Source organism: Ranitomeya imitator, chromosome 5, assembly GCF_032444005.1.
Source record: "Ranitomeya imitator isolate aRanImi1 chromosome 5, aRanImi1.pri, whole genome shotgun sequence".
Lineage (NCBI taxonomy): Eukaryota > Metazoa > Chordata > Amphibia > Anura > Dendrobatidae > Ranitomeya > Ranitomeya imitator.
In genome coordinates this window covers 306,982,545-307,054,633 of record NC_091286.1, presented here as the reverse complement: position 1 = coordinate 307,054,633, position 72,089 = coordinate 306,982,545, and the positions used below count along the sequence as shown (strand labels likewise).

General features: G+C 44.4%; 1 protein-coding gene across 1 annotated transcript; it reads right to left on the bottom strand.

Annotated features, from left to right (window-relative positions):
- Positions 1-21,849: 21,849 nt before the first annotated feature.
- LOC138637742 (uncharacterized) lies at positions 21,850-41,900 on the bottom strand. The gene is made up of 3 exons (XM_069726654.1): positions 41,829-41,900; positions 41,634-41,724; positions 21,850-23,184 (listed from the first exon to the last, which is right to left on the bottom strand). Exons 1-3 carry the CDS (start codon positions 41,898-41,900, stop codon positions 21,917-21,919), a joined length of 1,431 nt encoding a protein of 476 aa, XP_069582755.1. The 3' UTR covers positions 21,850-21,916.
- Positions 41,901-72,089: the final 30,189 nt, after the last annotated feature.

Sequence of the window (72,089 nt, the reverse complement as noted above, 5' to 3'; positions counted from 1 at the left end):
TAATTTAACAACAGGTGTGATTCAGCACACAATCACCATTTTGATTTATATTTATGTCAATTTTGTATATCTTCATCAATTTCTTTACAGCCTTAACAACGGAAACAGTGTCACATGTTTGGAGTCCACACAAGGTATTCATCTATGAATGTGAAGAGCATTTTGAATCCACTGGAGATTCTCAGAATTTCATAACACTGGACTGAAAACAAAAAAAATGTCTTTTTTTCCAATAAAATGTTGATTTAGCCCCATTTTTTTTTTTTTAACAAGGGGTAATAGAGGAAAATGGATCCCACAATTTGTTACACAATTTATCATGTTTGGCACTATTTGACTTTGGAATTTGCAGAAACCAACAGCAAGTAACCCCATTTTTGAAACAACACCCCTCAATGGATTCATCTATGTCCTCCTCCATGTTTCCTGGTGTACTGGCTTGTTTCCAGATATCTACTTCATGCTCTGGACAAAGTGCTGACAGACACAGCTACCTTTCTTGTCACAGTTTGTATTGATGTGTCATCCTTGATGAGCTGTACTACCTGAGCAACTTCTGTGGGTTGTAGACACCGCCTCATGCTACTGTACAGTACCGCTAGGGGTGAGAGCAATGAAAAAATGCAAAAGTGAACAATGCAACCACCAAAAAAGGATGAGAACAGATAAATGGTTTGTGGTAACAGCGTGCAGAATGATTCATTTATAGGGGTTGCCTTGCTAATTGTCTATAATTTTTACCTGTTTATTCCATTGCACAACAACAGGAAAAATTGATTCACAATCAGTGTTGCTTCATAACTGGACAGGTTGATATCACTGAAGTGTGATTGACTTGGAGGTACATTGTGTTGTCTAAGTGTTTCCTATATTTTTTTGAGCAGTGTATATTGTGCTCACATTAACTAAAATACTGTGAAGTTAAGTAGGTACATGCATGTAAAGTAATTTGTGGTAACAAGCAGCAGTATTCTTCTGTACGCTATGCTTATGGAAGGGCTTAACAAGGCACTGTAGCTTGCTGAATTTATGTCTATTATTTGTTCTTGATTTGCCATAGTAAACATTACATAGTGGAGTTGCTGATGAGCGAGAGATTGAACCTAATTAATCTGTTAACGATCTGGATGCTGCTGACACTATTGATAGTAGCATCTAGGGGGTTATATGACCATAAGCATTGCTTGCATCAATCGTCGCCATTGCAGGGGGTTATAATATATAGTACACAGCTGATACCTGCTGCATCCTCAAATCTTGGGGACACTATCCAATTATTTCTTAACTCGGTAAAAAGGCAGCACTGAGGAATAATCACCTAAAAAAATCTTAACAGAAGTCATTAACCCCTTCATGACCCAGCCTATTTTGACCTTAAAGACCTTGCCGTTTTTTGCAATTCTGACCAGTGTCCCTTTATGAGGTAATAACTCAGGAACGCTTCAACGGATCCTAGCAGTTCTGAGATTGTTTTTTCGTGACATATTGGGCTTCATGTTAGTGGTAAATTTAGGTCAATAAATTATGCGTTTATTTGTGATAAAAACGGAAATTTGGCGAAAATTTTGAAAATTTCGCAATTTTCACATTTTTAATTTTTATTCTGTTAAACCAGAGAGTTATGTGACACAAAATAGTTAATAAATAACATTTCCCACATGTTTACTTTACATCAGCACAATTTTGGAAACAAAATTTTTTTTTGCTAGGAAGTTATAAGGGTTAAAATTTGACCAGCGATTTCTCATTTTTACAACGAAATTTACAAAACCATTTTTTTAGGGACCACCTCACATTTGAAGTCAGTTTGAGGGGTCTATATGGCTGAAAATACCCAAAAGTGACACCATTCTAAAAACTGCACCCCTCAAGGTACTCAAAACCACATTCCAGAAGTTTATTAACCCTTCAGGTGCTTCACAGCAGCAGAAGCAACATGGAAGGAAAAAATGAACATTTAACTTTTTAGTCACAAAAATTATCTTTTAGCAACAATTTTTTTATTTTCCCAATGGTAAAAGGAGAAACTGAACCATGTAAGTTGTTGTCCAATTTGTCCTGAGTACACTGATACCTCATATGTGGGGGTAAACCACTGTTTGGGCACTTGGTAAGGCTCGGAAGGGAAGGAGCGCCATTTGACTTTTTGAATGAAAAATTATCTCCATCGTTAGCGGACACCATGTCGCGTTTGGAAAGCTCCTGTGTGCCTAAACATTGGCGCTCCCCCACAAGTGACCCCATTTTGGAAACTAGACCCCCCAGGGAACTTATTTAGATGCCTAGTGAGCACTTTAAACCCTCAGGTGCTTCACAAATTGATCTGTAAAAATGAAAAAGTACTTTTTTTTCACAAAAAAATTCTTTTCGCCTCAATTTTTTCATTATCACATGGGCAATAGGATAAAATGGATCATAAAATTTGTTGGTCAATTTCTCCCGAGTACGCCGATACCTCATATGTGGGGGTAAACCACTGTTTGGGCACTCGGCAGGGCTCGGAAGGGAAGGCGCGCCATTTGACTTTTTGAATGGAAAATTAGCTCCAATTGTTAGCGGACACCATGTCGCGTTTGGAGAGCCCCTGTGTGCCTAAACATTGGAGCTCCCCCACAAGTGACCCCATTTTGGAAACTAGACCACCCAAGGAACTTATCTAGATGCATATTGAGCACTTTAAACCCCCAGGTGCTTCACAGAAGTTTATAACGCAGAGCCATGAAAATAAAAAATCATTTTTCTTTCCTCAAAAATGATTTTTTAGCCTGGAATTTCCTATTTTGCCAAGGGTAATAGGAGAAATTGGACCACAAATGTTGTTGTCCAGTTTGTCCTGAGTACGCTGATATCCCATATGTGGGGGTAAACCACTGTTTGGGCGCACGGCAGGGCTCGGAAGGGAAGGCACGCCATTTGGCTTTTTAAATGGAAAATTAGCTCCAATCATTAGCGGACACCATGTCACGTTTGGAGAGCCCCTGTGTGCCTAAACATTGGAGATCCCCCAGAAATGACCCCATTTTGGAAACTAGTCCACCAAAGGAACTAATCTAGATGTGTGGTGAGGACTTTGAACCCCCAAGTGCTTCACAGAAGTTTATAACGCAGAGCCATGAAAAAAAAAAAAAAAAATTATTTTCTCAAAAATGATCTTTTAGCCTGCAATTTTTTATTTTCCCAAGGGTATCAGGAGAAATTTGACCCCAAAAGTTGTTGTCCAGTTTCTCCTGAGTACGCTGATACCCCATATGTGGGGGTAAACCACTGTTTGGGCACATGCCGGGGCTCGGAAGTGAAGTAGTGACGTTTTGAAATGCAGACTTTGATGGAATGCTCTGTGGGCGTCACGTTGCGTTTGCAGAGCCCCTGATGTGGCTAAACAGTAGAAACCCCCCACAAGTGACCCCATTTTGGAAACTAGACCCCGAAAGGAACTTATCTAGATGTGTGGTGAGCACTTTGAACCCCCAAGTGCTTCACAGAAGTTTATAATACAGAGCCGTGAAAATAATAAATACGTTTTCTTTCCTCAAAAATAATTATTTAGCCCAGAATTTTTTAATTTTCCCAAGGGTAAGGCTTCTTTCACACTAGCGTCGGGTCCGGCCCATCGCAGTGCGTCGGGCCGAGGTTACCGACGCTAGCGTTGCCTCTGCCGCACAACGGGTGCAGCGGATGCTGCTTTTCAGCGCATCCGCTGCCCCATTGTGAGGTGCGGGGAGGTGGGGGAGGAATTCCGGCCGCGCATGCGCGGTCGGAAAAGACGGTCCGTCGGCTGCAAAAAATGTTACATGGAACGTTTTTTGCGGCCGACGGTCGGCCGAAAAACGGCGCAACCGTCGCGCGACGGTTGCGACGTGTGGCAATCCGTCGCAATGCGTCGCGTAATGTTAGTCAATGGAGAAAAAACGCATCCTGCAAACACTTTTGCAGGATGCATTTTTTCTGCAAAACGACGCATTGTGACGGATTGCAGTTAACGCTAGTGTGAAAGTAGCCTTACAGGAGAAATTTGACCCCAATATTTGTTGTCCAGTTTCTCCTGAGTACGGTGATACCCCATATGTGGGGGTAAACTAGTGTTTGGGCACATGCCGGGGCTCGGAATTGAAGTAGTGACGTTTTGAAATGCAGACTTTGATGGAATGCTCTGCGGGCGTCACGTTGCGTTTGCAGAGCCCCTGCTGTGGCTAAACAGTAGAAACCCCCCACAAGTGACCCCATTTTGGAAACTAGACCCCGAAAGGAACTTATCTAGATGTGTGGTGAGCACTTTGAACCCCCAAGTGCTTCATAGAAGTATATAATGCAGAGCCGTGAAAATAATAAATACGTTTTCTTTCCTCAAAAATAATTATTTAGCCCAGAATTTTTTATTTTCCCAAGGGTTACAGGAGAAATTGGACCCCAAAAGTTGTTGTTCAGTTTCTTCTGAGTACGCTGATACCCCATGTGTGGGGGTAAACCACTGTTTGGGCACACGTCGGGGCTCAGAAGGGAAGTAGTGACTTTTGAAATGCAGACTTTGATGGAATGGTCTGCGGGCGTCAAGTTGCGTTTGCAGAGCCCCTGGTGTGCCTAAACAGTAGAAACCCCCCACAAGTGACCCCATTTTAGAAACTACACCCCCCAAGGAACTTATCTAGATATGTGGTGAGCACTTTGAACCCCCAAGTACTTCACAGACGTTTACAACGTAGAGCCGTGAAAATAATAAATCATTTTTCTTTCCTCAAAAATGATGTTTTATCAAGCATTTTTTTATTTTCACAAGGGTAACAGGAGAAATTGGACCCCAGTAATTGTTGCGCAGTTTATCCTGAGTACGCTGGTACCCCATATGTGGGGGTAAACCACTGTTTGGGCACACGTCAGGGCTCGGAACTGAGGGAGCACCATTTGACTTTTTGAATACGAGATTGGCTGGAATCAATGGTGGCGCCATGTTGCGTTTGGAGACCCCTGATGTGCCTAAACAGTGGTAACCCCTCAATTCTACCTCCAACACTAACCCCCCCACACCCCTAACCCTAATCCCAACTGTAGCCATAACCCTAATCACAACCTTAACCACAACACACCCCTAACCACAACCCTAATTCCAACCCTAACCCTAAGGCTATGTGCCCACGTTGCAGATTCGTGTGAGATTTTTCAGCATCATTTTTGAAAAATCCGCGGGTAAAAGGCACTGCGTTTTACCTGCGGATTTACTGCGGATTTCCAGTGTTTTTTGTGCGGATTTCACCTGCGGATTCCTATTGAGGAACAGGTGTAAAACGCTGCGGAATCCGCACAAAGAATTGACATGCTGCAGAAAATACAACGCAGCGTTTCCGCGCGGTATTTTCCGCACCATGGGCACAGCGGATTTGGTTTTCCATGGTACTGTACACCTGATGGAACACTGCTGCGAATCCGCAGCGGCCAATCCACTGCGGATCCGCAGGCAAATCCGCACCGTGGGCACATGGCCTAATTCTAAAGGTATGTGCACACGCTGCGGAAACCGCTGCGGATCCGCAGCAGTTTCCCATGAGTTTACAGTTCAATGTAAACATATGGGAAACAAAAATCGCTGTACACATGCTGCAGAAAAACTGCACGGAAACGCAGCGGTTTACATTCCGCAGCATGTTACTTCTTTCTGCGGATTCCGCAGCGGTTTTACAACTGCTCCAATAGAAAATCGCAGTTGTAAAACCGCAGTGAAATGCGCAGAAAAAACGCGGTAAATCCGCCATAAATCCGCAGCGGTTTAGCACTGCGGATTTATCAAATCTGCAGCGGAAAAATCCGCAGAGGACCAGAATACGTGTGCACATACCGAAACCCTAGCCCTAACCCTACCCCTAGCCCTAACCCTAGCCCTATCCCTACCCCTAACCCTACCCCTAACCCTAACCCTACCCCTAACCCTAACCCTACCCCTAACCCTACCCCTACCCCCAACCCTAACCCTAACCCTACCCCTAACCCTAACCCTAGCCCTAGCCCTAACCCTAGCCCTAACCCTATTCTAACATTAGTGGGAAAAAAAAATTCTTTATTTTTTTATTGTCCCTACCTATGGGGGTGACAAAGGGGGGGGGGTTCATTTATTATTTTTTTATTTAGATCACTGAGATAGATTATATCTATCGCCCGGGGAGAAGACGGACGGACCCCGGCAGGATCGGTAAGTATGATGGGGTGGGGGGAGAGCACGGGGGGGGGGTCGGAGCATGGGGGGTGAATCGGAGCGCGGGAGGGGTGGAACGGAGCACGGGGGGGTAGAACGGAGCACGGGGGTGGAACGGAGCATGGGGGGTGGAACGGAGCACGGAGGGGGGTGGATAGGAGTGCAGGGGGGGTGATTAGAGCACGGGGGGTGATTGAAGCACGGGGGGAGCGGCCAAGAGCACGGGGGGAGCGGAGCACAGGACGGAGGGGAGCCGGAGCAGTGTACCGGACAGATCGGGGGGCTGGGGGGGGCGATCGGTGGGGTGGGGGCACATTAGTATTTCCAGCCATGGCCGATGATATTGCAGCATCGGCCATGGCTGGATTGTAATATTTCACCAGTTATAATAGGTGAAATATTACAAATCGCTCTGAGTGGCAGTTTCACTTTCAACAGCCAATCAGAGCGATCGTAGCCACGAGGGGGTGAAGCCAACCCCCCTGGGCTAAACTACCACTCCCCCTGTCCCTGCAGATCGGGTGAAATGGGAGTTAACCCTTTCACCCGATCTGCAGGGACGCGATCTTTCCATGACGCCACATAGGTGTCATGGGTCGAATTGGGACCGACTTTCATGACGCCTACGTGGCGTCAAAGGTCGGGAAGGGGTTAAGGAGTTTTTATGAAAATAATGGACCAGCACCAATACTGGGGCATATAATTTTGGTGTTATCAAGCTGTACATAATATTACTCTTATGATAGCAAAACAATAAAAATAACTTTTTAAAGTCACCATTTCATTGCATAAATAAAATACATTCTGCATTGATGATGGTTACAAAAATAAGTTTTTCATCCTAGATTAGAAGAAAATTTGAAAATTTAGCACACAAACATCCAAATAATGAATTTCCTTTGTAGAGCTTAGTTTGTCTTCATTAAAGAGAATGTCTGCATGTATCGTTTTAATGAAGCTGCAGTTGTTCATCAAACCCAATGTTGTAGAAAATGTGAACAGAAAATAAACTAATAAAAATAGAATGTTTACTCAATGTCCTTGCCATTAATACTCTCATTTAAGAAAGCACTACATAAAATCTAGATCTTTCTCCGCCATTTAAAAATATGAGACTCAATAAAATGAAATGTTTTACCAACTTTAAAGATTTAGGCAAGATTCAAAAGTGCATTAAAGCCAGTAATTAAGTTCAACATTTGCATCGTGCATCACATCATTGAGGAATAATAGCATCAGTGTTAAAATGCATAATCATTATTTCATCTACGGGAATAACAATAATATATTTAGTATCCTTGTAGAGAAGTAAATTATTATTTACTTTTAAAGCACCATTGATTCCATGGAGCTGTACATGTGAAGAGGGTGTACATACAGCTCTGGCAAAAATTAAGAGATCACTGCACAGTTTTATAAAAATCAGCTTCTCTACATATCTGACAGCAATTCCATTCCCAGTGTCAGTTGAATTCCAACCAGAGGACACCTAATTCTACTTAATGTGCTTCTGATTAGGTGATCAGTGTCATCTGAATCAAATCTTTATTAACGAAAGAAAGTATAAAAAAACACTGCTGTGGTGTTCACAATCCTCTTGCAATAGTACAAGCTGGATGGCAAAACAAGTGCTAGTAATATCCCAAAAGTAATAGGAATGAAAAAATAACTTTAAGCCATGCCAAAGGAGTTGAAAAGAAAAATCTGGCTTTACTAGCAGAGGGACACAGTGAGCGTCATGTTGCCTCCATCATTAAAATTTCTAATATGGCAGTTCATTACAACAAGGTCAAGCAACAGACATTGGGGACAACAAAGCTTCTGATCAGCAGAGGGCAAAAACTACTCTCCACTGCCCGGGATGACCATCATCTTATTTGAATGTCACTAAGCAACCACAGGATGACATCAAGTGACCTACAAATGTAAAGCCAGAAAAAAGCCTTTCGTCACTGAGAAGCAAAGGAGAGCCAAGCTGAAGTTTGCAAAAGCCCATAAGGATTGGACCATAGAGAACTAGAGTGAGGTAATCTTCTCTGATTAGTCTAATTTTCAGCTTTGCCCAACGCCTGGTTGTCTAATGGTTAGACAGAGATCTGGAGAGGTGTACAAGCCACAGTGTCTTTCACCCACTGTGATATTTGACATTTGACATTTGGTGGAGGATCGGTGATGATCTGGTGATGCTTCAGCAAGACTGGAATTGGGCAGATTAATCTTTGCGAAGGACGTATGAATCAAGGCCCATACCAGGTTATCCTGGAAAAACAGTTGATTCCTTTGCTCAGGCAATGTTCCCCAACTCAGAGGACTGATTTTTCCAGCATTAAAATGCGCCATGCCACACAGCTGGGTCAATCAAGGTGTATATATATATATATATAATATATATGCATGATGTTGGTGGATGGTGCGAGACGTGGAAAAAGTGCAAAATGAAGTTACAGGCTTTTCCAACTCCAAGACAAAGAAATGATGCTCAGTAGGGTGCGTGGTCTCGATGTGCCTGTATGATCTCCTTACAATGCCTGGGCATGCTCCTGATGAGGTGGTGGATGGTCTCCTAAGGGATCTCCTCCCAGACCTGGACTAAAGCATCCGCCAACTCCTGGACAGTCTGTGGTGCAATGTGACGTTGGTGGATGGTGCGAGACATGATGTCCTAGATGTGTTCAATCGGATTCAGGTCTGGGGAACAGGTGGGCCAGTCCATAGCTTCAATGCCTTCATCTTGCAGAAACTGCTGACACACACCAGCCACATGAGGTCTGGCATTGTCCTGCATTAGGAGGAACCCAGGGCCAACCGCATCAGCATATGGTCTCACAAGGGGTCTGATTATCTCATCTTGGTACCTAATAGCAGTCAGGCTACCTCTGGTGAGCACATGGAGGGCTGTGCGGCCCTCCAAAGAAATGCCACCCCACACCATTACTGACCCACTGCCAAACCGGTCATGCTGAAGGATGTTGCAGGCAGCAGATACCTCTCCACGGAGTCTCCACACTCTGTCACATCTGTCACATGTGTTCAGTGTGAACCTGCTTTCATCTGTGAAGACCACAGATCACCAGTGACAAATTTGCCATTCCTGGTGTTCTTTGGCACATCCCAAGTGTCCTGCATGGATTTGGGCTATAAGCACAACCCCTATCTGTGGACTTCAGGCACGCAGACCATACTCATGGAGTCGGTTTCTAACCATTTGTGGAGGCACATTCCCATTTGTGGCCTGCTGGAGGTCATTTTGAAGGGCTCTGGCAGTGCTCCTCCTGTTCCTCCTGGCACAAAGGCTGAGGTAGTGGTCCTGCTGCTGGGTTGTTGCCCTCCCACGGCCCCCTACACGTCTCATGGTGTACTGGCCTGTCACCTGGTAGCGCCTCCAGCCTCTGGACACTATGCTGACAGACACAGCAAAGCTTCTTGCCACAGCTCGCATTGATATGCCATCCTGGATGAGCTGCATTACCTGAGCCATCTGTGTGGGTTGTAGAGTCCATCTCATTCTACCACAAGTGTGAAAGCACAACCAACAGTCAAAAGCGATCAAAAAATCAGCCAGAAAGCATTGGTACTGAGATGTGGTCTGTAGTCCCCACCTGCGGAACCACTCCTTTATTGAGTGTCTTGATAATTGCCAATAATTTCCATCTGTTGTCTATGCCATTTGCACAACAGCATGTGAAAATGATTGTCAAACATTGTTGCTTCCTAAGTGGACAGTTTGATTTCACAGGAGTTTGATTTACTTGGAGTTATAATCTGTTGTTTAAGTGTTCCCTTTATTTTTTTTTAGCAGTGTATATTTATAATTGTTATTGTTAGGGCCTTTAAAGGCCATGGGAGGGACCTTATGTCAAATAATTAATGTAATTTATAAAGTGAAAAGTATATAGAGTATTAGGGTTAGTGAGAATTGATTTGCAGGATCCCATCCATTAACCATGTAATGTATCCGTGGACACTAATCATGTCAGATCCACACGATCAGATCCACTCCTGTCTAGTTAAGATCCCCAATTAAAGTAAGCTCATCTATTGTCAATATCCTTTTAACTCTAAATGAACAAGCACATATCCCCTATTTCCAAGTGGTAACATTTGATTTATAACTAAGAAATAACCCTTGGCTAATATATGTTTATGCACTTTTTTCATCCCCCTACTTTTTCCAAAGTCAATGCTTTTTAGTTTTTCATAAACATAGCCTTATTAAAACTTAGGTTACTTTGGACAAATTGTAGTTTTGAAAGACATAATTATAATATACAATATACTAAAAAATGGAAAAAAAATCTAAGTATGTTAAAATCGTAGAAAAATTGCCTTTGTCTTTTTATTTTTGTTTTTATATTTATAGTGCAGTAAAAATGACTTAGGAACATCTATAAGGCATTATGATTATGGTATTATAAAGTTTGGAAAGCTTTTTTATTGACAAAAAAAATTGTTTGCATCACTATATTCTGAAAGCCCTCTGTGAGGGGTTATTTTTTGCGATCTGATGTTGTTATTGGAACTATTTTAGGTACAAACGGTGGTTTGATTGACTTTTGCTTAATTTTTTAGAAAGTTGCATTTACTGAAGAATGGCAATTCCAGCATTTCAGTTATTTAATGCTTTAGAGTTTTTACCATATGAATTAAATAATCTTGAAAGATCAACATTTTTAAGGATATGGTGACACAGAATGTTTACTATGTTAATTTCTTCATTTTTTATTGTGGGAAAAGTGGAATGATTGAAGATTTTTGTATATTTATTATAATATTAAAAATACATAGCCAGCGATTCATCAAGAATGACGCTTTTCACGGTGATCATGATGAGGTGTGTTGGAGTCAGATGTTCCTGATTCATAAAGAGACATAGGCTTCCTCATGAATCAAGAGTGCTGGATGAGTGGAGTGAACCTTTCCACAAATCCTAATCCAGTGCCTGCTGGATTAAGATTTATGGCCTAGCAAACCCTGATGCTCGTCGTTAACTTGATGTGCAGCGGAAATCACGTGTCCGTCCAGCTACAGATCTGCCTACTTTTTCAGACCTAGGCAAAGAGGGCATGAGAATGAGTAATTTTCAGTATTTTCACAGTCTCCACTTGCTCCAAAATTATGTGACTTTTCAAAGTTTTTTTTATTCCAGAATAATAGCTTTAATTATACCAGGCGTAATAACTTTGATGAATCCGGCATGTTATGTTGCAATAGGAACTGAAAAATAAATAAAAAATGATAGTCTCTCCTATTGCAGAGGAGTATTAACATGACAACTATATTGGCCTTCAACAAACCTTCTGCTGTTGCAACCCATCCACACCCTGTGACAGCATCATAGGGGGTCCATGGGCACACAAAATGAAGTGACACCAAGATCATGTTACTTAAATGCTGCTGTCAGAAGTTGATGGTGGTATGTAAAGGCCCCGTCACACATAGCGACGCTTAAGCGATCCCGACAACGATACGACCTGTCCGGGATCGTTGCTGCGTCGCTATGAGATCGCTGGTGAGATGTCAAACAGAGCGATCTTCCCAACGACACAGCAGCGATGCGGCGACCTGTAGCGACCTGTACAACGATGTCGTTGGTCGTTGTGACCCTGTCACATGGCTGCTATGATAACGATACAGACCTCGATGAGGGACGTCTTGTGTGACGTTGTAGTCACACAGGCGTGCCTTTGTGTTGCCTTTTCCGCCCCCATTCAGTTAATTGGTGGTCGCTACTGCGTTCTGATTGGTCGGTGGCCTAGCCATATGAGGCGACACGATAGCTCTTCCGTCCTTTGTTCCTGAGCGCGTGGTGGTGGATTGCAGATCGTTGTAGAGTTCTCCGGCCTGCGACTTCTATTCGTTTCTATTCTTCAACGGTTCTTCGGATATCTATACTTTGTGCACGGTAGGTATCATTTGGGGTCTCAAATGCGTTTCCATTCCCTTTCCATTCCCTTGGCACCTATTAATCTTATATTTTTGCTCTGGAAGGAGGGTGGGAGTGCTTTGTTGGTATCTGTGTATATATACAGTGGGGCAAAAGAGTATTTAGTCAGTCAGCAATAGTGCAAGTTCCACCACTTAAAAAGATGAGAGGCGTCTGTAATTTACATCATAGGTAGACCTCAACTATGGGAGACAAACTGAGAAAAAAAAATCCAGAAACTCACATTGTCTGTTTTTTTAACATTTTATTTGCATATTATGGCGGAAAATAAGTATTTGGTCAGAAACAAAATTTCATCTCAATACTTTGTAATATATCCTTTGTTGGCAATGACAGAGGTCACACGTTTTCTGTAAGTCTTCACAAGGTTGCCACACACTGTTGTTGGTATGTTGGCCCATTTCTCCATGCAGATCTCCTCTAGAGCAGTGATGTTTTTGGCTTTTCGCTTGGCAACACGGACTTTCAACTCCCTCCAAAGGTTTTCTATAGGGTTGAGATCTGGAGACTGGCTAGGCCACTTCAGGACCTTGAAATGATTCTTATGAAGCCACTCCTTCGTTGCCCTGGCGGTGTGCTTTGGATCATTGTCATGTTGAAAGACCCAGCCACGTTTCATCTTCAATGCCCTTGCTGATGGAAGGAGGTTTGCACTCAAAATCTCACGATACATGGCCCCATTCATTCTTTCATGTACCCGGATCAGTCGTCCTGGCCCCTTTGCAGAGAAACAGCCCCAAAGCATGATGTTTCCACCACCATGCTTTACAGTAGGTATGGTGTTTGATGGATGCAACTCAGTATTCTTTTTCCTCCAAACACGACAAGTTGTGTTTCTACCAAACAGTTCCAGTTTGGTTTCATCAGACCATAGGACATTCTCCCAAAACTCCTCTGGATCATCCAAATGCTCTCTAGCAAACTTCAGATGGGCCCGGACATGTACTGGCTTAAGCAGTGGGACACGTCTGGCACTGCAGGATCTGAGTCCATGGTGGCGTAGTGTGTTACTTATGGTAGGCCTTGTTACATTGGTCCCAGCTCTCTGCAGTTCATTGACTAGGTCCCCCCGCGTGGTTCTGGGATTTTTGCTCACCGTTCTTGTGATCATTCTGACCCCACGGGGTGGGATTTTGCGTGGAGCCCCAGATCGAGGGAGATTATCAGTGGTCTTGTATGTCTTCCATTTTCTAATTATTGCTCCCACTGTTGATTTCTTCACTCCAAGCTGGTTGGCTATTGCAGATTCAGTCTTCCCAGCCTGGTGCAGGGCTACAATTTTGTTTCTGGTGTCCTTTGACAGCTCTTTGGTCTTCACCATAGTGGAGTTTGGAGTCAGACTGTTTGAGGGTGTGCACAGGTATCTTTTTATACTGATAACAAGTTTAAACAGGTGCCATTACTACAGGTAATGAGTGGAGGAAAGAGGAGACTCTTAAAGAAGAAGTTACAGGTCTGTGAGAGCCAGAAATCTTGATTGTTTGTTTCTGACCAAATACTTATTTTCCACCATAATATGCAAATAAAATGTTAAAAAAACAGACAATGTGATTTTCTGGATTTTTTTTTCTCAGTTTGTCTCCCATAGTTGAGGTCTACCTATGATGTAAATTACAGACGCCTCTCATCTTTTTAAGTGGTGGAACTTGCACTATTGCTGACTGACTAAATACTTTTTTGCCCCACTGTACTTTAGCACATGGAGCCATTTTAGGTAGTCTCGGCACAGAGTGACCGCAGACAGGGTTACTAGGCCTTATTTTTTAAATAATAAATTTGGCTCTATGCCGGTTCCATTTGCATGGCAGGGGTACACAGGCAGCATTGGTGTGGTCATTGGAGGACTATGGGAAGGAGGGACTGCAGACTGGCAGAGATTATTAGCAGTCCAGGCGCATTGTTCTCTATTTTACCTTCACAGTAGTGTGGCTCATACATAACTCTTTTCAAAATGTTATTTAAAATTTTCCATATATGCTCACTGTATGCTATTCTTTCTTTCAGATGTCTTTCAATACCGAGGAATTTGTACGGGAATTGATTGAGATGTATCGATCCCTGCCCTGCCTTTGGCAGATTAAATCCGCTGACTACAGCAACAGAAACAAGAAGAGGGAGGCTTTTGCCAAACTTGTTGCTCAGTTTAAGCAGCATAACCCCAGCAAGAAGGTGGATGAGAGTGTAGTCCGGAAAAAGATCCAGGGTCTACGCACAGTTTATAAAAAGGAGCTCAACAAGGTGGTGAGGTCAAAGAAGTCTGGTGCCGCCACAGACGAGGTTTATGTGCCATCGTTATGGTACTTTGACTTGCTTGGCTTCACCCGTGACCAGGAGCTCCCGCGTACAATGGCATCTTCAATGCGGCAGACCCTGTATGAAGACCCTGTGATCCCGACTGACACCCCTGTTGGAGATGTAAGTACCTTCTTTGCTTGCTTCCCTGTAAAAAGCTTTAAAACTTGGTCTCTCATGCCATAGTCGAGTAGAAAATAGTAACTAAGTTTTTCCCTCTTTTATTATGCTGCATTTTTTCCAAGTTATCCCTTCCACTTCAGATAAGTACAATCCTTAACTTTTTGGCCCCACTCAGTGCTCATACCGTTGAATGAAAAAAATCCTATCCTGTACTACTAGTTCCTCCACTTAATTCTAAATTTTCTGTTCCTGCAGCAAGATCGGCATGATGATCTGTCCACCCCGACCAGTGAGGACCTGCTGGGAGATGAACCAAGCCGGGCGGAGGCTACTGAGGGGTCTAGTGAAGACCCTGCACCCTCAACCCCCAACACAGCTTATTTACCACGGCGGATTAACAATGGTCGTAAAAGAAAGGACACCGTGTCACCATCAACAGAGTTGGTCACTTTGGCCAAGCAAATGTTAAGCCAGCAGAGCCACAGTACCGTGGACAGCTTTGCCAACTTTGCCGCTGATCGGCTAGGGAAGCTGCAAGACACACAAAGGATCCACGCCGAGAGGGTGATTTTTGAAACTTTGAGCAAAGCGGCAGCTGGACAGCTAGATGAAAGTTCATGTGTGCACAGTTTTATGGACCGTGATCCGTGTTCATGGCAGCCAATGAATGAAACGCCTCAGGCAATGCGTGGCACACCAGCACACCGTCAATTTAGATCTCATCTGAACATGCCGCTTGCCCCTCCACCACAATATCCCAGGTTTTCCCATTCTTTTCTTGGGCAATTATCATCTCCGCCCAGCCAAGGATTTTTGAATGGTGAAAACCATTATGAAAAATTATAGTTCCATTAAATATTTCGGGTTATAAGTATAATTGTTATATAGTTAAGTTATTTTATATTAAAGAGTTAAATTTAAATGTTACTTTATGTTAAAAATTGTTATAAATAAAATTGTTTTGATAATTCAAAACTTGCAGCCTGCTTTACTGAATTCAGCATATAGTTATTTGCAGGTCTAGTAGGCGGGGTAATGGGCTGGGTGCAAGTATACAGATGCATACATATAATGAGTGTGCGTGATGAAACATGTTTGTTGTTTTTAACAAAGCGTACACATCAGGGGATATAAACTGTTATTTTGTTTTATAAACAATATTAACATACCAACAACCTAATAAACTTTGAACAAAACCATCAACATAAAAAAAAAAATAAAAAAAAATTAATGGCTGCCGCTCTGCTGTTGTGCAGCCACAAAACGATCCAGCATCACTCCGTGCTGTTTAACTTGCTCAGCCAGTGTCCCCTGTGTCGCCATCATCCTCCTGTGTGATGCCTGGAGGTCCTCTAATGTTGGGATTTCTATGGAGGGAATGGTAAAACTTAGTTTGTACATGCATCAAACTACCATGTACGTGTTTGTTATTTAACACTTACGGTTTTCGGGTAAATCGGGTGAGGAAGAACTAAGGGACCACCCGGATCCTCTGTTATCACCGCCTAGGGAAAGATACAACACTTCATAGTACACGACAGTCCTATCCTTTACGAGTTGTATGGACCTTTTTTTTAGTGCAATAATTACCGGGGGACATGACTTCACCCATGTCATGGAGTGATGCTGGCGAGCCAGTTGTTGGTGAGCCTGTTGTTGACTCCTGCTGGGGCTCCGGGTCTGCTGATGCTGGAGAAAAAAAAAAATTATTACATTATTACATACCTGAGGTGCTGCACTGTAATTAGGGATTCAAGCTTCAGGAGGCTAATTTGCATATTCCAGGTGCCTTCTGGGAGAAGCGAAGTCTCCCTAAGCTAGAAGATCGTTGGGTACAGCCGGGACCAGCTGCTTCGAAAGCATCACCAAACCGCGCGCCTTACGGCGCGCAAATTTTTGCCTGTAGGACATTATTGCAAGAGAGCTTGGCTGAGTAGATTACACAAGAAGGAAAACACACAGCAAGTCAGCAGGATCTAGGAGCAACATGGCAGATGTGACAACCTACATGGTGAGCTGCAGCATGTGCTACATGTTCACAGATCGACCAGAAGAAGAATCCAATTTCACCTGTCAGAAGTGTAGACTAGTGGCCCTTTTAGAAGAAAAGGTGCGGGGTCTGGAAGAAAGAATAGCAACTTTGAAACTCATCAAAGAGAATGAAGACTTTCTAGACAGAACAGAAGCATCTCTACTGGTCACAGAAGGTGAAAAAAGTGTCAGAGAACCTCCAAAAGCAGATGAGTGGAAGCATGTGACCAAAAGAAGCAAGAAGACCATGGAGAAATCACCAACCACACAACTGAAGAACCGATATCAAATCTTTGTAGAGGATGAAGATGGCACACCTAAGAATGAAGCAATACCAGCAAGCAAAAAAGAAAAGGGCACACAGCAACAAGTGACAGCAAAAAGTACAGCCAAGAAGCAACGAAGAGTGGTGGTGGTGGGAGACTCACTACTGAGAGGCACAGAAGCAGCCATCTGCAGACCGGACATAACTGCAAGAGAAGTATGCTGCCTTCCAGGTGTGATGATCAAGGATGTGACCGATAGGATACCAAAGCTCTTCAGCTCCAAGGACGTCCACCCATTTCTTCTGATACATGTTGGCACCAATGACACGGCAAGGAAGGACCTACCGACAATCTGCAAGGACTTTGAAGAGTTGGGGAAGAAAGTAAAGGAACTGGATGCACAGGTAGTTTTTTCTTCTATCCTTCCAGTAGACGGGCATGGCACCAGGAGATGGAACAGGATCCTTGATGCAAACAACTGGCTAAGACGATGGTGCAGACAACAAGGATTTGGATTCCTGGACCACGGTGTGAATTACTGGTATGATGGACTCCTCGCCAGAGACGGACTACACCTCAACAAACCTGGGAAACACACATTCGCCAGAAGACTCGCTACACTCATCAGGAGGGCGTTAAACTAGAAGAAGAGGGGACGGGAAGAAAAACATTAGACTCGAACAAAGACGACCCAGGAAAACATACTCTGAAGGGAGGTAAGAACATTTCTAAAACAATCCACAGTGAGGAGATTGGAACAAAACAAAATCCTCTAAACTGCATGCTCGCAAACGCCAGAAGCCTGACAAACAAGATGGAAGAACTAGAAGCAGAAATATCTACAGGTAACTTTGACATAGTGGGAATAACCGAGACATGGTTAGATGAAAGCTATGACTGGGCAGTTAACTTACAGGGTTACAGTCTGTTTAGAAAGGATCGTAAAAATCGGAGAGGAGGAGGGGTTTGTCTCTATGTAAAGTCTTGTCTAAAGTCCACTTTAAGGGAGGATATTAGCGAAGGGAATGAGGATGTCGAGTCTATATGGGTTGAAATTCATGGAGGGAAAAATGGTAACAAAATTCTCATTGGGGTCTGTTACAAACCCCCAAATATAACAGAAAGCATGGAAAGTCTACTTCTAAAGCAGATAGATGAAGCTGCAACCCATAATGAGGTCCTGGTTATGGGGGACTTTAACTACCCGGATATTAACTGGGAAACAGAAACCTGTGAAACCCATAAAGGCAACAGGTTTCTGCTAATAACCAAGAAAAATTATCTTTCACAATTGGTGCAGAATCCAACCAGAGGAGCAGCACTTTTAGACCTAATACTTTCTAATAGACCTGACAGAATAACAAATCTGCAGGTGGTCGGGCATTTAGGAAATAGCGACCACAATATTGTGCAGTTTCACCTGTCTTTCACTAGGGGGACTTGTCAGGGAGTCACAAAAACATTGAACTTTAGGAAGGCAAAGTTTGAACAGCTTAGAAATGCCCTTAATCTGGTAGACTGGTACAATATCCTCAGAAATAAGAATACAGATAATAAATGGGAAATGTTTAAGAACATCCTAAATAGGCAGTGTAAGCGGTTTATACCTTGTGGGAATAAAAGGACTAGAAATAGGAAAAACCCAATGTGGCTAAACAAAGAAGTAAGACAGGCAATTAACAGTAAAAAGAAAGCATTTGCACTACTAAAGCAGGATGGCACCATTGAAGCTCTAAAAAACTATAGGGAGAAAAATACTTTATCTAAAAAACTAATTAAAGCTGCCAAAAAGGAAACAGAGAAGCACATTGCTAAGGAGAGTAAAACTAATCCCAAACTGTTCTTCAACTATATCAATAGTAAAAGAATAAAAACTGAAAATGTAGGCCCCTTAAAAAATAGTGAGGAAAGAATGGTTGTAGATGACGAGGAAAAAGCTAACATATTAAACACCTTCTTCTCCACGGTATTCACGGTGGAAAATGAAATGCTAGGTGAAATCCCAAGAAACAATGAAAACCCTATATTAAGGGTCACCAATCTAACCCAAGAAGAGGTGCGAAACCGGCTAAATAAGATTAAAATAGATAAATCTCCGGGTCCGGATGGCATACACCCACGAGTACTAAGAGAACTAAGTAATGTAATAGATAAACCATTATTTCTTATTTTTAGTGACTCTATAGCGACAGGGTCTGTTCCGCAGGACTGGCGCATAGCAAATGTGGTGCCAATATTCAAAAAGGGCTCTAAAAGTGAACCTGGAAATTATAGGCCAGTAAGTCTAACCTCTATTGTTGGTAAAATATTTGAAGGGTTTCTGAGGGATGTTATTCTGGATTATCTCAATGAGAATAACTGTTTAACTCCATATCAGCATGGGTTTATGAGAAATCGCTCCTGTCAAACCAATCTAATCAGTTTTTATGAAGAGGTAAGCTATAGACTGGACCACGGTGAGTCATTGGACGTGGTATATCTCGATTTTTCCAAAGCGTTTGATACCGTGCCGCACAAGAGGTTGGTACACAAAATGAGAATGCTTGGTCTGGGGGAAAATGTGTGTAAATGGGTTAGTAACTGGCTTAGTGATAGAAAGCAGAGGGTGGTTATAAATGGTATAGTCTCTAACTGGGTCGCTGTGACCAGTGGGGTACCGCAGGGGTCAGTATTGGGACCTGTTCTCTTCAACATATTCATTAATGATCTGGTAGAAGGTTTACACAGTAAAATATCGATATTTGCAGATGATACAAAACTATGTAAAGCAGTTAATACAAGAGAAGATAGTATTCTGCTACAGATGGATCTGGATAAGTTGGAAACTTGGGCTGAAAGGTGGCAGATGAGGTTTAACAATGATAAATGTAAGGTTATACACATGGGAAGAGGGAATCAATATCACCATTACACACTGAACGGGAAACCACTGGGTAAATCTGACAGGGAGAAGGACTTGGGGATCCTAGTTAATGATAAACTTACCTGGAGCAGCCAGTGCCAGGCAGCAGCTGCCAAGGCAAACAGGATCATGGGGTGCATTAAAAGAGGTCTGGATACACATGATGAGAGCATTATACTGCCTCTGTACAAATCCCTAGTTAGACCGCACATGGAGTACTGTGTCCAGTTTTGGGCACCGGTGCTCAGGAAGGATATAATGGAACTAGAGAGAGTACAAAGGAGGGCAACAAAATTAATAAAGGGGATGGGAGAACTACAATACCCAGATAGATTAGCGAAATTAGGATTATTTAGTCTAGAAAAAAGACGACTGAGGGGCGATCTAATAACCATGTATAAGTATATAAGGGGACAATACAAATATCTCGCTGAGGATCTGTTTATACCAAGGAAGGTGACGGGCACAAGGGGGCATTCTTTGCGTCTGGAGGAGAGAAGGTTTTTCCACCAACATAGAAGAGGATTCTTTACTGTTAGGGCAGTGAGAATCTGGAATTGCTTGCCTGAGGAGGTGGTGATGGCGAACTCAGTCGAGGGGTTCAAGAGAGGCCTGGATGTCTTCCTGGAGCAGAACAATATTGTATCATACAATTATTAGGTTCTGTAGAAGGACGTAGATCTGGGTATTTATTATGATGGAATATAGGCTGAACTGGATGGACAAATGTCTTTTTTCGGCCTTACTAACTATGTTACTATGTTACTATGTTACTGTTGTAACAAATGTGCCGCAATATACTGGGCCGGATTTTTGGTCATATGATCAGGGGCCTCATTTGTATGCAGGACTGTGCAGTGCCGGGTGTGCACGAGGAGCACAGGGCTTAGCCGGGTGTGTCCGAGGCGTGCGGAGCCGAGCCTGGTGTGTACGAGGCGTGCGAAGCCGAGCCGGGTGTGTACGAGGCGTGCGGAGCAGACCCTGGTGTGTACGAGGCGTGCGGAGCCGAGCCTGGTGTGTACGAGGCGTGTGGAGCCGAGCCTGGTGTGTGTACGAGGCGTGTGGAGCCGAGCCTGGTGTGTGTACGAGGCGTGCGGAGCAGACCCTGGTGTGTACGAGGCGTGCGGAGCCGAGCCGGGTGTGTACGAGGCGTGCGGAGCAGACCCTGGTGTGTACGAGGCGTGCGGAGCCGAGCCGGGTGTGTACGAGGCGTGCGGAGCAGACCCTGGTGTGTACGAGGCGTGCGGAGCCGAGCCGGGTGTGTACGAGGCATGCGGAGCCGAGCCGGGTGTGTACGAGGCGTGCGGAGCAGAGCCGGGTGTGTACGAGGGCAGCAGAAACACTAAAAACGGTCGTGGCCATATACTATGCTAACCTATCTTAACAACACTCACCACGATGTGGAAGGCTCTGTAACCGGATGCTGGCTAGGCGCTCACTGGACCTGTACTGCAGATCCGCCAGCTTCTTCCGGATCTGGGTACTGGAGCGCTGCACCCCAAATCTCTGGGCTAGGCCCCGACTGATCCTCCGCAGCACAGCCTGCTTATGGAGGACGGGATGCTCTTGGTGATTATGACACCCATAATCACGGGCATCTAATTCAGTTATTAGGTAACGCACTTCTGCGTCACCCCAAGGCGTTGCACGACGCCTGGCCGCCATTTTGCCGCCACTAGTGAAAAGCAAGGCCGCAGCACTGTCCTTTAACCCGCCCACAACGCATCAGCGCCGTTAACCACGCCCACAACGCATCAACGTCACCGCGGTTATTAGAGGACGCTACTGCGTTCGCGAAGGAAGCGGCCTGTATTGTAATCTCCAGGTCACACCGAAGACGCTACTGCGTTCTGAATGTGACGCATTCTCAATACAGGGTCTCCGGTTGCACTGGAAGACTGGAGTGTTGGTGGTTTCATGTATGGATATGTATTAATGTTTAGCTAGGTATTTATATTTGTATGTCTGTGAGTATGTATGTGTATATGTAGGTATCTGTGTAGATTTCAATGTTGATGTATATGGATGTATCAGTATACATAGGAATACATGTATGTATATACGGGCCCTTACTGCAGAAAGAATGAGAAACAAAGCTTTTTCAAAGTAAAACAAACAGTTTATTAGACAAATCAGTGCAATAACTAAAACAGTGTATAAATGTCAGTAGTAGCCCACTATAAGTTCTGATGCTGCCAAGTAACAGCACCAGGACCGTTAAAATATTGGCAGTAGTTGTCTCGGCAGGTCTTCGCATCGTGGGTGTTTCTGCCAGGTAACAATGGTTGAAGGCCTGCAATTGCGGGATCATTTGCGCACCATTCACCGAGCTGCACTTCCCCATTTACTAGGCCCACAGAGTCCATGAATCCAGGAGGACTATACGCCAAAGCATCGCGACGGCGAAGGAAGTTGTGAAGCACACAACAAGCCAAAACAACAGAGTCTATCGATTCAAGCTTCATGTTAATAGGCGTGTGGAAAACTCTGAAGCGATTGGCCATGATACCGAAGGCATTTTCTACAACCCGACGTGCCCTTGACAAACGGTAATTGAAAATTCTTCTTTCCTCTGGTAGACTTTTTTGGGGGAACGGTTTGATAAGATTGGGATGAAGCGGGAAGGCCTCATCACCGACAAAAACAAAATTAAGGTTGCCTCTAGTCTCAGAGTTGGGAGGCAAGTGAAGTTCACAGTTGTTCAAACACTCTCCAAAGAGTGTGTGCTCTAAAACGCCACCATCGGAAACCCTTCCATTCATGCCAACATCTACATTTATAAATTCATAATTCGCGTTAACAAGGGCCATCAGGATGATGCTGAAATAGCCCTTGTAATTAAAGAAGTAGGATCCGCTGTTCGGTGGTTGAGTGATCCGGACATGTTTCCCGTCCAAAGCCCCACCACAGTTTGGGAACTGCCAAAGCTGTTCAAAATCGGAGGCAATCTTTTTCCATTCCTCCTCCGTGTTGGGAAACTGCATGTAGCTACGTAGACTGTGGAAAATCGCATCACATGTCTCTGGAATTAGAACGCTGAGCAGGGTCCTTGAAATGGCTGAAGAAAAATGCAAGTCTTGCAGCGAGCGCCCGGTGGCCAGGAATCGCAGCGTGACTGCCAATCTTTCATCGGCCGGGATGGCAGCACGCATCACTGTATCCTTCCGTTGAATCAGTGGAGTAATTCTTTCCAGTAAATGTTGGAAGGTTTCCTCAGACATCCGCAGATAGTTGCGGAAATCATGAGGATTCTTCTCCTGAAGCTCTCTTACAAGTTGCATGTGGGACAAATCAGACCTCTTCTGCAGCCATTCTCTGGTCCACATGCGACGCTTTCGTTTAGAACGCCTCTCTTGCATCCGGGCCTCATCTTGCCGCCGAGCTTCCTCAACCATCAATGCAGCAAACACAACAGCACACTGCGCATTGTTCATAATGCTGCACACTGAAACACATAAAAGAAAAAAAAGATAAAGTTAATAAATAAAAAAAAAAAATCAATTCCGTTACCATGCATGACAGAAAACATGCTGTATGGGTTTGCAAGTACAAGACCCCCTAAAATATCAGCCCGTGTAAAAGTATATGTACACAGATAGCAGACAAGCCCTCACTCCATCCCTCCACAGCAATGATAGCAGGAAATTATTTTTAGTTGCCCTATACAAAAATTTAGGGGAAAATGAAAACGCACTTGCGACCCCAAACAATACCTACCATACACAATGTATAGTTGTCAGAAGAATCCTTGCAGAACAGATTATCGAAATGGAAGAGGAGTCGCAGGCCGGAGAACTCTAGAACGTTCTGCAATCCACCACGCGCTCAGGAACAAAGGACGGAAGGGCTATTATGTGTCGCCTCATAGCATGGCCGCAAACCAATCAGAACGCAGTAGTGACCACCAATCGGAACAGAATGGGCGCGGAAAAGGCAACGCAAATGCACGCCTATATGTCGGTGTCTGAGTCGTCAATGAGGTCATTGGTTAGGTGTCAAACAAAGCGATGTGTGTTCCCCAGCGGGACCTCAACGATCAAAAAATGGCCCAGGCCATTCCGACACAACCAGCGATCTCACAGCAGGGGCCTGATCGCTGCTACGTGTCACACATAGCGAGATCGCTAGCGAGATCGCTGTTGCATCACAAAACTTGTGACTCAGCAGCGATCTCGCTAGCGATCTCGCTATGTGTGACGGGGCCTTAAGGGATTAATAGCAGTGATTGGAGCTAGTGCTAGTCACTACTGTAAGAGGTAGATGTTATCTAAACACATTCAATACACCAGCCGCAAACACATGTCTTAAATATATGTTGGATATCCAGGAGGTGTTAAGTATAACATCTTCACTTTTCACACCTCTTCCCACCTTCAACTCAAAAACATTTCCTATATCATTCCTTCATAAGGAGGCTATCAAAATGTGAGTACATACATATATAATATTCTGGATAGATTACAATACCACCTTTTTGGTGGATGCAAATAAATATATATTTTTCTTTTATGATTATATGGCCAGTAAATATATTTTATTTCCTCATTTAAACCTTATAGCTTCCTCTTGCACTTCTCACTTTCTATGTTTGATTTTATTTTTTATTATGTGTGTGCGCCTATCTCCTACATTGCCACTGCACACATACATTTTTTTACTATCCTTATATGACTATTCTTATCATCAACCTTTTTTCAGATGTTTTCCTTCTGACAAATGTATAGTGCCAGTGAAAGCGTCCCATAGCCAATATTCCAACATCTGACATCTCTTGAACTCTTTTCTCAATTCCCTGACCTGTTGCTTCATTTCTATTTGATAACTTGTACTATAAATGCTTAGTTCTTTCAAATGTATCATGCAAACAATTTTTCTCTGTTGCCTACATGTTAAAGGGCCACTGCCACCCCCCTCCAGCCGTTATAAACTAAAAGAGCCACCTTGTGCAGTGGTAATGCTGCATTCTAACAAGGTGGCTCTTTTAGTTTTTGGTTCATGTATTCCCAAAATAAAGCATTTTTAAACTTATCCAAAATACCTGTCTTTATCCAGGGAGGCAATTCTTTCCCGGTGATTGCTAGGAGGAGGCACGATCAGCTGAATATACAGACGCTGTAAGGCAGGGGACCTGGGTGACAGGCTGACACACGCAGTGCGCATGCCCAGGAATCCTAGCCCCACACTGTGCATAATGCATAACACACTGCAAGGCTGGGATTCCCAAGGTGGGTGGCCGCACTGCCCGCACAGGCGCAGTCTGCAAGCCTGGCTGGGACATCAGACGGCCAGAGCTTACTGCGCCTGCACAACACAGTAGTACACAGCGCAGGCGCCGGTTTTGAAGCGAAAACAGCGCGGAGGGGGCGGCGCCGAAAGCCCCTGAAGATTTGAGTGATGGCAGAGTAGCTGTTCAAGCTGGGGAGTGAGGACCTGCCTCACTGGATAAAGACAGGTATTTTTATTTGCTTCAAAACGCTTTCTTTTGGGAATACATGAACCAAAAACTAAAAGAGCCACCTTGTTAGAATGCAGCATTACTGCTGCACAAGGTGGCTCTTTTAGTTTATAATGGCTGGAGGGGGGTGACAGTGGCCCTTTAAGCTATTTAAAGTACCTTAGAAGTTGATTTGGCTCTTTAAAAAAATAAGTATTATTGAATAATTTATTCGACAATGTCTTATAGGTTGAGGTCAGATGGCCATAGATTCTCTCATGAGAGCGAATCGGGCTGAGTATGACACTGACACTCGGCTCAAACGCTAACAGAATTTTGAGCCAAGTGTCAGTTTACTATGACTAGATTCTCTTGCATAAGAGAATCAGAGCACAAGAGCAGAGAAGACAGAGACCTTACTTTATCCATCTTCTCCATAGTCTGTGTTCAGGTAAATCAGACTGCACAGCCAAGTGCAGTCTGATGTTCACCCAAAGACTTGCAAAGACCCAAATTCACCCAAAGATGTGCATAGGTGGCACAGGGTCCATTAACTTTTTTTTCTCATGCTAAATCGGCATGAGAAAAAAACGCTACTTGACACTGCCCCATAGTATAACATTGGTACGGGTGCTATCCGATAAAACATTGAATAGAACTCGACTATGTTATACGCTATGTGAGCAAGCCCATGCAGACATAAAGTAATAGTAGAACTTTAGGTGGTAGTAGCAGCAGTAGTAGCAGGGTCAGACACAACTGTGCAACCGCTTAGGGGCCCAAAAGGTAAGAAGGCCTACACTCACCACCCAAGCAGGTGGAATTCTGACTTATGATGAGCTATTTGGCTTCAAAAAGCCCATACATTGCTCCTGCACAGGGGTTCTCTTCTGTCTCTCTTCTCCTTAGTACTAGGAATGAATAGTTATGTCAAACTCAGGGGAGAAATTGTGGCAATTTATAAACATTTTTTATAGACTTTATCTGCATGCATATGCTTCAAAAAAAGAACTTGAAATTACATAAAACACGCATTATTAATGCAGTCCTAATAGCATTTATTAAAAGTAATTGAAACTGTTGCCCATTTATAAGCTTTTTATTTTTGCATTATTATGTAAAGTCAAGATTTTATTTTTATTTCATATTCATCCATTGTTCCTCATCTAATCAATAATAATCTTAGAAACACCACTTTACCATTCCACAAAATGTCCATAAATGTGCCAAGTGCTGATCTAATTATAAAAACCCATTAAAAGTGTGTGGTTCAGTTCATCATATGATCATTTAAAAGATCACAGATCACGGATAAAAGCAGATCAGCCAGCACAAAGACAGTGCAGATTCCTATCTTGACAAATCTAATTGTCTTTATGATATTGTGGATAGGCGGTGTGCTCAGCAAGCATTTTGGTTTATGACTGATTTCTTTTGTCTTCTAAGCCAGTATAAATCCTATAGATCCTGAGGAAATAATTATAGATAAGTAAAAGGCGCTTAGAGCACATTGATCGAGAATAGCTTAAACTTGATTCATGTCTTTCTATGTATTTTTTTCCTTTTACAACTGTCTATAGCAAGTAAAAAAGACCAAGGACAACAATATAATGACACCTAAATAAAAGTCTGGAGCAGTACATGTAAATGTAGATGTCAGAGGAATAAAATGTGTGCTCCGGTCATTGATTTTTGCTAAAGTGATGTGCTTGGAAAGAAAAGGGTGAAAAACATAAAAATCTACCTGTGTAGAAAATACAAAAGGGATTAAGATAACAATAAGGTATTATCAGCAATAGGTGTGCTTTCAGCCTCTGTAATAGCAGGGTTTATCTCTGACTTGGCATCCTCTATGTTAGAATGTCTATGTTTAACCACCTACTGCATGTAATCAGACAGCTTAAAAATGGGCAAGGCAAGGACACATCGAGGGAGAGTTTTCTAAGAATTTCTTGGATGTGGCTTATGCTAAAAAAAATATTTAACTTCCTAAAAGTCATATTTCGTAATCTTGTAAGCAATTTTAGTTACTTTCCATTTTTTTTAAACTATCAGAATTTTTTTAGAGTAAAACATTTTTTGTTTAAAACATTAAATCAAAGTGGATTTAATTGTGCTATATCTACTGAAAAAATTAAAAGCAAATTTCTTCAAAAAGACGTACTGTACATTTATTACAATTATTACCCTTACTGCTTCTGTATTTTTTTGCTCTTGTTCTTTCATCCCTGCTTTTCTAGAGCCAAAACTTTAGAAATGGAAATTTGGCTTGAGACACCATATTCTGAGACGTTAACCTTTTTTGTCCACAGAGTTGTGTTGGATTTGTTCTATGCAGGGCAAGAAGTATACATATGACAGGCCAAGATTCCTTCATTGAGCTCTGGGTGCTCTGATAACCCATCCACACCCTATGATAACCCATTCATTTGATTAAACTAGTGTTTCCCAAACTGCAGTTCTCATGGCCCCAAACAAGTTATATTTTCAGGATTTCCTTAGTAGTGCACAAGTGGTGGATTTATCAAGGCATCAAAAAATCTCTCACCTGTGCAACACTATGTCAATTCTGAAAACATGACCGGTGGGGGGCCGTGAGGACTGGAGTTTGGGAAACACTGGTATAAACACTTGGTACCACAGTTGCTATTGTCCAAGGCAGGTAAGGAGTCAGCTAGAGTTAGTTACTATAGCCCACCTTCCGACAGCAGTAACAACCTTTTAGGAGTTGTCCACTTTCACCAAACTTTCTCAAAACCTCAGTTAGGTGTGAAATAAACTTAGTTTATCTTACGTTTCGTGGGTCATATGTTCTGCACGAATGAGGCTTTTCCTATGTTAGTTTAAAATGAATAAAAATAGGTTTTGGCAAAAAGGTAGAATATAACTTTGACATAATTAATGAGATTCACAACATTTAAGATTAATGACTATGTTAAATCTTCTGAGACAACTATTTATATTTTGTACCTAGAAATGGTAGTTGTCGTGTCCTAGTTCTTTGGTTAACTATGATTCATGTTTACTGCATAGGAGCTATTTTTAATAATGCAATATAGATTAATCTCTGAAGACATATGGATACCTAAATAGTGCATACTTCATGTAAACTTATACATTTATTTATGGAGCTCCAGTTTTGTCACAACTTTACTAATTCCCATAAAATCTCCATACTTAGGATTTTGGTAAATCTAAGCAATAGTGTTATATTCCTGTATTTTTGAGGTACAATTTAAAAAGTTTTACAAGATTTTGTTTTCATTTGAAATATTTATGTCACTTAAAAATAATGCAATTGCTTCCAAACTTCATCAAAAGGTAACGTACCAATGAGCTGCTCACTTTCTATATAGTAGAGTTTATCAATGAATTAGTATATGAAGTTATTATTTATTGTTATAGCGCCATTTATTCCATGGCGCTTTACATGTGAGGAGGGGTATATATAATAAAAACAAGTACAATAATCTTATACAATACAAGTCATAACTGGTACAGGAGGAGTGAGGACCCTGCCCACGAAGGCTCACAATCTACAAGGGATGGGTGAAAATGTAGTAGGTGAGGATAGAGCTGGTCATGCAGCGGTTTGGTCGATCGGTGGTTACTGCAGGTTGTAGGCTTGTCGGAAGAGGTAGGTTTTCAGGCTCTTTTTGAAGGTTTCTATGGTAGGCGAGAGTCTGATGTGTTGTGGTAGGGGGTTCCAGAGTAGTGGTGATACGTGATAGATATCTTGTATACGATTGCGGAGAAGAGGAGATAAGAGGGGAGTAGAGAAGGAGATCTTGTGAGGATCGGAGGTTGCGGGTAGGTAAGTACCGGGAGACGAGGTCACAGATGTATGGAGGAGACAGGTTGTGGATGGCTTTGTACGTCATGGTTAGGGTTTTGTAGTGGAGTCTCTGGGCAATGGGGAGCCAGTGAAGGGATTGACAGATTGTAGAGGCCGGGGAATAGCGGGGGACAGGTGGATTAGTCGGGCAGCAGAGTTTAGAATAGATTGGAGGGGTGCGAGAGTGTTAGAGGGGAGGCCACAGAGCAGGAGGTTGCAGTAGTCAAGGCGAGAGATGATGAGGGCATGGACTAGGGTTTTTGCAGATTCTTGGTTGAGGAATGTACAGATTCGTGGGATTCGTGAAATATTTTTGAGTTGAAGTCGGCAGGAAGTGGAAATGGCTTGGATATGTGGTTTGAAGGAGAGATCAGCGTCAAGGATTTCCCCAAGGCAGCGAGCTTGTGGGACTATACAAAGAAAACAAGGAGAGAGACGAGAGATAAAGGAAGGTAAGGATTAGCTCACTGTAAATATGTTGGAAGCACACATATATTATAATTATATTAGATTTATCAGCAAAAAAAAAAAATGTTTTATATTAATACTGTAAACTTGTATAAAGGGCAAAGAATTGTATTGCTATGATTTTATGACCTTGGATGTATATGCACATCCAAGGTCGCCTCCCAGTTAGATGCGGGCTTCGGCAATGAGCCTGCAACTTTTCTGGCACATGCCAGCTGAATTCATCAGTCTTTGAAAATGGTGACTTTTGTTTTTTTTTACAAACTTTGGATTTTTCTTCACTACGTAAATACAAAAGAACCTATACATGTTTGGTATCTATGAACTTGTAATGACCTGGAGTATCATAATGGCAAGTCAGTTTTAGCAGTTTGTGAACATGAAAAAAAATATTGTAGAATTGCACTTTTTTTGAAATGTCACCACACTTTTATTTTTTTCCCATTTTACAGTACACTGTATGGTAAAAACAATGGAGTCATTCAAAAGTACATATAGACCAAAAAAGCGGTTGATCCAGCTTCCAGAATTTTTTGTCAAAAGATTAGTAGATAGGAGAAGGTGCAAAAAATAAAAATCATTAAAAGGACAACATAGCAGCAATGCAGGTCATATGCACATGGAGTTCTTTGTCAGAGCTGACAACTTGTCCAACAAAAAACAAGCCCCCACATGGCCATATTGACAGAAACATAAGAAAAAAGTTATGGCTCTAGGAAGAAGGGGAGCAAAAAATAAAACCTCAAAATGGAAAAACCCAAGGTGGTGTAGGGGTTAATTTTGTGAAAATCACAGGGAAAAAAAGGCAGGAGCACATCACATGAACACAGCCTAAATCTATGTTTATAAATTGCAGCCCCATTGCTTTTTCTTGATGTGATCATGGCAAAAATGCATCATTTTACAACAATTTTCAAAAATCTTGGCAAAAACTTTGTGCTTTGACAAAAAGAATAGAGCTGATCTGAAAGAGGACATGACTAAGCCCAACTGATTCAACAAAAGTTTCACCTCTCCAGTAGCATACATTTTGCTAGAAGAGTACTCCAAACTCTGACTAAACTATGTTTCTGGCAGAGGAACCTCGCACTTGTCAGATTCGCATCATTCTTTAAGTGGCTTGCACCTCTTTATTTAGTCACATGCTACATCACCATGCCCCTTCATTAACACTGGCATGTTCAAAGCAAGTATTATTGAAAGGTCTCTTAAGTTTCATAATTGGAAACTTTCAGTAGAATCTATTTTTTAGTAAGCACACAATTTGTACTCATACATTGAAGGAACTTGAGGAATATAAAAATACAAGGCACATATTTGACAAAGGGGAGGAGGGGTCATATGGACCTCATATATCAATATATAAAATACTTAATTTTGAGAAGAAGAGTTTAAGTAGACTGACTAGGCATTTACTGTCCACTTTTTTAACATGAAAAGTTTTACTTTTCTTGCATTTTTCATATTGTTAAATAAAATTACATCTGGCTTTTTTTTACCTGTAAATCCTTTTTTTATATATAATTTTATGGTGTAATCTTTTTTTTCCTTATTTGCCTTAGTATGGAGCAAGCCTGAATTCTTGCTGCTGGAAAACATTTGAATTATTTCCTTTGGAATTTTATGTTATTTTGTACAGTGGGGTGCATTCTAAATGCTTTGTTCACATAAATCCATTTAGATGCTATTACTGATTCAAGAAGCTGTTGTCTACATCCTAGAGCTGGTAAATCGTTTTACACAATAGGAAAGTAAAGTGTGCATTGTATATGGAAATAAAAATACTACAGAAAGTGAGTCATTTAGAACATCAGAAATGTGGCTGCATAGCATGTGAAATATGCCAGAGCTGCTATTTTGAGCACTACACAAATACATTCATGGCACAAGGAACATTATCCTTGTCAATCTATAGTATCTTCATCAGTAAAGTAAATACATCAGTTCAACAAATGGGAAAATAAATGATAATGAAACCTCTAATACAATGCTGAAATTATTTTTCAACTGCCTAAAATATTTTTTAGGATGTAAAAATTGTTATAGTTTATATTTTATACCTTGTTTTGATTATTATTTATACAGTTCTATATATCTATATTGTTAAGAAAATCAAGCATTGAAGTTATAGCAAAATCTATTTCCAAGAGATGTTCTCACAACAGGGACAAGAATGTTTGTAGATTTGTACATATCAAACACCTGGTTCTGTGATAGAGATAGAATGAGACTGACCTTGGATTTCTACACGACTTGTGTTAGGAACACCTGTGGGTTAGATAAGCATGCATAATCGGGGGAAACAGTTCAAGAATCAAGACAGCATCATCACCTCAAGTATCTTTTCTACGATCACTAACATTCCAATAAGATAATTACGCAAATACATATTAACCAATAAGAAATAGCCAGGTAAATCTGAGTGACTCTATTGTATTCTAAGAGTATAAAAAGTCAGTTGATAAAGTGGCACCCCAGGAGTAATGGTACCACGGTGGTATTGCCTTCCTCTCGGGGAGGGTAATGCCATGTGTTATGACCTGGTGGTTAGGAGCACCCGGAATTACCTGATAGTTAAACCTCGTACAGGACGAGCTCTGGGATGTGGGAACTCTGCTGACCGCAAGCACTAATCCTATCACACACACTAGAAATAGCCGTGGAGCGATCCTGACCAGACCTAGGTGCCTCGTCACAGCCTAAGAGCTATCTAGCCCTAGAGATGGAAAATAAAGCCTACCTTGCCTCAGAGAAATTCCCCAAAGGTAAAGGAAGCCCCCCACATATATTGACTGTGAGTAAAGATGAAAGTCACAAACGCAGAAATGAACCAGGATTCAGCAAAGGGAGGCCAGACTTACTAAATAGACAGAGGATAGGAAAGGTAACTTTGCGATCAGCACAAAAACCTACAAAAGACCACGCAGAGTGTGCAAAAAAGACCTCCGCACCGACTCACGGTGCGGAGGGGCCACTCTACATCCCAGAGCTTCCAGCTAGCAAGACAAAATCATGATAACCAGCTGGACAAGAAAACAGTGAACAAATAATTACTATCAGGAACTTAGCTTCTGCAGGAGAAGGCAGGTCACCAGAGAGATCCAGGAGCGAACTGAACAAATGCAAAAACGTTGACAGCTGGCATGGAGTAACGATCTGACAGGAGTTAAATAGAGCAGCCAACCAAAGGACAAACCACGTCACCTGTGTAAGGAACCTCAGAAGCAGCAGCTTCACTCATAGCCACCAGAGGGAGCCCATAGACAGAAGTCACCGAAGTACCATTCACGACCACAGGAGGGAGTTCGACAACAGAATTCACAACAGTACCCCCCTTGAGGAGGGGTCACCGAACCCTCACCAGAGCCCCCAGGCTGATCAGGATGAGCCAGATGAAAGGCACGAACAAGATCGGCAGCATAAACATCAGAGGCAAAAACCCAGGAATTATCTTCCTGACCATAACCCTTCCACTTGACCAGGTACTGAAGTTTCCGTCTCGAAACACGAGAATCCAAAATCTTCTCCACCACATACTCCAACTCCCCCTCAACTAACACCGGGGCAGGGGGATCAACGGAGGGAACCATAGGCGCCACGTATCTCCGCAACAACGACCTATGGATCACATTATGGATGGCAAAAGAAGCTGGAAGGTCCAAACGAAATGACACAGGATTAAGAACTTCAGAAATCTTATAAGGCCCAATGAAACGAGGCTTAAACTTCGGAGAGGAAACCTTCATAGGAACGTGACGAGATGACAACCAAACCAAATCCCCAACACGAAGTCGGGGACCAACACAACACCGGTGGTTAGCGAAACGTTGAGCCTTCTCCTGGGACAATGTCAACTTGTCCACCACATGAGTCCAAATCTGCTGCAACCTGTCCACCACCGCATCCACACCAGGACAGTCCGAAGGCTCAACCTGCCCTGAAGAGAAACGAGGATGGAAACCAGAATTGCAGAAAAAAGGAGAAACTAAAGTAGCCGAGCTGGCCCGATTATTGAGGGCGAACTCAGCCAAAGGCAAGAAGGACACCCAATCATCCTGATCAGCAGAAACAAAGCATCTCAGATATGTCTCCAAAGTCTGATTAGTTCGTTCGGTTTGGCCATTAGTCTGAGGATGGAAAGCCGAAGAAAAAGACAAATCAATGCCCATCTTAGCGCAAAAGGACCGCCAAAACCTCAAAACAAACTGGGAACCTCTGTCCGAGACGATGTTCTCTGGAATGCCATGCAAATGAACCACATGCTGGAAAAACAATGGCACCAAATCAGAGGAGGAAGGCAATTTAGATAAGGGTACCAAATGGACCATCTTAGAGAAGCGATCACAAACCACCCAAATGACCGACATCCTTTGAGAAACAGGGAGATCTGAAATAAAATCCATGGAAATATGCGTCCAGGGCCTCTTCGGGATCGGCAAGGGCAAAAGCAACCCCCTGACAGCAGGGCTTAGCCCGAGCACAAGTCCCACAGGACTGCACAAAAGAATACACATCCCGTGACAAAGAAGGCCACCAAAAGGATCTAGCCACCAAATCTCTGGTACCAAAGATTCCAGGATGACTAGCCAACCCTGAACAATGAATCTCAGAGATAACTCTACTAGTCCATCTATCAGGGACAAACAGTTTCTCTGTAGGACAACGGTCAGGTCTATCAGCCTGAAACTTTTGCAACACACGCCGCAAATCAGGGGAAATGGCAGACAAAATTACCCCTTCTTTAAGAATACCTGCCGGCTCCGGAACACCCGGAGAGTCAGGCACAAAACTCCTTGACAGGGCGTCAGCCTTCACATTCTTAGATCCCGGAAGGTATGAAACCACAAAATCAAAACGGGAGAAAAAGAGCGATCATCGAGCCTGTCTAGGATTCAACCGTTTGGCAGACTCAAGATAAGTTAAATTCTTGTGATCCGTCAAGACCACCACGCGATGTTTAGCTCCTTCAAGCCAATGTCGCCACTCCTCGAATGTCCACTTCATGGCCAACAACTCCCGATTGCCCACATCATAATTGCGTTCAGCAGGTGAGAATTTTCTAGAAAAGAAGGCACAGGGTTTCATCACCGAGCCATCAGAACTTCTTTGCGACAAAACAGCCCCTGCTCCAATTTCAGAAGCATCAACCTCAACCTGAAAAGGGAGCGAAACATCTGGCTGGCACAACACAGGGGCAGAAGCAAAACGTCACTTCAACTCCTGAAAAGCCTCTACAGCCTCAGAGGACCAATTGACCACATCAGCACCTTTCTTGGTCAAATCAGTCAATGGTTTAGCAATACTGGAAAAATTAGCGATGAAGCGACGATAAAAATTAGCAAAGCCCAGGAACTTCTGCAAGCTCTTCACAGATGTCGGCTGAGTCCAATCGTAAATGGCCTGAACTTTAACAGGGTCCATCTCGATAGTAGAAGGGGAAAAAATGAAACCCAAAAATGAAACCTTCTGAACTCCAAAGAGACACTTTGACCCCTTCACAAACAAGGAATTTGCACGAAGGACCTCGAACACCATTCTGACCTGCTTCACATGAGACTCCCAATCATCCGAAAAGACCAAAATGTCATCCAAATATACAATCATGAATCTATCCAGGTACTCTCGGAAGATGTCATGCATAAAGGACTGAAACACAGATGGAGCATTAAAAAGCCCGAATGGCAAAACCAGGTACTCAAAATGGCCCTCGGGCGTATTAAATGCCGTTTTCCATTCATCACCCTGTTTAATTCGCACAAGATTACACGCACCACGAAGATCTATCTTGGTGAACCAACTAGCCCCCTTAATCAGAGCAAATAAATCCGACAGCAGCGGCAAAGGACACTGAAATTTGACTGTGATCTTATTAAGAAGGCGGTAATCAATACAAAGTCTCAAAGAACCATCCTTCTTGGCCACAAAAAAGAACCCTGCTCCCAATGGTGACGAAGACGGACGAATATGACCCTTCTCCAAGGATTCCTTTATATAACTCCGCATAGCGGCGTGCTCTGGCACAGATAAATTAAACAGACGGCCCTTAGGAAACTTACTACCAGGAATCAAATTAATAGCACAATCGCAATCCCTATGAGGAGGTAGGGCACCGGATTTGGGCTCTTCAAATACATCCCAGTAATCTGATAAAAACTCAGGGACTTCAGAAGGAGTGGAAGGTGAAATTGACAGCAATGGAACATCACCATGTACCCCCTGACAACCCCAGCTGGACACAGACATAGATTTCCAATCCAACACTGGATTATGGACCTGTAGCCATGGCAACCCCAAAACGACCACATCATGCAGATTATGCAACACCAAAAAGAGAATATCCTCCTGATGTGCAGGAGCCATGCACATGGTCAATTGAGTCCAGTACTGAGGCTTATTCTTGGCCAAAGGCGTAGCATCAATTCCTCTCAATAGTATTGAAAGATAGGAGACAAAAAAAGCGCAAATAGGGTCTTATCCCCAGGATTGTTCTTAATCATTTGTGAGATAACTGCTCACCTGGTAGTACACAGTACAAGCGTGTAGTTGTCAGCTGCTGCAGATCCACAGGTCGGCGTTGCGACCTCTCAGAACCGTTATAATAAATGAAATGTGGATTACATCTGCGCTGCTGCGACAAATAATAGATCCAGATATACTGTTAGGATGTTCGAAACGCGTTCAATAAACCACCCGAACACCCTAACAGTATATCTGGATCTATTATTTGTCGCAGCAGCGCAGATGTAATCCACATTTCATTTATTATAACAATTCCTCTCAATGGAATAGGATACTGCAAGGGCTCCAAAAAAAACCACAGCGCCTGGCAAACTCCAAGTCCATCAAATTCAGGGCAGCGCCTGAATCCACAAATGCCATTACAGAATAGGACGACAGAGAGCAAATCAGAGTAACGGACAAAAGAAATTTAGACTGTACCGTACCAATGGTGACAGACCTAGCGAACCGCTTAGTGCGCTTAGGACAATCGGAGATAGCATGAGTGGATTCACCACAGTAAAAACACAGCCCATTCCGACGTCTGTGTTCTTGCCGTTCAGCTCTGGTCAAAGTCCTATCACACTGCACAGGCTTAGGCCTATGCTCAGAGAACACCACCAGATGGTGCACTGTTGTGAATTCTGTGGCAGAGCTCCCTCCTGTGGTCACAAGTGGTACTTCGGCTGATTCTCTCTGTGAGCTTCCGTTGGTGGAGGAAAGTGGTACTGCGGCTTCTGAGTTTCCTTCCTCAGGTGATGTGGTGAAGTCGTTAGGTGCTGCTCTATTTAACTCCACCTAGTGCTTTGATCCTGGCCTCCAGTCAATGTTCTAGTATTGGACCTGTTTCCTCCTGGATCGTTCCTGTGGCCTGCTGCTCTGCATAGCTAAGTTCTGCTTTGCTATTTTGTTTGCTGTTTTTTCTGTCCAGCTTGTCTATTTGTTTTTTATTGCTTGCTGGAAGCTCTGGGACGCAGAGGGTGTACCTCCGTGCCGTTAGTTCGGTACGGAGGGTCTTTTTGCCCCCTTTGCGTGGTTTTTTGTAGGGTTTTGTGTTGACCGCAAAGTTACCTTTCCTATCCTCGTTCTGTTCAGAAAGTCGGGCCTCACTTTGCTAAATCTATTTCATCTCTACGTTTGTCTTTTCATCTTAACTCACAGTCATTATATGTGGGGGCTGACTTTTCCTTTGGGGTATTTCTCTGAGGCAAGGTAGGCTTATTTTCTACTTTCAGGCTAGCTAGTTTCTCAGGCTGTGCCGAGTTGCATAGGGAGCGTTAGGCGCAATCCACGGCTGCCTCTAGTGTGGTTGTAGAGGATTAGGGATTGCGGTCAGCAGAGTTCCCACGTCTCAGAGCTCGTTCTATGTTTTTGGGTTATTGTCAGGTCACTGTATGTGCTCTGACCTCTATGTCCATTGTGGTACTGAATTACCTTATCATAACAGTGCACAGCTTTGCGCTCACGCATGTGCCGATCGATCTGAATGGCTAAAGACATAGACTCATTCAGACCAGCAGGCGTGGGAAATCCCACCATGACATCCTTAAGGGCTTCAGAAAGACCCTTTCTGAAAATTGCCGCCAGGGCACATTCATTCCACTGAGTAAGCACAGACCACTTTCTAAACTTCTGACAGTACACCTCCGCTTCATCCTGACCCTGACACAAAGCTAGCAAGATTTTCTCTGCCTGATCCACTGAATTTGGTTCAACATAAAGCAATCAAAGTGCCAGAAAAAATGCATTAACATCAAGCAATGCAGGATCTCCTGGCACAAGGGAAAATGCCCAGTCTTGAGGGTCACCACACAACAAAGAAATAATGATTTTTACTTGTTGAGCGGGGTCACCAGAGGAGCGGGGTTTCAAAGCTAGAAACAGTTTACAATTATTTTTGAAATTCAAAAACCTAGATCTATCCCCAGAAAATAAGTCAGAAATAGGAATTCTAGGCTCTAACATAGGATTCTGAACCACAAAATCTTGAATGTTTTGTACCCTTGCAGTGAGAAGATCCACACAAGAGGACAGACCTCGAATGTCCATATCTACACCTGTGTCCTGAACCACCCAAAGGTCTAGGGGAAAAGAAAGACAAAACACAGTGCAAAGAAAAAAAAATGGTCTCAGAAGTTCTCTTATCCCTCTATTGAGATGCATTAATACTTTGGGCCAGCTGTACTGTTATGACCTGGTGGTTAGGAGCACCCGGAATGACCTGATAGTTAAACCTCGTACAGGACGAGCTCTGGGATGTGGGAACTCTGCTGACCGCAAGCCCTAATCCTATCACACACACTAGAAATAGCCATGGAGCGCTCCTGACCAGACCTAGGCGCCTCGTCACAGCCTAAGAGCTATCTAGCCCTAGAGATGGAAAATAAAGCCTACCTTGCCTCAGAGAAATTCCCCAAAGGTAAAGGAAGCCCCCCAAATATATTGACTGTGAGTAAAGATGAAAGTCACAAACGCAGAAATGAAACAGGATTCAGCAAAGGGAGGCCAGACTTACTAAATAGACAGAGGATAGGAAAGGTAACTTTGCGATCAGCACAAAAACCTACAAAAGACCACGCAGAGTGTGCAAAAAAGACCTCCGCACTGACTCATGGTGCGGAGGAGCCACTCTGCATCCCAGAGCTTCCAGCTAGCAAGACAAAATCATGATAACCAGCTGGACAAGAAAACAGTGAACAAATAATGACTATCAGGAACTTAGCTTCTGCAGGAGAAGGCAGGTCACCAGAGAGATCCAGGAGCGAACTCAACAAATGCAAAAACATTGACAGCTGGCATGGAGTAACGATCTGAGAGGAGTTAAATAGAGCAGCCAACCAAAGGACAAACCACGTCACCTTTGTAAGGAACCTCAGAAGCAGCAGCTTCACTCATAGCCACCAGAGGGAGCCCATAGACAGAAGTCGCCGAAGTACCATTCACGACCACAGGAGGGAGTTCGACAACAGAATTCACAACAGCCATGCCTGGAGATAGGAGGAATCCCTTTGGCAGGTAACCTTTCATGCAACACATTCTGACTCCAGGCCAGAAGGGGAGCTCTACACCCGACTTCAGGGGAGCTGCTCTCTCTGGTCGGGAAGAGGAGTCAGTTGCTTGGCAGTTAGTGAGTTGACAGTTGGTAGCAGACAGTGAAGGAGTACAGAAGGACTTAGGAGCTACAGAAAGGCTGCGACTGGGCCTCTCTAAGCTGAGTGCAGAAACCGGGCACCGGGTGCCCGAGGTCATGAGGAACTACAGGTCCCATGGCCGAACCGGAGGGCAGGAAACTAAAAGGCTAAAAGGAACTTGCCCACATAATACCTTAGGTACAGCAACAATCAGAGCCCGGAGTCACCATAGACAGAGACCCCAAAGAGACGGCTCAAGTTGCCTACCATGCAGGTACAGTCCCTGGACAGGGGAAAAAGAGGACCTTGTTAGACAACTACAGGCAGCAAGGGACTACAGACCAGCGCATAGTGGAAGGCTCCCAAGCTGACCTGTCAAAGTGATTTCCACTTGTCTTCAGGCTGCCTGGACTCCATCTACACCTGTTGCTGGTACTTTGGACTGTGGCTGCAAAACACCAGTAAACCAGATAAAGACGGCATGTGTCCTCCATTTATTTGCCGGCATTCACCATCCCTGCCAAGCACACCAAGAGCCCTGTGGACCCCGCTTCACCTGTGGGAAGCAACACCATCTTTGCTGCAGCACCATCGCCCCCAGAGGATCTCATTAAGCAGTGTCGGATACCTCTGACCGTAAACCACAGGTGGTGTCACGAACTTTCATTATTTCCACAACCCCTTTAAAGACCGTCCCTTTTACTTGGGCACCCAGGGCCACAGACTGGGTTGCTGCCACCGTGACCACCCCTCTAATTGCGACTGGACCCAGTACCGAGTATCCCCACTGCCCTGACAGGCAACTCAATATACACTGCTCAAAAAAATAAAGGGAACACTAAAATCCCACATCTTAGATATCACTGAATGAAATATTCCAGTTGTAAATCTTTATTCATTACTTAGTGGAATGTGTTGAGAACTAGTCTGATTGCCGTATGTGGAGTCGGGAAGGAATTTTTTTCCCCAATGTGGAGCTTACTCTTTGCCACATGGGTTTTTTTTGCCTTCCTCTGGATCAACATGTTAGAGCATGTTAGGTTAGGCTATGGGTTGAACTAGATGGACTTATAGTCTTCCTTCAATCTTAATAACTATGTAACTATATGTAACTATGAGAACAATAAAACCTAAAAATTATCAATGTAAATTATAACTAATATCCCGCAGAGGTCTGGAGTTGGAATGATGCTCAAAATCTAAGAGGAAAATGAAGTTACAGGCTAATCCAACTTCTGTGGAAATGCCTCAAGACAAGGAAATGATGCTCAGTAGTGTGTGTGGCCTCCACGTGCCTGTATGACCTCTCTACAATGCCTGGGCATGCATGCTTCTGATGAGGTGGTGGATGATCTCCTGAGGGATTTCCTCCCAGACCTGGACTAAAGCATCCACCAACTCCTGGAGAGTCTGTGGTGCAATGTGACATTAGTGAATAATGCGAGACATGATGTCCTAGATGTGTTCAATCGGATTCAGGTCTGGGGAACAGGCGGGCCAGTCAATAGCTTCAATGCCCTCATCTTGCAGGAACTGCTGACACACTCCAGCCACATGAGGTCTGGCATTGTGATGCATTAGGAGGAACCCAGGGCCAACCGCACCAGTATATGGTCTCATAACGGGTCTGAGGATCTCATTTTGGTACCTAATGGCAGTCAGGCTACCTCTGGCAAGCAGTGCAGCCCTCCAAACAAATGCCACCACACACCATTACTAACCCACTGCCAAATCGGTCATGCTGAAGGATATTGCAGGCAGATCGCTCTCCATAGCATCTCCAGTCTTTGTCATGTTGTCACATGTGCTCAGTGTGAACCTGCTTTCATCTGTGAAGAGCACAGGGCACCAGAGGTGAATTTGCCAATCCTAGTGTTCTGTGGCAAATTTTCAAGCGTCATGCATGGTTTTCGGCTGTTAGGTCAACCCCATCTGTGGACGTCGGGCACTCCGACCATCCTCATGGAGTCGGTTTCTAACCGTTTGTGCAGACACATGCACATTTGTGGCCTGCTGTTGGTCATTTTGCAGGGCTCTGGCAGTGCTCCTCCTGTTCCTCCTTGCACAAAGGCTGAGGTAGTGGTCCTGCTGCTGGGTTGTTGACCTCCTACGGCCTCCTCCACGTCTCCTGGTGTACTGGCCTGTTTCCTGTAAGCACCTCCAGCCTCTGGACACTATGCTGACAGACACAGCAAACCTTCTTGCCACAGCTCGCATTGATGTGCCATACTGGATGATCTGCACTACCTGAGCCACTTGCGTGAGTTGTAGAAGTCGTCTCAAGCTACCACAAGTGTGAAAGCACAACCAACATTCAAAAGTGACCAAAGCATTAGCCAGAAAACATTGGAACTGAGATGTGGTCTGTGGTCCCTACCTGCAGAACCATTCCTTTATTGAGTGTGTCTTGATAATTGCAAATAACTTCCATCTGCTGTCTATTCCATTTGCACAACAGCATGTGAAAATGATTGTCAACAGTGTTGCTTCCTAAGTGGACAGTTTGAGTTCACAGAAGCTTGATTTACTTGGAGTTATATTCTGCTGTTTAAGTGTTCCCTTTATTTTTGTTGAGCAGTGTATAATAAGATAGACAGCACTTATGACTTGGTCTACTTGCTGCAAGATAAGAATAAAAAGCTACCTCGTTCTGCATAATACCATGCCATAGTATGATGGCCACACAGCCCGTTCATTTTAGAAATAATTAAGTTTATACTCACCTCATCCTGATTCCCGGCACCACAGCCTTTGGCTTCTCTTCTGGCCTGCAGAGCGGCATGATACAAGTACATTATTGCGCCAACTGCATGAGTACGCTGATGTCTCAGAAGCCGCGGTCTGTGGCTTAAGGTACCTTCACACATAACGATATTGTTAACGATATCGTTGCTTTTTGTGACATAGCAACGATATCGTTAATGAAATCGTTATGTGTGACAGCGACCAACGATCAGGCCCCTGCTGGGAGATCGTTGGTCGCTGAACAAAGTCCAGAACTTTGTTTCGTCGCTGGATCTCCCGTGGACATCGCTGGATCGGCGTGTGTGACACCGATCCAGCGATGTCTTCACTGGTAACCAGGGTAAACATCGGGTAACTAAGCGCAGGGCCGCGCTTAGTAACCCGATGTTTACCCTGGTTACCATCCTAAAAGTAAAAAAAACAAACAGTACATACTTACCTAACGCTGTCTGTCCTCCAGCGCTGTGCTCTGCACTCCTCCTGTACTGGCTGTGAGCGTCGGTCAGCCGGAAAGCAGAGCGGTGACGTCACCGCTCTGCTTTCCGGCCGCTGTGCTCACACAGACAGTACAGGAGGAGAGCAGAGCACAGCGCTGGAGGACAGACAGCGTTAGGTAAGTATGTACTGTTTGTTTTTTTTACTTTTAGGAAGGTAACCAGGGTAAACATCGGGTTACTAAGCGCGGCCCTGCGCTTAGTTACCCGATGTTTACCCTGGTTACCAGCATCGTTGGTCGCTGGAGAGCTGTCTGTGTGACAGCTCTCCAGCGACCAAACAGCGACGCTGCAGCGATCCGGATCGTTGTCGGTATCGCTGCAGCGTCGCTTAATGTGAAGGGGCCTTTACGAGACAGCCTGTTAGACGCACGGCCGTGTTTGCTGGTGGCCGCATCACAATACAGCAGACACGACTGTGAGTACTTTGCTGTGTGAGGCCATGTTAATCACACAGCAGGTGTCCATCCAGCCCTCTACAGCTGCTGGGCGAGCGTTCTGTGGGCATTTGCCTCCCTGCCCCCCTAGCCTAGCCTGCCCCTGCCAAAGATTATCGTAAAATTGTGCTTTTTTTCATGGCTATTAATCTTGCACTACCTTTTCAGAAGCCAAGAAAAAAGGTAATAAAGTATTCACCAGTAAGTGACAGTGTCCATACCTTGTGACAGTGTCCATACCTTGACATCATGCTGCAGAGATCAGAAGATACTGAGACCTGTCAAACATCGTTATTAGAATGTACAGCATGGTTTCATGAATTTTTTGTATTCAAATGTTTGATTTTAAAAAGAATTGTCTTGTTGCTTAATATTCCTGTAATGCACTGCCAATATATATTATGAAAAACTGAATATGCTCTGTAAACATACATGAGCAGAATGAAATAAACAAAGTAATTATTTATGAATAATATAAAGGAATACATTAACTTCAGAGAGTTCTATTTATTTCCACTCAGTCGTGACCTCTTACGACATAGAACACGAGAGTGTTGTTTCCCTGGCACAGACAATTCCAATTACTGTATACCCAATTTCCACAGTGGAAGGTAGAATTAGGTTCAATTTTAAAGCATTTGATTTGATTCTATAGGACAGAGGAACTCTACTCCAGCATAATGTTTTAGATATAGATGTGTATGAAGATGAAAAGAAAATCTAAAAATCATCTGCACTCTAAAACCATGTGAGAGCAATCTCAAAGAAGGCCTCTCATCTTGACCCGCAAGGTGATAAATTAATTTTAGTGCTTTAAAGTATAGGTAAAATGATGCTTAAAAGTTCAGAAATGTCATTTTTTCCCCCATAATTAATGGTATAGCAACTGCAGTGTTCATTTGTAGGAAAGACTAGCTTCCCAGTTGGAGCAGAGTACAGGTAGTGATTCAATAATAGCAATAATAGCAGATACAATAAGTGTTTGATTTTAGCTAATCTCTTGTTAGGGTCTGCATTAGTGCTGTTTTATTTGTGAAATCTACACAATGAAAAGTTTTCCATGTTATAAGGTCTCTTTAAAGTTGTTATTTAACCTGTTTTCTCCTTTCATGCATGTCATTGGGATTAAGAACTGCTTTAGCTGTAATCCTGTTATCTCCCTTTATTTGATTATCTGCATATAAAATGCAAACTATACTAACCTGGACTAACCTAATTTGATGATGTCATCACTAAACTATATCACCCTCCAGGCTGCGCTGCTGGGTTTATTGGGGACCTATTATTGATTGTCTATGTTACTGATTGTGCTTTTAATACACTTTTTGTCTGCTTCCTCATATCTACATCTAAATCAGTGTTCCCTGAGCCTGTGTGATACCAAGGCAACACCTAATTGTATCCTGCACTCATTGGAAAGAGTCAATGTAAGTTTGTAAGGCATAACATTTCACTGGGATGTTCTCCTCTGTGTGTAACTCAGAAAGCAAGTTTCTTCACCCTGAGAGTTACATGAGAGGGGAGGTGAGCTCAAAGGTTGGTACACATAAAAATATTTAAATTCTCAATAAAGTGGCATTTGAAAATGGCCCCTATTCCACTTCCCAGCATTCCCCTATTGGAGAGTAATAATCATTAGCTGCTATTAAACATAAACTGTGCCTCTTTCGAGGGATATTGACAAGTATAGACTTTCGAGATACAATAAACAAAAATTAAACTTTTCAGTGTATGGAAAAAATAGGATACATGCCATACAAATAGAGAGATAGCGATCATGGTCGCCAAGGGTGCAGTCACAAAAGGGGCCTTATAAGGGGCTAAAAATAAAGTTTGGTCTTCAGATATGGCAACTGTGACTGCGGGGGTGGGGGGGGGTAGTTGGAAGAGGGGACCTGCAACCAAATCAAAATCACATTATTGTGGGAACATACTAGGATCTGGAGGCACGGAGGGCAACTCTGGATCTGAGTCCGTTTCAAAGGCCTGGTACAGACGACGGCGGCGCTGTGTCTTTGCCTCTGTGAAGGGAAAAAAATCAAATTTTTTAAACATAAATGGCAACAGTGACTGCAGGTGGGGGGGGGGATCGAGGGGACCTGCCACCAAATCCTCATCACATTATTGAGTTAACCTACTAGGATCTGTTGTTGACCCGGAGGGCACTGGGACAGAAGAGGCCATGTGGGATGCCTTGTGGCGGCGGCGCTGTCTCTTGTCCTCTGTGAAGGAAAAAAAATCAAATTTTTTTAACATAAATGGCAACAGTGACTGCAGGTGGGGGGGGGGATCGAGGGGACCTGCCACCAAATCCTCATCACATTATTGTGTTAACCTACTAGGATCTGTTGTTGACCCGGAGGGCACTGGGACAGAAGAGGCCGTGTGGGATGCCTTGTGGCGGCGGCGCTGTCTCTTGTCCTCTGTGAAGGAAAAAAAATCAAATTTTTTTAACATAAATGGCAACAGTGACTGCAGGTGGGGGGGGGGGATCGAGGGGACCTGCCACCAAATCCTCATCACATTATTGTGTTAACCTACTAGGATCTGTTGTTGACCCGGAGGGCACTGGGACAGAAGAGGCCGTGTGGGATGCCTTGTGGCGGCGGCGCTGTCTCTTGTCCTCTGTGAAGTAAAAAAAAAAGTTCGGTCAGCAGAAAGCTGTGCCACATAGTGCTCTTCACCGTTCAAACTGCCCCATAGCTGTGCCACATAGTGGCTCTGCAACGTTCAAACTGTTCCCTAGGCTGTGGCACATAGTGGCTCTTCACCGTTCAAACTGTCCCATAGCTGTGCCACATAGTGGCTCTGCAACGTTCAAACTGTTCCCTAGGCTGTGGCACATAGTGGCTCTGCAACGTTCAAACTGTTCCCTAGGCTGTGGCACATAGTGGCTCTTCACCGTTCAAACTGTCCCATAGCTGTGCCACATAGTGGCTCTGCAACGTTCAAACTGTTCCCTAGGCTGTGGCACATAGTGGCTCTGCAACGTTCAAACTGTCCCATAGCTGTGCCACATACTTTTGGCTACCTGCGTACTGACCTCTGCGAATCTCCTGGCGAAGCTCCTGCAGGCGCTCAGGGCTTTTGGACTTGAGATCGCCCCATTTTTTCACAATCTGGGCCTTGCTCCGAGTTATCCCAAACCGCTTCCTGAGGCCCTCAGACACCACACGGACAACTTCCTCCTTGTGCTGGTTGCGGTGCAGCACCATCCCTGTGGTTTCATACTGCATCCTATCCATTGTTCCAATAAGGAACTTGAGCTCTGGGATGCCCATAGGTGGACCACGGCGACTGGCAGCCATTATCACGATGTCAGGGGACAAAAACAAGCTAGGGCAGGCACGCAGGAACGCTGTAACGTCATCACGCCGTCATAGACCACGAGCGTACATTACGTGCCGCTCCGGCGTTATATAACGATCCTTCGAACGGCATTTACTATGCGCGTTCCTTTCGTAACGCTCAGTCGTCACAAATGTGACGCTGTTCATAAACGGCAACGCTGTTGCGATGCCAATCGCGCGGCAGGACGGCGGTGCGCTGCTCCTCCTCTGGGCGTTGCTGTTCAGGGTCATTCCAGCTAAAATGGCGGCGAGAATGCGTTCTGCTCCTCTGGGGCAGCCAGAACTGCTTTTTTTTATTCATCATATGGATGCCATGGATTACGAGGGTCTAGAGAGCCGCCCTGCCCACCCACACATCCACAAGCGAGAAGTGCTTGGCCACATAACAAGAATGATGGAGAGGAGGTTTGGCGTCTGCCGCAGTCAGCTTCAGCTGCGTAAAAAATGGGCTGACCTCCGCTATAAAACGCCACAAATGTTTGCTGAGTTGCGTGCGGAGGCAAGGCGAGGCAAGTACTAGTATGTGGGGATGCACGCTGTCAGGAGGGGGGGGGGGTTTGGGAGGGAGGCTTGCGCTCATGGTTGCCAACGTGACCTCAAATGCATTAAAACACATGCCCCGTTTTGGTAAAATTTAGTTATTTTCCAAGCAGAATATGCGTTGTCCGTGAGAAAACTTGTCGGGTTCCCTAATCTCAACCACCATCTTGAAATTATTAAGATGTCCATAATTTTTACTTTCTCAATTTCCCATAAATATTAACGGAGGAGGTTGGCCTAATGATGAAATAATAAGTTTTCCAAAGACAGGAAGACCATTGAACACCAGAGCCCACATACATGTCTGAGTATCGCACCCCTGTAAAGTGTGATCTCTATTTTATGTTTGAGTATTTTGTAAGCTTTGATCTGCAGCACTCAACATTTGTGTGTAAACATTGTGATTCTTTAATTTAGGTGTAGAGAGACAGCGGCGGCAAGTCAGACCCACCATTGCCACCAGTACCCCATCTTCAGGCACCAGTGGGAGCCCACAGTCCGGGACATCACGTAAGTTCACAATCATTTATTGCATTTTTTTTTTAACATCACACGGGACATAACAGGGTAGCTGAAATATTTGAAGACATTACAGACGCAGTAATGACCCAGCGGCCTACCACGCCTCCACCATCTGTTGCGACCCCAGTGAAGTGTGATATAAATTTTATGTTTCTGTATATTGTTAGCTTTGATCTGCAGCACTCTACATGTGTTTTTAAAGATTGCGTTTGTTAACTTTCTGTGTAGAGAGACAGCGGCGGCAACAGGTACCTGCCATTGCCAGCAGCACCACAGCATCCACCACCAGCGGGAGCCCACAGTCCGTGACGTCACGTAAGTTAACAATCATAGATTACAGTTTTTCAACTGCATACGGGACATAAGAGGGTAGCGGAAATATTTGAATACATTACAGACGCAGTAATGACCCAGCGGCCTACCATGCCACCACCAGACAGCAGACAGCCTCGCACCCCTACACCACCCTCAACACCTCCCTTTCGACACTCCTCTTCCTCCCCCGGGTCGGCGGCATTCTCCCCAGAAGCTAACATACGTAAGTGACCAAAACAGCGAGCGCTTCCCAACGGCGTGTTCCATAGTTAACCAGATCTGTTATTATTTCCTTTTAGCTGCTGCAGCTAGATCGCTGGGATGGGACATTAGCAGCTCTGGTTCTGGCAATGAGGAACCGGCGTCCCTTCTCCGTAAGTATCAAGATAATGCAAGTGGTTTTCTGCTGGATGTCACCATAGACAACTAAAACTGTAAAATGTAATAAAATTTACATCGCCCTGTGCTGCCAGACCAAATAGAAATTTACAACACAGAAAATTTGGTCCTGCCCCAGAGGTCGAGATGTATTTTCAGTGGAATCAACGTTGGTTCTCCAACCTCTTCTATCCACAGAACCGGCCACCGTAAGAGAGCTCCTGGCGAGACAATTGCGCCTGGAGCGGACAGCAGCGCTCCTGCAGCAGACAGCAGCGCTCCTCCAGAGTCAAGTGGAGCAGCAGGGCGTGACGCTGCGACACCTCTTGGGCCGGAGATAAAAATTTTTTTTGGGGGGGGGATATGTTATATTTTGTTGTAAAATAATTTAAAACCAAGAAAGTGTTACAAAAAAAACCAAAAATATTCGCATTATTTCTTTAATGTTTACCAAGCTATAAGGGTTAACAGCACCATTTTATAGGCATCGCATTTAAAGTTATTTAGAGAGGTTTATATGACAACAAAGCAAAAAAAAATTTTTTTTTATACGGCGCGATCCTGCCAGGGTACAGCTCCAGAACCATTAAAGTACTGACAGTATTTTTCGCGACAGTCCCTTGCATCGTCTGCCTGTCTGCCAGATCCAAGAGCTTGAAGAGCTGTAAAATTATCAGGTTGTGTACGCCATTCCCCGGGCACAATATCTCCGGTTCTTGCGTCCACTGCATCAATAAACGAAGGAGGAGAATAGGAGCTCGTATCATGACGTCTCAGGAAATTATGGAGCACACAGCATGCCAAAACCACAAAGTCTATAGACGGCAGCTTCAAGTTGATAGCTGTGTGGAACACTCTAAACCGATTTGCCATAATCCCAAAGGCATTTTCAACCACACGACGGGCCCTCGACAACCGGTAATTAAAGATTCTGCGCTCCGGTGTGAGTGTTCTCTGTGCAAATGGCTTCAGCAAATGTGGATGAAGAGGGAAAGCTTCATCAGCGATGAAGACAAAATTTAGGTTTGCTTTTGTGTCTTCATTTAGTGGCAACAGCAGTTCATTGTTCCTCAAGCTTTCCCCAAATGAAGTGTGTTCAAAAACACCACCGTCGGAGACTCGACCATTCATGCCTACATCCACATCGACAAACTCATAGTTTGCATTGACAAGGACCATGAGGATCACACTGAAATATCCTTTGTAGTTGAAAATAAAGGATCCAGAGTTGGCTGGTTGCGTGATGCGCACATGCTTTCCATCTAATGCACCACCGCAGTTTGGAAACTGCCACAGCTCATCAAAATCGGAAGCAATCCTCTTCCAGTCATCGGCCGTCTTGGGAAACTGCAAGATGAGAAGGAAACATGTACTAATTAGGTCAAATATATTATGCACATATTATGTGGACATCCTACAGTGATTGAGGCGCAGTATGGATTAGTATAACAAAGTCAACAACCCAGAGTATGCAGGCAGCCATTTTTTCAGATGGCTTCGGTGACTCAGAGGGGGTGCTAAACAATATATCTAAATAATTTAATCAATAAAATTACGTTGGGAGCAGAAAATAAAAAAGGGTGGCGCAGGGTTGGAGCAGCACATATCAGAATGGAGCCGCAAAATGGTAGCAGCACATGTCAGAATGGAGGCGCAGGATCACAGCAGCACATGTCAGAATGGGGGCGCAGGATGGGAGCAGCACATGATAGGATGTAGAACATATACCTATAGAAATGCTCGCCATCAGGGCGTCGAACGGGTTCAATTGCTAGTATAACATATAGAGACATAACACAGCAGCCAAAAAAATATAGTAGTACCTCCATATAATGCCTTAAGCTCTGCACAATGGCCTCGCATGTCTCCGGAATCACAACGCTCAGGAAAGGTCTGGAAACAGCTGCGGAAAACTGCAAATCCTGAAGAGACCTTCCTGTTGCCAGGAAGCGCAGTGTCACCGCCAACCTTTCCTCCACGGGCACGGCTGCACGCATCGGCGTATCACACCTTTGTATGAGTGGCGTAACAGCAGACAGTATTATTTTGAAGGATTCCTCGGACATCCGAAGGTAGTTTCGGAAATCTTGAGGGTTATTGTCACGTAACTCTCTTATGAGACCCATGTGTGACAATGTGGATCTTTTCTGCAGCCAGCTCCGGGTCCACATGCGACGTTTTCGTTTAGGACATCTCTCCTCTTGGAGACGTGCTGCCTCAAACACCAGGGCAGCAGCAACAACAGAACTCTCATCGGAAGTGAGCATAGTTCCTAAAAAGAAAACAAGCGTACAATAAATACACGTGCTTACAAAACAATGTTCTGACCATTGATCTAATAACTATATATGTTACCACTGGTATTAAATGGGGCAGTCAACCATCTCGATCTGTAAAAGGATTAATTAATTGGGCCACGCTACAGCTGTGTACCTGAGGTTCTCAGGCCTACCCTACTCAAAGGAACAATCAACCACACTCCAGCGTTTATCCCCGTTGAAGCGCAACATATGCTACGCTGTAGCGTTATACATACCTTTTGCGGTAAAAGTCTAGTAGTTAAAAGTCCAGGGAATCCAGCGAATTTAGTTCTGTTCACAGCACGTGCTACAGAGAGAAATGAATAGCGCGCTCGAGAGCTCCGGTTTTATCCGCTGGGAACAATAGTCCTTTGTCGAATGAGCGCACAGTATTGTACCGCCCAATCAGCACACGGGAGGTGGAGAATTCAGCGCTCCTACGTAGCCAGCTCCTCCGCCCTTTACATCGTATACAATATCGTGCACACCTTTGTCACACCATGCGATCATGCCGCCACAGCGGGACACTGGACGACGAAAGAAAGTTTCAAACGATCTGCTACGACGTACGATTCACAGCGGGGTCCCTGATCGCAGGAGCATGTCACACGCTGCGATATCGTACCTATATCGCTCGAACGTCACAAATCGTGCCGTCGTAGCGATCAAAATTGCACTGTGTGACGGTACCCTAAGGGAAAGAGATAAGCATGGAGGGCTCAGTGTGGCGGAAGGTCAGCATGTGAGACTCAATATGGAGAGTGTTCAGCATGTGTGACTCAGTAAGGAGAAAGGGTAGCATAAGGAACCAATATGGGAGGTGCATGAGGGGGAACTCTGTATGAAGAGAAGCTAGCATGTTGGACTCAGTATGGAGAAGTGGCAGCAGGAGGGGCCTACATTGAAGGGGCTTAAAATGGAAAAGTGGTAGCAAGGGAGCTCAGTATGTAAAAGGGGAAACATGAGGGGTACAGTATGGAGAGAAGCCAGCATGTAGGGGCTTGGTATTGTGAAGGGACTGCATGGGGGCTTAGTATGGAAAAGTACCAGCAAAGGTGGCTCAATATGGAAACTCGGCAGCCTAAGGGGCCCAGTATGGCGAGGGTCCAGCATGTGGGGGTTCAGTATGGATAGTAGAAAAAATTAGGTCTAGTGATCAAGAAGGGACAGGGAACAGCATAGGGGACTCAGTATAGAGTGACCAACTTGGAGGGCTCAGTATACAAAAATGTCAGTGTGGAGGGCTCTGTATAGAGAAATGTCAGTATGGGCTATTCAAATGGAGAATGGGTAGCATGAGGAACCAGCATGGGAGGCTCAATATGGAGAGGGGCAGCATGAGTGTTATGATCAGGTGACCTTGGAGCAGCATGAAAACTTTCACTGGAGTAGGGGGTAACTATACTGACCGCAAACCCTGATCTTAACACAGCAACTAGAAGTAGCCGTGGGGTGTACCTAACAAAACCTAGACACCTCGTCACAGCCGGAGGACTAAATACCCCTATAGATGGAAATAGGAATTCTACCTTGCCTCAGAGAAGAACCCCAAAGGATAGGCAGCCCCCCACAAATATTGACTGTGAGTAGTAGAGGAAAAGACACATGCAGGCAGGAAACAGGATTTAGCAAATGAGGCACACACTAGCTAAATAGGAAAGGATAGGAGAGGATACTAAGCGGTCAGTTTTAAAAATCCTTCCAAAAATATCCACAGCAGAAAATACAAATACTCCACCATCTAACTAAAGATGTGGAGCATATATCTGCAACTCCAGAGAATCCAACAAGACTGAGAAAACACTGACACAGTCTAAGCTGGACAAGAGAAAAACAAATGAATAGCACAGATTATAGGCACACAGCTTGTGTGCCACAGAAAAAGAAACAGACACTTATCTTTGCTGAATTGGCAGCTAAGCAGGAGAAGTCAGAAAGTGATCCAACACTTCACAAGAAACATTGACAACTGGCAAGGACTAATGAATCCTGCACACCTAAATATCCCATTTAGAACTGCAATCAGCAGATACACCTGGCCAGGACTGCGACTCAGAGACAACTGCATTCCCACCTACAACCACTGGAGGGAACCCAAAAGCAGAATTCACAACACATGAGGATGTCAGCAAGGAGAGGGGCCAGCATGAGGGTCTAGCATTTGGAACTCAGTGTAAACATAAAGAAGGAGCAGTATGGTGGTTTAGTATGGAGAGGGAGCAGCAGGGGGCCTTGGTATGAAGAAAGGCCAGCAGGTTGAACTCAGTATGGAAAATTGGCAGAATGAGGGCCACAGGGTTTTTTCTGTGAAATTGCCACAGTGTGAATGTGATCTTATGCTCCAGCTCATTTCTTTATTTTTTCAGTATGGCGAATTGGCAGAATGAGGGTTCAGCATGGAAGAGGCTTTAAATGGAAAAGTTGTAGCATGGGAGTGCAATATGGAGAGGGGCCAGTATGGAGGTGAAATGGATTTTTCAGCATGGAGGGTTCAGTATGTAAAGCAGGCAGCATGAGGGTCTCAATATGGAGAAGGATCCACAATGAATTGGACTCATATTCTTTGGAGTTTAAGATAGTAAGTATGTTCTTTGACTGTTAAGAGCCACCTTATAAGCTTCTCTCAAAACCTTGACAGGGTACTCTATCTCTTGGAATCTTTTTTTTAAGATCACCTGGTTGATCTTTAAACTTGTCCGTGTCTGTGCAATTTTTTCTTCTCCTTATATACTGACTCTTGTGGAGTATAGAGTTTGTTGATGTTGATTTTCTGAAGGTGCTAGTGGTCAATGTGCCTTCCGGAATCCATTCAATCAAGATGTCCACAAAGGAAAAATGAGTACTGCTTGTCTCAAAAGTGAAGGTAAGTCCCAGTTCATTTATGCTGAGGATATCAACAAAATTTTTAAAGACGTAATTCAAACCCTGCCATTTGATAGACATTGTCAATATATCTTAGCCATATGATGATGCCCTCCCTTCCCAGGGTAGTTTCGTCACCATAAACAACTGTTTCCTCCCACCAACCTAGAAGCATATTAGTATATGAGAAGGCACAGGAGCTCACCATCGCTGTACCCCTGAGCTGATGGAAGTACTTGCTGTCAAACATAAAGACATTTTTTGTCTGACGAAAATTCAGACTCTCCAGAATGAAATCATTGTGTCTCTGAAATTGACAACTCCTACTGCTTAAAAATTTTTCCACGGCTTCTAGCCCTTATGCATTAGGGATCGAGGAATACAGTGCCTGCACATCAATAATTGCCAAGATCAAATCGTGTTAAAAAACAAGGCCCTCGATCTTGGTGAGGAGATCTGTTGTGTCATGAGTGTATGAGCTCAGAGCTACGACAAAGGACTTCAGAATTATGTCAAGGTAAATTCTAAAATTTTGTGTCAGGCTATTTATGCCTGACGTAATTGGTCTGCCTTTTAAGGATACAAAACTCATGGATTTTGGGCAGACAGTAGAAGGTGGCAGTAACAGGGTGTTTTGGTCGTTTAGAATCATATTCCTTTTTATCCAGAACCCCAGATTGAAGCCCATTCTTTAAAACTGTGTCCAGTTCCCCAAGGCATTTCTCTTTTAAAATGTTCTGAAGGACCCGATAACAATCAGTATCCCTCAGAATACTTAAACACAGTTGGTGATACTTCACTGTGTCCAAGACCACCACATTACCACCCTTGTCCAATGGATTGACTTTGACTGTAATGTGGAGATCTTTTTTCAAACTGCATAAACATCAAAGCTCATCAGGTTGTGTTTCACCCTAGTATTCTCGCTTGATAGTTTTTCCAAGTCTTCCATCACTAGATCTGTAAAAATATTGATGGATATCAAAGAAAGAAAAGAGAGGCATGCACAAGAGGGGGATCACCACACCATGAATAGTACAAATTCAAATAGATTTTATTAAAGACAAAAAGACACTGAACACTGCAAAAGCCTATTAAAACAAGTAAAATCACACACTGTTAGGACTGGCGGAACGCACCAAGACAGATGGTATAGATGCGTTCGCAGTCCGGGGTCCACCGTGCAGGTGAAAACCTGCTGCTAGCAATTAGCAGACTATATGGCGGTACACTAGAGTATACACGCGTGGGTTAACCTCACCCAGCGTGAAAGAAGCAATCCTGTTAAGGCACAGGACCGCGGTACTGCACCTAAAGCGCGAGCAAGTAGTCAGCGAACTCAACCCCAACTGGGATTGAAGTCCGATTAGACCCTTGCTGGCGCAACACCGCAACTGGGTGTGAAATGAAACAGAAGAGCATGCAGTGCCGCACTGACGAACGCCACTAACCACCCAGGCTTGGGTAAGGAAAGCACAGAGGAAGTGCACGGCGCCGTACTGGCGGTCACAGCAACTGGACGCTATAATGTGTGACTAGTGCTGTAGGATAAGTCGGGCGCTAGGTAGCAGCCATACACCTTCCGCGAACAGTCATACTATAGGGTAGGGGTATCCAAGGACGACTTGCACTCACAACATACACACATTAGCAATTGTTTGACAATACTAGCGCATGGCCGTGCGGTCATGCGCAGTTTATATAGCAGCAGCACAGGAAGTGGCCACAGCACCTTTGCCCTTCCAAGACCTGCCAAGAGGACCAATGGAATGTGCTGCAGAGCCTGAGCACATGACCCTCGATCTCCAACGGGAGATCTTACCCTGGGCATGCTCAGTACGTGCAGACAAGGACTTAGTCCCAGAGAAGTCAGCTCGCTGCTGACCAGCACTGACTTTAATGGCAGAGACTGGAGAAGCAGCAGTAACTCTCAGAACAGAGTGAGAATGAGCAAGACGCTGGGACCGACGTCTTTGCTGAGCAGACTCAACTGCGGCTGGACAAGAATGGGAGACCGCAGCGGAGGTGGCTCGAGATTCCCCCTGTGCAGAAGCGGGAACTCGACCCCTAACATTACCCCCCCCTCCTAGGGCCCCCCCCTCCTTGGGCCTCGCTACGTTCGAAGGCAGCAATGAGCTGCGGAGCCCTAATGTGCTCAGCAGGCTCCCAGGACCTATCCTCAGGGCCGTAACCCTTCCAGTCCACCCGAAAAAATTTTTTGCCATGTACCACCTTGCACCCCAAGATAGCGTTCACCTCGAAATCGTCCGTAGACGAACCCGATGTCCCGGCAGATGACTCAGAAAACCGGGACATGTATACGGGCTTAAGGAGGGACACATGAAAGGTGTCGGTGATACCAAGGCGTAGAGGAAGAGCCAGATGGTAGACCGCAGGATTAACCTGTTCGAGGACCTTGAAGGGACCCAAGTAGCGAGGAGCAAATTTAGTGGACTCAACTCGCAGCCTGATGTTACGGGCGGAGAGCCACACCAAGTCGCCAGGAGCAAAGGTCGGAGCGGGGCGCCGATGAGCATCGGCGGAGGACCTCATTCTCTCCTTAGAGGCCCGAATGGCATCCTGAGTGTGGTCCCAAATATCCCGTGCCTCCACAGCCCAGTCTGCCACCCTGGAGTCTGCGGAAGACACGGGCATAGGCACAGGTACCCGTGGATGCTGACCATAGTTGAGGAGGAATGGGGTTTGTCCAGTGGAGTCGGCTACGGCGTTTTTCAGCGCAAACTCTGCCCATGATAGCAAGGATGCCCAGTCATCCTGCCTGGCTGAAACAAAATGTCGCAGGTATGTGACCAAGGTCTGGTTGGCCCTCTCTACCAACCCATTCGTCTCGGGATGATAAGTGGAAGAGAGATTCAACTCAATACTGAGAAGACGACATAGCTCTCTCCAGAACCGAGACGCAAACTGGGGACCCCGGTCACTGACAATTTTGTCAGGCATACCATGTAGGCGGAAGATGTGCTTAATGAACAACGCAGCCAAGGCCCGTGCAGAAGGTAACCGTGGTAGCGGCACCAAATGCACCATTTTCGAGAAATGATCGGTGATGACCCAAATGATGGTACAGCCGCGAGACTTGGGCAAACCCACAACAAAGTCCATCCCGACCATCTCCCAGGGCCTATCTGCCACCGGCAAGGGATAGAGCAACCCAGCTGGCCTTTGACGCGGAGATTTATTTTTGGCGCAGGAGACACACGCCAGAATATAATCCCTGACATCCCGGACCATATGCGGCCACCAGTACGTCCTCGCCAGTAGCTCAGATGTCCTCTTTGTCCCAAAGTGTCCACCCACTCTGGACGAATGAGCCCAAGAGAGAACCTCCGGTCGCAAATTAATGGGCACAAAAGTCTTGCCCGGAGGCACAGACTCAAGCGAAACCGGCGCTACGGTTCTCAGGCTCTCAGAAGGAACAATAAGCCGAGGCTCCTCTTCCTCCTCTTCAGTTGACATAAGGGAGCGAGAGAGAGCATCAGCACGAATATTCTTCTCCCCGGCGAGAAAATGAAGAGAAAAGTGGAACCGGGAAAAGAACAAGGACCATCTGGCTTGGCGAGAATTTAGCCGCTGGGCTGTTTGTAAGTAGACCAAATTTTTGTGGTCAGTGTAAACCTGGAAGGGAAACCGCGCACCTTCCAGAAGATGTCTCCACTCTGAAAAGGCCAACTTCATTGCTAGCAGCTCCCTATCCCCGATGGAGTAGTTTCTCTCCGCTGGCGAGAAGGTCTTAGAGAAGAAGCATGGATGCTTCCGACCTTGAGCATCCTTCTGATAGAGGACTGCTCCAGCACCAACGGATGAGGCATCCACCTCCATTAGGAATGGCTTATCCACATCAGGACGATGTAAGATGGGAGCGCTAGCAAAGTGGGACTTAATAGAAGTGAAGGCCTTGGAGACCTCTTCCGACCACAATTTAGGATTCGCTCCCTTCTTGGTGAGGGCTACCAAGGGAGCTACCAGAGTTGAGAAGTGGGGAATGAACTGGCGGTAATAGTTAATGAACCCCATAAAGCGCTGCACCGCTTTAAGAGAATGGGGCTCTTGCCAGTCCATCACAGCCTGTAGTTTGGCAGGATCCATAGCCAATCCCTGGGCGGAGATGATATAGCCCAGGAACGGCAAAGACTCCTGCTCAAACATACACTTCTCCAACTTAGCGTAAAGAGAGTTTGCCCGTAGGAGGTCGAAGACTCTGCCAACATCTCTCCGGTGGGAGTCAATATCTGGAGAAAAGATGAGAATATCATCCAGATATACTACAACTGAGGTGGAAAGCATATCCCGGAAGATGTCGTTGACAAAGTCTTGAAAAATGGCTGGGGCATTACAGAGCCCGAAGGGCATCACCAGATACTCATAGTGCCCATCTCTGGTGTTAAACGCCGTTTTCCATTCGTCCCCCTCACGGATGCGAATCAGGTTGTAAGCACCCCGCAGATCTAATTTAGTAAACACTCTAGCTCCCCGAAGCCTATCGAAGAGCTCGGATATCAAGGGCAAAGGATACTTGTTCTTAACGGTGATAGCGTTAAGACCCCTGTAGTCTATGCATGGACGTAGTTCCCCATTCTTCTTCTGCACGAAGAAGAACCCTGCCCCAGCAGGTGACACTGACTTCCTGATAAACCCTCTTGTCAGATTCTCTTGAATGTACTGAGACATGGCCTCCGTCTCCGGGAGAGATAATGGATAAACTCGACCCCGGGGAGGCTCCGCACCAGGCAAGAGATCGATAGGACAGTCATAGGGGCGATGGGGCGGAAGGGTCTCTGCCGCCTTTTTGGAGAACACGTCTGCGTAAGACCAATATTGCTTGGGGAGAGAGGATAGATCTGCGGGTACCTCAGTAGTAGCAACCTGAACGCACTCTCGGTGACACCTACCCCCACATGATTCACCCCATCCCAGAATTCTGCCTGAGGACCACTCGATGTGAGGAGAGTGGTACCGTAGCCAAGGTATCCCCAACAGGACCTCATCAATACCCTCAGGAATGATGAGCAGAGAAATAATCTCCTGATGGGATGGCGACATGGACAGAGTAACAGGGATGGTCTGATGTGTTATCTGTGCGGGGAGTGTCGACCCATTCACCACTCGTACCGTTACTGGTTGAGATAGCATAACCAGGGGTATTGCGTGACGTAGGGCGAAGGCAGAAGACATAAAATTGCCCTCCGCCCCAGAATCCACGCAGAGGTCTACCGAGTGGGAGGATGAGCCAAAGGTAATTGTCCCCTTAAAGGACAATTTGGAGGCAAACGTCGCAGTGTCTAGTGCACCTCCACCTACTACCACTAGACGCTGACGTTTCCTCGACCGCTGATGACATCTGGTGGCAAGATGTCCTGACTGTTGGCATACATGGCAACCCTGGAGTGCACGAGCGGTCTGGGACTTAGATCCCGCTCGTGACACCACCTTAGGTTCCTGGAACTCAGGAGCCTGGACTGGAGATTGCAAAGGTTTGGCGAAGGTGGGAGCCAGCCGAAACCTCTGCCTACACTGGGCTCGCTCTAACCTCCGCTCGTGAAAACGGAGGTCAATGCGAGTAGATACTGTTATTAACTCTTCCAGTGTGGCGGGAATCTCCCTAGTGGCCAGAGCATCCTTAACGTGGTCAGCCAGCCCCCTCCAAAATATAGGGATAAGGGCTTTATCCGACCACTCCAGCTCAGATGCTAGAGTGCGGAAATGGACGGCAAAAAGGCTGACCAAGGACGAGCCCTGAGTCAGTGCCAACAGTTGGAGCGCCGTGTCATGGGTGACACGAGGTCCTAAAAAGACCTGTTTCAGAGTGCTCAGGAATAACGGAGCACTCTGCACCACATGATCGCCACGCTCCCACAGCGGCGTAGCCCACTGCAACGCCCTGTCCGACAAAATAAGGAAATTATAAAGCCCACCTTAGCCCGCTCTGTAGGGAAACGAGAGGCCAGAAGCTCGAGATGTATTGAGCACTGACTCACGAAACCCCTACAGGACTTACTGTCACCAGAAAATTTCTCTGGTAGCGGGAGGAGAGATAGCGTCGGTACAGGGGCGGCAGTGGGCAAGGTAGCTGCAGCCACACTTGCAGCCTGAACAGCGACAGCAGTAACATCCACAGCTGAGGTTGAACGCTCAAGAGCCGCCAACCTTCCCTCCAGCTGCTGGATGTACCGCTGTAAACGCTGGTCGTCCGCCATTTTACTAGCCAGACCCTGGCGCTAGTATTCTGTTAGGACTGGCGGAACGCACCAAGACAGATGGTATAGATGCGTTCGCAGTCCGGGGTCCACCGTGCAGGTGAAAACCTGCTGCTAGCAATTAGCAGACTATATGGCGGTACACTAGAGTATACACGCGTGGGTTAACCTCACCCAGCGTGAAAGAAGTAATTCTGTTAAGGCACAGGACCGCGGTACCACACCTAAAGTGCGAGCAAGTAGTCAGCGAACTCAACCCCAACTGGGATTGAAGTCCGATTAGACCCTTGCTGGCGCAACACCGCAACTGGGTGTGAAATGAAACAGAAGAGCATGCAGTGCCGCACTGACGAACGCCACTAACCACCCAGGCTTGGGTAAGGAAAGCACAGAGGAAGTGCACGGCGCCGTACTGGCGGTCACAGCAACTGGACGCTGTAATGTGTGACTAGTGCTGTAGGATAAGTCGGGCGCTAGGTAGCAGCCATACACCTTCCGCGAACAGTCATACTATAGGGTAGGGGTATCCAAGGACGACTTGCACTCACAACATACACACATTAGCAATTGTTTGACAATACTAGCGCATGGCCGTGCGGTCATGCGCAGTTTATATAGCAGCAGCACAGGAAGTGGCCACAGCACCTTTGCCCTTCCAAGTCCTGCCAAGAGGACCAATGGAATGTGCTGCAGAGCCTGAGCACATGACCCTCGATCTCCAATGGGAGATCTTACCCTTACCCTGGGCATGCTCAGTACGTGCAGACAAGGACTTAGTCCCAGAGAAGTCAGCTCGCTGCTGACCAGCACTGACTGGAGAAGCAGCAGTAACTCTCAGAACAGAGTGAGAATGAGCAAGACGCTGGGACCGACGTCTTTGCTGAGCAGACTCCACTGCGGCTGGACAAGAATGGGAGACCGCAGCGGAGGTGGCTCGAGATTCCCCCTGTGCAGAAGCGGGAACTCGACCCCTAAGGGTATGTGTCCGCGTTCAGGATTGCATCAGGATTTGGTCAGGATTTTACATCAGTATTTGTAAGCCAAAACCAGGAGTGGAACAATTAGAGGAAAAGTATAATAGAAACATATGCACCACTTCTGCATTTATCACCCACTCCTGGTTTTGGCTTACAAATACTGACATAAAATCCTGACCAAATCCTGATGCAATCCTGAACGTGGACACATACCCTAACACACACATGATAAGTAAAAAGACCCATAATAGGGTCATGCCCTGGTCCGAAAGCCCCACATCACACAATATAGCTCAAAAATGTGATTAAATGGCTCAAAGAGCTGGTAGGAAAGCGTTATACAATCAAGTCCTTAAAAATAAGGACCAATACCAAAAATATGGTGCATGGTGGACTGGTGAACAATAATTGTCAAAGCTGATACATACTGGGCACACACAAAGTGCAATAAACAGCTATGGATCAGAGATTGTCCATAGAACAGACAGCCTAAACCAGCTCAGTAATACCAATCCAATGTGAGAGCATAGACATCGCATCACCCAAATACAACCTGTACTAGAGTAAATCTCAGCCCCTGTGGGGAGTCCTGAGGTAGTATAAGATAAGCCGGGAAGGGGGAGGACCAGGGCACTGAATGCCCATCGCGTGTCGCCAGGAAACCTGGGTTCTTCAGGGGCACTAGATACAGTGGGAGTGCAGGCGTTATATATACCTTAATGATTGTCAGGCCAGGAGCAGCTGGTGTCCAGGGGCAAATCGCGGAGTGCATCGCGCCGGAGCTGACCGGAAACCGGAAGTAGCAAGGACGCCGGCGTCTGCGCAGTAGGTGGAAGGGGCTCAGAGCAGAAGGTTCCCTCAGTCCGGGCAGCTGGTCAGTGCGCAAGCGCCAACCGGCGCGTGCGCACTAAGAACCAGCATAAAATAAGCCCATGTATACTCTCGGCTGAGAGAAGAATCCACAGAAATGACAGGGGGTTTCAAAGAACTGTCCATAGAGCAATGAGTATAATACGTGCCGGGGGCAAAGGAGTAGATAACCACATGTAGATAGAAACATACGTTGAAAGGTAGTTTGGCGACGTTTCCACAATGACTCTTACATAGGCAAATGAATGAACAGATAACCGGAAAACTGCACAATACCTGTAAGGAAGGGCAAAAATCTATACGGAATACCTCCAACACAATATAAAGGCCGAAAAAAACATAAAAAGAATATATGAACAAGCACATATGGCACAGCGTGAATGCACACGCACATAGCAGTAAATAAAAAAAAAACAACAAAAAAACGTGAAAAACGTGTAAGAAAAATATATATATAAATAAATATATAATATATACAGTGGGGCAAAAAAGTATTTAGTCAGTCAGCAATAGTGCAAGTTCCACCACTTAAAAAGATGAGAGGCGTCTGTAATTTACATCATAGGTAGACCTCAACTATGGGAGACAAACTGAGAAAAAAAAAATCCAGAAAATCACATTGTCTGTTTTTTTAACATTTTATTTGCATATTATGGTGCAAAATAAGTATTTGGTCAGAAACAAAATTTCATCTCAATACTTTGTAATATATCCTTTGTTGGCAATGACAGAGGTCAAACGTTTTCTGTAAGTCTTCACAAGGTTGCCACACACTGTTGTTGGTATGTTGGCCCATTCCTCCATGCAGATCTCCTCTAGAGCAGTGATGCTTTTGGCTTTTCGCTTGGCAACACGGACTTTCAACTCCCTCCAAAGGTTTTCTATAGGGTTGAGATCTGGAGTCTGGCTAAGCCACTCCAGGACCTTGAAATGCTTCTTACGAAGCCACTCCTTCGTTGCCCTGGCGGTGGGCTTTGGATCATTGTCATGTTGAAAGACCCAGCCACGTTTCATCTTCAATGCCCTTGCTGATGGAAGGAGGTTTGCACTCAAAATCTCACGATACATGGCCCCATTCATTCTTTCATGTACCCGGATCAGTCGTCCTGGCCCCTTTGCAGAGAAACAGCCCCAAAGCATGATGTTTCCACCACCATGCTTTACAGTAGGTATGGTGTTTGATGGATGCAACTCAGTATTCTTTTTCCTCCAAACACGACAAGTTGTGTTTCTACCAAACAGTTCCAGTTTGGTTTCATCAGACCATAGGACATTCTCCCAAAACTCCTCTGGATCATCCAAATGCTCTCTAGCAAAACTTTAGACGGGCCTGGACATGTACTGGCTTAAGCAGTGGGACACGTCTGGCACTGCAGGATCTGAGTCCATGGTGGCGTAGTGTGTTACTTATGGTAGGCCTTGTTACATTGGTCCCAGCTCTCTGCAGTTCATTCACTAGGTCCCCCCGCGTGGTTCTGGGATTTTTGCTCACCGTTCTTGTGATCATTCTGACCCCACGGGGTGGGATATTGCGTGGAGCCTCAGATCAAGGGAGATTATCAGTGGTCTTGTATGTCTTCCATTTTCTAATTATTGCTCCCACTGTTGATTTCTTCACTCCAAGCTGGTTGGCTATTGCAGATTCAGTCTACCCAGCCTGGTGCAGGGCTACAATTTTGTTTCTGGTGTCCTTTGACAGCTCTTTGACAACAGATATATAGCAAAAAATAATTATATATATATATATATATATATATATATATATATAGAAAATGAATAATAATAATGAAAAATTAAAAAATTAAAAATGCAAAATAAATAAATAATAAATAATAAATGGTGAAAAATATGAATATATAAAAATAAATAAATAAATTAAAAAAAAGTTTTTGTATAGTGCGCAAAAACCGGACATAATGCCCCCCAAAAAAGGGATGACCAGGAGGTGCAGTATGGTAATACCTAGATAAAGAAGTCATTATTCAGGACATAAAATGTCGGAACAGTTCTTAGAAGCAAACGTAAAACACCTGTGAAACACACGTAGAACACATGCATCAGGTATTAAGACTATTTATAATAGCCGGAGAATAAAAGTTCCTCGTTTAGTCCATGTGGGGTAAGGCTCTGTAGATCGTGGATCCACCTGGATTCACACCTTAGCAGCTTCTTCACTCTGTCCCCACCTCTGATATTAAGTGGGACCACCTCCAATCCCATGACCTTTGGGCCCTTGGTGTGGCCACAATGGACATCAAGAAAGTGGGTCGCCACCGATGAGATATTCTTGCCCTTCTCTCGGTCCTTCTGAGCAGTGGTAATGTTGGACAGATGTCACTGAACCCTTCTTCGTAATTCTTGGGTCGTTTGACCTACATAGACTTTCGGACACTCACAAATTAGGGCGTAGACCAATGACCGGGTTTTGCAATTGAAAAAAGACCTCCTGGGTTTGATCTGAAAAGGAAAAATAGGTAATGACAAACCATCCTGGGCGATAGTAAGTTGGCAAACATTGTAGTTTCCACAAAGATAGGTGCCAAAAGTCCTTATTCCCCTGTTAAGCCTAGTAGTAGGACAAACAAAGTGACTATGACAAAGTAAGTCCTTAAGGTTTCTGACCCTCCTAGCTATGAGTTTGGGTTTAACTGAGATATGGGGTTTCAACTTGGGTTCACTCAGTAAAATCCCCCAACTCCGGTCCAGGAGTTTATACACATCCCCCCACTGATTGTTAAACGTGGTAACAAAGCCAAGAGGCCTTGGGGACTCACATGTCCGTCTTTGAAATAGATCCGATCGTACACTGGTTCTTGCTCTCTGATAGGCAGAGGAAATGATGGCCTTAAGATATCCCCGATGTTTAAAGCGGTCAGTCAATTTCCGAGCCTCCCTGTTGAAATCAGCCATCACACTACAATTCCTTCTCAACCGAAGAACTTGGCCAGTTGGAATGCCGTTTTTCAAATGTCTAGGATGGAAGCTAGAGTAATGTAACAGGCTGTTCATAGTTGTCGGTTTACGAAAGAGGGTGGTAGTAACATACGAACCATCAAGAATTAATTTGAGATCAAGGAACTCCACCGATGTCCATGACAAATGTGAGGTGAGCCTTATGTTAAGGGAGTTGTGATTGAGGTCCGCAAGGAAAAGATGATAGTCCTCCTCTGTACCTGTCCAAAACATTACGAGATCATCAATAAACCGAAGCCACTTCTGGCAGTTTTCCTTGAAAGCCACATGTTGAAAAACTACCAATTCCTCCCACCAACCTAAAAAAATGATTTGCATAGGAAGGTGAGCAACGTGCCCCCATAGCAGTACCCTTTACCTGTCTATAAAATGTTCTATCAAACACAAAATAGTTCTTGTCGAGGACAAAAAACAAAAGATGAAGAATAAACTGATCATGTCCTCTGTCCCCTGTACTGTTATGTTCCAAGAAGAATGAAACGGCTCTAAGGCCCATGTCATGATTAATGCTGGTATACAGGGACTCGACATCCAAAGTGATCAACAAAGTGCCTGATGGTAAAGCAAAATCCTGAAGAAGTTGAATCAAGTGTATCGAGTCCCTGATAAAAGATTTTAACGACATGGCCATAGGCTGAAGAAAGAAATCCAGATAGGTGCAGGGTTTCTCAAATAGACCACTAATGCCAGATACAATTGGCCTACCTGGGGGTTTTTCCAATGACTTGTGCACCTTGGAGAGCAAGTAGAAGGTTGGTACCACAGGATGGTCCGTAGTCAAGAAATCCACCTCCTTTTTGTTCAAAATACCATGTCGAAATGCTTGTTCGAAGAGTTGGTCAAGTTTCCCCTTGAAAACTCCTTATTATTCTGCAGACCCAGGAGGGCCCTCCGTTCAAGTGGACTCAAGTTCCTGTTCTTATTACCATCCAGATGTAGGGTCTGTATGTCTCTGCAGATATGATTAAAGAAGATCTGAACCGCGGGGAAGAGGGAGAGAGATGGAGTCGCTTGTAAAGGCAGTCATCCAGAGAATCTTCTCCTAGTTGAATCTGTGTCATTCTCCTCAAGCAAGTCCATAAGGTCCCTAAGGACTTGTCTTTCATCGTTCGGGAGTTGGTCAGCTAGAGAAGGATGGTGGTACAAAAGTTTGAAAGTTAGCTGACGGCAAAACAAATACTTATCCTTGACAAGGGTGAATTTATCAAGGGCATTCATGGGAGAAAAGGACAATCCCTTGGTCAATACCATTGTTTCTGCTGGTGTCATGGCATGTGTTGACAGATTGATAATCTGAAGGTTACCTGGATCCTGGGGGTCTTGATGTTCCAACAGAGATGGTGAAGTCAAAGTTGGTAATTCCTGCGGTTGAACCTCGTCTCCCGTTTGTACGATGGGGGAGAGTTCCTGTAGGCCCTGGTTTTCCTTTTCTTTACCCCTCCTAGTCTAACGTCGACCCTGCCTACAGCCCCTTCGAGGTCGCTGGGGTCTGATGACAAAAAATCACTGGAGGAGACTTCAAGTCTTGTATTGGTGTCACTCGGGGTTTTGGAGTCAAAGGACACCGCCCTCTTATTGCCTCGGTGACACGATTTATAGGCATGTCCACCAGAAAAATCTGCTTTGTCCCTTTGAAATTTACGTTTTTTGCCTTCAGAAATCTCCCTTTCATATTTATCAATGGTAGTTTTAAGTTGCTGTTTGAAAGAGGAGATCAATGTCCCATCAAAACTGGCTAGTTGAATCTCTCTGGTCTTAATATCTTCTTTTAATTTATTTAGGAGAGCCTGATCATGTGTAATCAACATATCAATAAGTATGAAGGACCATTTCATTAAACCAGCCTCCCAATTTTAACGAAAACACTCATCTACCTCCCAAGCAGGGAAGATCTGGACCCTAAGTCCACGAGGAACAAAACTGGACATCTTATACTCCTCCAAACTCCTCAAATTCCACCATACTTTGGTTAAGGATCTATGTAGGTTGGTTAGTTCGTTCGTGACTTTAGAAAAGCTCCCATCATTACTAGTGGATTCAATGCTGACGCCACCCCCGGTTTAAAAAATCCCCTGAGCCCTCTGGCTCCAAGGTGTTTCCCTAGCCTGTAAATCCATAATAACCAGTCTGTAGACTAGATAACGTAGTGTGCCACACTCCAAGAGAAGGGGGAACAAAGCAAGCCTAGAACCCCCTATTATGGGTCTTTGTACTTATCATGTGTGTGATTTTACTTGTTTTTAATAGGCTTTTGCAGTGTTCAGTGTCTTTTTGTCTTTAATAAAATCTATTTGAATTTGTACTATTCATGGTGTGGTGATTCCCGTCTTGTGCATGCCTCTCTTTTCTTTATTTGATATACATGTGTTGTTTTTTGGCATGTGATGGGAGATCCCCTGTAGTGGTGCCCGCCAACATTTATTGTTAAAAATATTGATGGATGACATCTCTCTGTGGAGGTGGCATGCTCTTACTTTTGTTTTTAAGGTTGGTAAAGGTCCTCTACCTTTTAGATTTGGGTGAACTTCAGATAGATTATAGAGTAGTCTGATATCCTCTAAAAGTGAATCTGGGACCCCAGTACAGTACCCATTTTTATGTCCTCCTGTACATTTTTGCCATTTTAGTTTACAGGCAAATAATTGGAGATCTTTTATGGTTTCAAAAAATTCAAGATCCATAGTTGGGACAAAGGATAGTCTCCTACTCAGTAGACCCAGCTCCAGTTCTGTTAATTGTCTAGAGGATAAAAGTTTGAGTCAGTTTCTCAATGAATAACTCTGGTCTAAAAAAATGTCCAGTGTAATTAGTGCATCTTTCAGAACCCATCTGTCGGCTACTATCTCATCCTCTGTGTTTCTCTCTTTGTGGTCTTTTTTTGCTTTCAATATCTGAGGTCTCTGCATCCATTGAGGAGAAGTCTGTTTCTATGGGTTTCGTAATTCTGATGGGAAAGAAATATGCTGAGTTTTCTTTAGTCTTGTGAGTCACTGACAAAATTGCTTATGTTTTTTGTCTTTTAAGTGGAACTGGAACTTTTCCAATCTATTTTGGAAACCCATTTCCTCAGATGCAATTTCAGATTTACTGGAAAATTTCTTCGTAACCTCAATTTGTTCTTTCCGTGATTCTGTGAGTTTCCACAGGTTCTTGCGTTCTTCATCCAATAATAATTGCATAACCATAAATGAACTATCTGTTGCTTCCCTTTTCCATCTAGTAAATGAATCTGGGTTCTTGTATCTAAATCCTGGTGTCAATGTGATTCTCAGGTGTCTTGGGACTATGCCCTCTTTGATGTAATACTCAAATCACTGTACCTCCCAAGTGCAATTGTAACAGAGTGCATCTTGTTGTCCCTGAGACTTAGTGGCTGTATCAGCAACAATTTGTGGTAAAATAACAGTTTTTTGGCACCCAGGTGTTATGTGTTGTGTGTTTAGTTTGTTTTTTTAACCTTTTGCTATAATAGCTTAATAAAAGTTGTGCTTTAAGTCTCATTACCGCTATATCTACTAATTTTCTATTTGGGAACCCCCCTCTTTTTTTGTGTTTTATTATTATTATTATTATTTACTAGATGGGGGCCCGATTCTAACGCATCGGGTATTCAAGAATATGCATGTCCACGTAATATATTGCCCAGCGGCGTAGTATATTGCCCAGCGATGTAGTATATTGCCCAGCCCACGTAATATATTGGCCAGCGATGTAGTATATTGCCCAGCGACGTAGTATATTGCCCAGCCATGTAGTATATTGCCCAGCCATGTATATTGTCCAGCCACGTAGTATATTGCCCAGTGACGTAGTATACAGCAGAGCCACGTAGTATATTGCGTAGCGACATAGTATACAGCAGAGCCACGTAGTATATTGCGCAGCGACGTAGTATACAGCACAGAGCCACATAGTATATTGCCCAGTGATGTAGTATATTGCCCGGTCACGTAGTATATTGCCCAGCGACATAGTATATTGCCCAGTGATGTAGTATATTGCCCAGTGATGTAGTATATTGCCCAGCCACGTAGTATATTGCCCAGCCACATAGTATATTGCCCAGTGACGCAGTATATTGCACAGCCCACGTAGTATACAGCACAGAGCCACGCAGTATATTGCACAGCGACGTAGTATACAGGACAAAGCCACATAGTATATTGCAAAGCGACTTAGTATACAGCACAGAGCCACGTAGTATATTGCCCAGTGACGTAGTATATTGCCCAGTCACGTAATATGTTGCCCAGTGACGTAGTATATTGACCAGTGATGTAGAATATTGCACAGCCACATAGTATATTGCCTAGTTACGTAGTATACAACACAGAGCCACGTAGTATATTGCCCAGCCACGTAGTATATTGCTCAGCCATGTAGTATATTGCCCAGTGACGTAGTATATTGCCCAGTCACGTAGTATGTTGCCCAGTGACGTAGTATATTGACCAGTGATGTAGAATATTGCACAGCCACATAGTATATTGCCTAGTTACGTAGTATACAACACAGAGCCACGTAGTATATTGCTCAGCCATGTAGTATATTGCCCAGTGACGTAGTATATTGCCCAGTCACGTAGTATGTTGCCCAGTGACGTAGTATATTGACCAGTGATGTAGAATATTGCACAGCCACATAGTATATTGCCTAGTTACGTAGTATACAACACAGAGCCACGTAGTATATTGCTCAGCCATGTAGTATATTGCCCAGTGACGTAGTATATTGCCCAGTCACGTAGTATGTTGCCCAGTGACGTAGTATATTGACCAGTGATGTAGTATATTGCACAGCCACATAGTATATTGCCTAGTTACATAGTATACAACACAGAGCCACGTAGTATATTGCCCAGCCACGTAGTATATTGCTCAGCCATGTAGTATATTGCCCAGTGACGTAGTATATTGCCCAGTCACGTAGTACATTGCCCAGTGATGTAGTATACAGCACAGAGCCACGTAGTATATTACGCAGTTACGTATATCACAGGTTAAAAATAAAAAATAAACATACTCACCTAACGATCTGAGGGCCCCTTGTAGTTTAACATACTCACCATTCTTGTCGCTGCTCCTCAGCGTCCCGTCTCTCCGCCTCCTGGGATCCAACGGCGCTGTGTCGATGGGCGCGCGGCTACCGCCATCTTCCTTTCCCAGTATGCATTGCGAAATTACCTAGATGACTTAGCGGTCTCGTGAGACCGCTAGGTCTTCTGAGTAATTTCGCAATGCATCGCTGAGAAAGGAAGATGACGGCAGGCGCGAGCGGACAATGGAGGGTGAGTATAGCAGGTTTTTTGTTTTTTTACTATTTTTAACATTACTTTTTTTACTATTGATGCCATATAGGCAGAATCAATAGTAAAAGGTTGGGGACACACAGGGTTAATAGCGGCGGTAACGGAGTGCGTTACCCGTGGCATAACGTGGTCCGTTACCTCTGGCATTAACCCTGTGTTAACGGTGACCGGAGGGGAGTATGGAGCGGGCACTGGGGACAGTGACTGCGGGAAGCATGGAACAGAGCGCCAGGGACACTGCGGGGAGTATGGACCAGAGCGCCGGGGACTCTGACTGCGGGGAGTATGGAGTGGAGCGTCGGGGACACTGCGGGGAGTATGGACCGGAGCGCCGGGAACACTGACTGCGGGGAGCGGGGAGTATGGACCGTAGCGCCGGGGACACTGACTACGGGAAGTAAATAGCGGCAGGCAGGCAGCTGACAGGCAGCTTGTGAGACCAATCAGCGAATGAATAACCGTGACAGAAGGACAGACAGACGAAAGTGACCCTTAGACAATTATATAGTAGATTATTATAGCGCCATTTATTCCATTATTTATAAAAACAAATTGATAACTGCACACATTTTTAATACTCCTGGCTATTTTAATGGCAACTCAAGCTGGCCTATACACAGGATACAATAATGTAATATTCCTGAAGAGCAAATAGTGGTTGAGTAGCAAGCTGTAGTTACCTCCTTTCCTTTACTAGCCATAATGTATTGAATTATGCTAATGCATTCAATCTCTATCTACTGTATCTACAGTGGTTGATTCAGATTAAACACATAAACACATGGTCAAAATTGTTGGTACCCCTCATTTAATGACAGAAAAACCCACAATGGTCACAGAAATAACTTCAATCTGATAAAAGTAATAATAAATAAAAGATCTATGACAAAGAACAAATGAAAATCAGACATTGCTTTTAAACCATACTTCCACATAATTTTTCAAAAAATAAAACTCATGAAATAGGCCTGGACAGAAATGATGGTACCATTAACTTAATATTTTGTTGTACAACCTCTTGAGGCAATCACTGCAATCAAACGATTCCTGTAACTGTCAATGAGAATTCTACACCTCTCGACAGGTATTTTGTCACACTCCTCAAGAGCAAACTGCTCCAGTTGTTTTGTGTTTGAAGGTTGCCTTTTCCAGATGGCATGTTTCAACTCTTTCCAAAGATGCTTAATAGGATTTAGGTCAGGGCTCATGGAAGGCCACTTCAGAAGAGTCCAATGTTTTCTTCTTAGCCATTCTTGGGTGTTTTTAGCTGTGTGTTATGGGTCCTTATCCTGTTGACCCATGACTTATGACTGAGACCAAGCTTTCTGACACTTGGCAGCACATTTCCCTCTAGAATCCATTGATAGTCTTGAGATTTCATTGTACCCTGCACAGATTCTAGACACCCTGTACCAGATGCAGCAAAGCAACCACAGAACATAACAGAGCCTCCTCCATGTTCCACAGTAGGGACAGAGTTCTCTTCTTGATATGCTTCATTTTTCTATCTGTGAACATAGAGCTGTTGTGCCTTGCCAAAAAACTCGATTTTTGTCTCATTTATCCATAGGGAATTCTCCCTGAAGCGTTGTGGCTTGTCAACATGTAGTTTGGCAAATTCCAGTCTGGCTTTTTTATAATTTTATTTCAACAATGGTATCCTCCTTGGTCGTCTCCCATGAAGTTCACTTTGGCTCATAAAATGATGGATGGTTTGATCAAACACTGATATTGCTTGAGCTTGAAGTTCACCTTTAATCAGTTTAGAAAATTTTCTGGGCTCTTTTGTTACCATTCGTATTATCCGTCTCTTTGATTTGTCATCAATTTTCCTCCTGCGGCCATGTCCAGGGAGCTTAACTACAGTCCCATGGATCTTAAATTTCTCAATAATATGTGCAACTGTAGTCACAGGAACATCAAGCTGCTTAGAGATGGTCTTATAACTTTTACCCTTAACACATTTGTCTATAGTTTTCTTTCTAATCTCATAAGACAATTCTTTCCTTCGCTTCCTCTGGTCCATGTTGAGTGTAATACACACCATGTCACCAAACAGCACAGTGAGTATCTGTAGCCCTATATATAGGCCCACTCGCTGTTTCTAAGATTGTAGACACCTGTGATACTAGTTAGTGGACACACCATGATTTATCATGTCCTTATTGTCACATTATTTTCTGGGGTACCATCAATTCTGTTCAGTCCTATTTCATTAATTTTTTTTTTTTTTAATTCTGTGGAAGCATGGTTGAAAAGCAATGTCTGACTTTCATTTGTTCAGATTTTTAATTTCTTATTACTTTTGTCCGATTCACGCTGTTTCTGTGATCATTGTGGGTTTTTCTGTCATTAAACGAGGGGTATCAACAATTTTGACCACGTGTGTATGAGCTTATAATTGTGCCACCTGAGTGTGGCTGAGGCGAAATGGAGTTTGAGCTGTTGCATGAGGTATCAGGGCCCCCAGCACAGCCCTCACCCACCTCGTATTAATTTAAACTGTTACCTCATTCATAAACCATGGCTTACTGCTGCTATACAAATTTCTACTTTGGGTCAATTGATGCCACTTTTCCTGGTATCTGCCCCTAATTTTTGTAAATGTTTGAACTGCAAGTTGGGTCTCTCTCATATGTTTTGCCTGAATTTGGCAGGGCTCTCATAACACTAGACCTACACCTGTCACTCATCCATC

Coding starts and splice junctions, on each gene's coding strand:
- LOC138637742 (XM_069726654.1), bottom strand. CDS start 41,900: ATGTACTTGTATCATGCCGCTCTGCAGGCCAGAAGAGAAGCCAAAGGC. Junction 41,725..41,828: donor GTGCCGGGAATCAGGATGAG/GTGAGTATAAAC, acceptor CTTATCTTGCAG/CAAGTAGACCAAGTCATAAG. Junction 23,185..41,633: donor ACAGCAGAATATAACTCCAA/GTAAATCAAGCT, acceptor TATGTGTTTCAG/TGTGCAGCATTATGAACAAT.